This window comes from Neopsephotus bourkii, unplaced genomic scaffold, assembly GCF_033783945.1.
Source record: "Neopsephotus bourkii isolate Nb327-2 ecotype Australia unplaced genomic scaffold, CSIRO-AGI_Nbou_v1 NB_1727, whole genome shotgun sequence".
Lineage (NCBI taxonomy): Eukaryota > Metazoa > Chordata > Aves > Psittaciformes > Psittacidae > Neopsephotus > Neopsephotus bourkii.
Window position 1 is genome coordinate 11,764 of NW_026902201.1, and position 72,089 is coordinate 83,852.

The following is a 72,089-nucleotide window of genomic DNA, read 5'->3' on the forward strand; positions in this document are numbered from 1 at the left end:
CTGAGCTTTGTCCCAAATGTGATGTTAGGATGCAACTGTTTGCTCTGTTTATTAAGTCTAAGACTGGGGATGCTAAAGTAGCCAGTCTGCATCATCAGGACCACCACTGCTCATGGTCACAAAGAAAGGAAAAATTTCCCACTCATTTCAGAATAATATTTGTGATAAAGAAAATACAATACAGCATTTGGGCAAACTGATATGTCTAATAATAATTTTCAGTTATGCTCCTGCATTTACAGCTACCATTATGAGAGGTGATGAAGAAATAGTAGTGTACATATATAGCATTGTATGACACTACTGAGATACATAGCTTGTGAAACAATTTCTTTTACTGTAACTTGGATTTAATGGGAGGCAATAGATTTGGCTGTGCTGAATGAAACAAGGGGACTGTGGGTTCCTCATTTAACAGTAATTTTCAATATTTTGATATCAGTATTTATTCACCATTTCAATATTTATTTCATATCATGGCTGAGTAACAATTATGTCTTTGTATTTTAAAAATACATATTTATTGATGTATTCATCTTAGAACAGCTCACAAGGAGCAAAAAGGACTAACATAGGAAAAAATGCTTTCATGTAAGCAGAAATAAAGAAGACTAGGAGTAGGCTATGTAGGTTTTCTATTTCTAAGAACAACTAGCACTGTTGCTGTAATTTTGTGTGTGAAATATGTGTCATATGATTAAATGAAGGAGAATACATCTAATTAATTTTTATATATTAGTCTTACCCTGATCAGTTATTTGTAATTAACAAGTTCACTGTAAGAAAAGAAAAAAAAAAAAACAAAAAAAACCCAGAATTATCAGAATAGCATTCTTCATTTCTTATAGAAAGATATAAGTATCTACTATGCATTAAGGAACGTATTTCTGAAAAATTAGCCAGTGAAGTAAATTATATAAAAAAAAAGTGAAGAAATTAATACAGGAAAAAAGCAAAATAAAAAGGATAAAAATGAGAAAAAAAGTAGGCACTGCAAAGAGAAATATTTTCTGCTAGACTCTGAGTGTAGCTTCCCCAGGAATACCAGTTTCAGCACCAACTGAAACTGCTTTATTTTAATTCAGAATAACTTCAGGGCAAGAAGTATGGGTGTTTTCAAGTTAGAATCATAGAATCATAGAATAGTTTGTTGTGGAAAGCACTGTAAGATCATCTAGTTCCAACCCCACCTTCTATGGGCAGAGACATCCCACACAAGACCATGTTGCCCAAGGCTTTGTCCAACCTGGGTTTGAACACTGCCAGGGATGGAGCATTTACCCATTCCACTGCCTCACCAACCTCACAGTAAAGAACTTCCTTGTACCTAACCTCAACTTCCCTTAAGTTTGAGCCCTTTGACCTATCACTACAGTCCCTGATGAAGAGTCCCTCTCTGGGATCCTTGTAGGTCCCCATCAGATACTGGAAGGCTGCTATGAAGTCTCCATACAGCTTCTCTTCTCCAGGCTGAACAGCCCCAAGTTTCTCAGCTTATCGAGGCGCTCCAGCCCCCTGATCATCCTCCTGGTCCTCCTCTGGATTTGCTCCAACAGCTCCATGTCTTTCTTATGTTGAGGACACAACTGTACACAATACTGCAAGTAGGTTCCCAGGAAAGCAGAGTAGAGGGGCAGGATCACCTCCTTCGACCTGTTGGTCATGCTTCTTTTGATGCAGCCTGGTATAAGGTTGGCTTTCTGGGCTGTGAGCACACACTGAAGCCGGCTCATGTCCAGTTTCCCATCACCCAAACCCTCAAGTCCTTCTCTTCAGGGCTGCTCTGAATCACTTCTCCACTCAACCTGAAGCTGTGCCTGGGATTGCCCCGACGCAAGTGTAGGACCTTGCTCCCCAGAAAGAGTTGAATTTTAGAAAAAATACTCTGTGGTCTTCCTTTTTCATTGACATTCTCATCCAGAGCTGATCTATGCCATTTCCAAGATCCACAGACATCACAGCACACTTTGCCAGCAGAGCCAGTATCACTTGTTTGTTCATAAATCAATTTGTTCTGATTTTTCATAGGTGAAAACAGCTGTCCTGCCAATTCTCACCCTTTGGAGAGGCAGGGAGGGAAGGGAGACAGTTCGTGCTCCACCACCATGCAGATGCGCAACTTGGCTCCATGAGAGATTAAATGTAAAGCAGATTTCAAACGTCTTTATTCCTGTTTACAGTAAAATATTTTGCAGTCCGTCAGAGAAGATAAGTTTAAAACCTCACTTGCATTTTAAAAGGATGAAAAAATCTTATTTATTAAAAATAGGTAACTCAGTTAACTCAATCTTAATCTTTTACAATGAACAAGAAATCAGCATATTTATTTCTGATCACACAGCAAACAACATGTGGGGCATGTGATGAGCCTTAACTGAGCAACGGCAAAACAAGGACAACTTTCTCCTTAATTATTAGGCAAATTGAACAGAACAAAACTTGCGGCCAGGCAATTTGTTAAACACATGCATTATCTATGGTCACTGAAATGTTTAAGTAGATATGAAAACCGGGCTCATAACCACACAAATTAGACTGCATGGTAATTATCTATGGTCTTAAGTAGGCCTTTAAACAGAACTACTCTGCATACTCCAAATAAAAATAAAAATAGTGACCTACTTTATTGTCAAATAAATTAGACATCAACAGTAAACTTCAATTTAGAGGCTGCCTTTTCTAGGAGGCAGGAAGCTATTTCTGTACTTTCAGATGATATCTATCACATACATTTGTATTTCTGGTAAGCCAGGTAGCATTACCATTGTGCGAATTATTGAAAAGGTACAAGACTTTCATGTGAACTGCAAAACCAAAAGCTGGATGAAAGATGAAGGGAAGCCAGTACTGTAAAGGAAGTCCCATTTATTTTCTTGCACCAGGGGAGGCCCAGTAGGAAACCTGTTTCAGCAAAAAGCATACAAGTGAAGGCATGCATTTTCATGAAAGATGGTGACTATTTCCACTGAGGTGAATTTTAGTTTAGGTACAGTAACATAAATTTATCTGGGAGATGAACAGTTCTGCCACCAGGCAAAGGCTTGATTTCTGTTCAGTGTAAGAAGGGACTGTGTCAGAAATTAGCCATTAATGTTTTTAAAATCATAAATGAATGTCTACACTGCTAGACAGATGGATAGCTGCACAACAGTTCAAAAATTTCCTTTGACTTAGAGCTCTGGCTTTTTACATGACTCCCTTCCTTTAAAGCTGTTTTAAAACCTGTCCTTAACTATATTATCAGCAAATACATAATAAAGTGCAGCAGAAAATCAATTTGTGATCTGTGTGCACATCCTACACATAGTTTGTATATAAGTTTTACAAATATTTAGTTTTTTACTCTCCCTGTGGTGGACTGGCAGTGGTATAGTCCTGTCTAGTGCCTAGACTCATTAATAGTGCTGTGCCCTGAAATGGTGTTTTCGTCACTAAACACTCATAGTCATGGTCTTCTTTACCCATTCTATTTGTTTTTCTCTTCGGCATCATCACCATAATGCATCTACACTTTAGTGACATGTCCTTGTTCTTTTCCTCTTGAATTCCTTTCCAATGTTCTTTCTTCTTTGAAAAGTGGACTGACAGCTAAATTGAAACAGGCCATAAATACATTAATAGCAGTTGGTAACAGGCACTGTGTCCTCAGCAGTACATATTTACAACACACTTATCCGTTTGTTTGTATAAAAACACCATTATAGGTAAAGAATGTTCTTTCTGGATAAGTAATGCAAACCTAGAAGAAGCACATAACAGACATGCAGATAAAAAGTAAAGGCTGTGTATGCTACCTTCTGAATGTTAGGTCATGTCAGTGCTGGAATAGAATGTGCTTTCAGCTTAGCAGGCAGTAATATTTGCGACTTGGCTCAGTTGACTAGTGCAAATAAACCACGCATAGTTCCAGGTAATTATTTTTGGCAGCTGAAGAAAAACTCTCTACCTCAAGAATGTATATTTGTTCTCTATTTTGCAGTGTGCTTTTTCTTCTGCGAACTTGATATTACTGTCTTCAACTAGTATTTGTTACAGACGACAAGTGGTTGTCTACAACAACAACTGTCGACTTCCATTTGTGCTTTGGTTGACTAGAACTATGGTTTCAAAGTTAATATTTTTAAGTTTTTTACCACATCCATGATTTCTTCAATTTCATTTTTCATTGTGGGGAAAAAAAATAAGAGGTTGAGAAGTTAAAAATATTATTATGGTACAGGAGTCAGCACTTCAAAAAAATCACTGAAGAATATTTTTAAGTGGGACAGAATGGAGTTAAAAGTTTTGATTGTTTATTTGTTTGTTTTATTTGTGGTTTTTTGTTCATTTGTTTGCTTAAAGGGATAAAATTTCAAAACTCTTAAATGCTTGCATAAGTGTTCTGCTATTTAGTGAGCCAAGGGCTTTTAATTCTTACAATTCATTTTACACTCCAGAGATACCACAGAAAGTGCTTTTCTGCTTCCAGCTTTCTCCAATATTCCACACTAAAACTGGGACCTTGTTCCAGTGTTTGTATCTCTCTTACTATTCCTTTGTCCTCTGATAAATATTAAAAAAGAAAAGCAAACCAAACAAATAAAAATGCAACTCTTGTTATAATTAATAATCACCAACAAAGATATTTTTACATTTTGGGTTCATTATTTACCAGTGCAGATTTTTTATACATTAACTTGAATGGCCATTGTGTTAAAGTTAGGTAGGGAGATAATGATTTCAGGCTACATTGGGCCTATTCACGTTAAGATCCAACAGCAATATGATAAATGCATTGTTACATTTCAGGTTTTGTTGCATCACTGAAATATGTGTTTGGGTCCCTTTCAGCACAAAAGAAAAAAAATTGAAGTTATTTATTTCTGTTATTTACGCTGATGTAAATGAAAATGAGATTATAATTCATTTGAAACCTACTACTAGACAGGAAATCTCTGCATCCCAAATTATTAGAGGTATAGGCATGTTATGGTGCTGGAGTACATCTGAAGAGGGGCAACAAAGCTGGTGAAAAGTCTAGAGCACAAGTCTTTTGAGTGGTAGCAGGGGGAACTGTGCTTGTTTAGCCTGTAGAAAAGGAGGTGAGACATTCTCACTCTGCAATTACCAGAAAAAGATGTTATACTGAGGTGGGTGTTGGTCTCTTCTCCCAAATAACAAGCTACAGAACAACAGGAAAAGCCCTCAAGTTGTGCCAGGAAAGGTCTAGATTGGATGTTAGAAAAAATTTCATGAAAAGGGTGTTGAGGTATTGGAAGTGGCTGCCCAGAGAAGTAGTTGAATGACCATTCCTGGAGGTATTTAAAGGACTTGTACAGGTGATGCTTATGGACATGGTTTAGTAGTGAACTTAGCAGTGTTAGGTTAAAGATTGGACTTGATGATCTTGAAGATGTTTTCCAGCCTAAATAGTTCTATGATATTAATGTAGCTTTCTAACAGGCATGCCATCAAGGTGTGTAAAAAGGTTTGTGTCTAAATAGTAAAATGGATATAGAGTTGTAAAAATAACACATGTGAATCTGTCATACATAGAAAGGTGTGACCATATTATTCACTAGCTAGCAAAATTATGCTATTCCTTAATGTAAATGTGTTTAGGGGCTACAGGTATATAACTGCAGATCTCTGTATGCAATTCCCATTGAGATTTGCTCTTTGGAAAAAAATGCATGTACAGCCATTACAGGATATAATCCAGAGTAAATCTCATATCCCTTAGGAATAGTTAGGAAAAGGAGGACATTTTTAATACCTTCTTTTAAAACCTGTGGGATGATACATTATAATATATTACCTTGATTATAATTTTAAAGTTCTGCATGAGTTCCTGTGAATGGTGTCTCTGCCTCCTCAGAACGTGTTGCAGGGTCTTCTGAAGAATTCCAGTAATTATATAGTTACATATAATAAACATAATCCAGTAAATCTTGTAAATCAGAAATGCTAATTTTCTCCAACAGAAGTTCACAACCACCTTCCTTTCCCTGCCTACAACACCAAACGAGCTTTTGTGCTGCAGAATCAGAGAAATAGCAAGCCAAATATTTAAAAAAAAGATTTTACTGGTCCTCTCAAAAGGACTATCAAAATGTGGTGTTAGATACAATTTAATACAATGCACATGCTAAATTAATGCAATGGATATTCTAAGTTTTCTTCAAAAGAGGTTACTTCCTTATGAACTCTACCTTTGTTGTTGTCCTGGGTTCAGCAGTAGCAGTCATTTTTCTCCTTAGTAGCTGCTGCAGGGCTAAGTTTTTGACTGGGAACAATGGTGAGAACACCAATATTTTTAGTTATTGCTCAGCAATGTTTACTCTGACCAAGGACTTTCTTAAGTCTCATGCTCTGCCAGGGAGGAGGGGAAGCTGGGACGAAACAGAGACAGGACACCTGACCCAAACTAGCCAAAGAGGTATTCCATACCACAGTACGTCATGCCCAGTATATAAACTGGGGGCAGTTACCCAGAAGGGCTAGATCACTGCTCCTGTCGGGCTGGGTATCAGTCGGCGGGTGGTGAGGTGTTGTGTTCTCTTCCCTTGTTATTTCCTTTATCATTATTATTATTGGTGGCAGCAGCAGTGGTTTTGTGTTATACTTTAGTTGTTGGACTGTTCTTATCTCAGCCCATGGGAGTTACATTCTTTCGATTCTTCTCCCCACCCCTCCAGGAGTGGGGGGAGAAAGAGGGGAGTGATTGAGTACCTGCGCAGTTCTGGGTTGCTGGCTGGGCTTAAGCCATGACAGATATTTAAGCACAATATACAAAAGACACCTGATTTTCCAAAAAAAAAAAAAAAAAGGAAAGAAAAAAAGGACATCAAGGAAAGGTGAACAGTGGGTTATAAGTGTGGAAACTATGTGTTTGCAAGCCATGACCCAACATTAAAATTAATACAGTGATTCACTAAAATGAACATAACTAAAGATGTAGGGAAGCTAAAGCCCTGGTAGAATTCAATCTAGCCAGGGAGGTTAAAGGCAACAAGAAAAGTATCTATAGGCATGTTGGTGATAAAAGAAATGGTAGGGGCTTTCTCGAGGAATATGGAAGACTTGGTTTCTCAGGACATGAAGAAGAATGAGTTACTCAACAACTTTTTTGCCTTGGTCTTCACCACCAAGCATGGCTTGGAGCACAAGTGTGCCTCTGCAGGTTGTCAGAGAAGTTGTGAATGTCCCATACCTGGAAGTGTTCAAGGCCAGGCTAGACAGGGCTTTGAGCCTTTGAGCAACCTGGTCTAGTAGAAGGTGTCTGTGCCTGTGGCAGTGGGATTCAAACTAGATGATATTTAAGGTATCTTCCAACTCAAATCATTATACGATTTTTTATTCTATGTTTGTTTGATAGCCTACTTTATGGCATGGCAGCAGCGTACATACAAATGCTTTTTACTGCTGTGCTCTTTTCCTTTATTAAAAACTGAGTTGGCTGAGATTAATTAGGGTTCTCTGAATTGACAAGAGGATTTCTCACCTGTCAAGGCTACATGAAGACAATCCCTCTTAATCCAGTTGGGGATTTCCCCTGTTTGGATAGAATCAAAGACAATTTTCTCTGTTTCAACACATTCTAAATCAGACTTTGCTTTCCCAAGGTTTCTGAAAAGCTTCATTGAGAGCTGTGTCCTGTCATGCAGGAAAAAAAAAAGAAAAAAAGAAGAAAGGACTGGTTACTTGAACTAAAGGAAAGTGCAATTACACAGAATATGAGGAAGAAACAGACTTTAAAAATGTAGGGGAAAAAAGATGTTGGTGATGTAGCACAAGCTTGCCAAGTAAGCTTATTTCAGTTTATTTTATAGCACAATGGATAAAACTTGTGTAAAACAGGCTGAATTTTTTTCCTGGATTTTTTTTTTTTTTTGTGTCTGTGGGGGGTTTTTTTGTTTGTTTTTTTTTCTGGTGTTTTGGAGTTCCCTGATTTCTTTCTTCAGATAAATGTAGCCTCTACTTTAATGTACTCCCTTTCCCAAATACGTATTCTTTAAAATATATTTTCTTTCTGTGAAAACAGCTGACTATTTTTCTGTGTTATTTCCATATTTGCTTTATTAACTATCCAATATACCTTTTGTCATCCATAGGTTCATTTCCATATAATACTTCATAGGACAGAATGTCAGCCTGAGCGTTGTTAAAGGCTTCTTTCCGATCAGACTTTTCATCCTCGTTCTTCCTGATAAGCTGACTGATGTACCTTTTTGCCCCTGGGACATCACAATATATGGTGTGAACCTACCATGGATCAAAAATTAGAACATATTTCTTGTAAAGCTGAAATAGCTGTTTGTAATTCATGTAGTTCACACAGCTGAAAGGGTAGAAAAGCATGTTATTTCCGTGATGACATTCTCATGCTTCACTACTTTATCTTTTAAAACAATGCTGATTAAAGAGTATGCATGTCAGTCTAATCAGATTTCTTTAGGCTGCATTTAATGGGTATTTATGGTGCTTTAATTCTATGAATTATTTTGAAAATCTTATCTGTAGCCTTTAAAACTATGTATACATAAAAACTTTTCCCAGTTTTTCAAGACAATAACAATAATAAAAACTGCACTTTTTCCCTGATTGAACTTTTTAGAAAATTCAGTAAATAATTTTTCAATGTTACATTAACTGAATTCTTACCTTCTTGACAAGAGTTTTTAAGAATAATAGCACTGTGATTTGAGGTTTCATTGCCTTGTTATATCTTCTTCCACTTTGTAGGAGCTCAGTGATTTCTCTCTCTCGTTTCCATAAAGATTCCTGTATCTTTTCCAGCATGGTGTATACTTGCCAAAGATATCCCTTTTCCATCGACCATTCAGGCTTTTCTTCTTCATTAGCTACCTGGGGACAACAGAGATAACTCTTACATACCAAGCCAGTACCTAGATTTTCATTATTGTACAAAATTGCCAAGATTTTAATGAGCGAGGTAGAGCAAAAATGAAGAAAAGCAAAAGAAACATTCAATAAAGGTCTGCTTGGTTCCAACATTTCGAATGTATATTCTATTATTCAAAGAAGTGGATCTTTAAAAGATTTTGCAGTGAAGTTAATACTGTTATTATAATGAGAACAATAGCATACTATCAGTGGTTCCATGAAAGCAAAATCTGATTTCATTACTGTGCCAATTTATCATTCCCAAGCCCATATATATTTGCACACAGTTCTTGCTATCAGTTAGCCCATGGCTTACTTCAGTCTTTGCAAGTGTCAGCCTGATTGCCTTTGAAATACCTGCAATAATCTTAGAAACAACCAGTTACATTTTCATTTTTGTGCTCACTTGTTCTGTTTTTAACTCTAAAACTTCTGACACATCTGCTTTTTCTCCTTCTGCCTTTTCAGACTTTTGCTGAAGGTTTTTCATCTGGAAATTCATGAGGTTACACATTCTCTCCACATATAGACTGATGATGTGAAGTTCCTGCAAAGCTGAATCGAAAATAATAGGAAAACCAGGTAAGAACAATTTAGGCATTTCTAATCAGCAGTTCCTAGAATGCTGTCTAGACATGCCAAATTATGTCCATTTAGAAATGAAGAATTTCCAATGAACTAATACATTTTAGTAAGCAAGAATTACATTCACTTCTTAAAATGCAAAGAACTTTAAAGAGGTCATTCTTTATTTTAAGTTCTAAAGGGAAAGCTGCAAGTGCTGAAATAAACCCACTGAAACCAGATGCTTATTGTAATAAGCCAGTTATGCTAATGGGTTTGAGTTATGGCAGACATTCTTTGGCACTTCAGCATTCCTGTATTATTTCATCTGTGATACAGTATTGCAATGCAAAAGCTTACATTGACCTCAGATGATAAGCATCTCAGTGTAAACAAAAAAAACAAACATGAAAGAAAACAGAGAAATCAAGAAACTCCATAGCTGAAGTAAAAAACTCACTCAGTGTGTGCTGGGTATAAAGGTAATCTCTGTTTTTACACAAATTTTCTAGAATCCAGACCTGCAAGACAACAAAAGAAGTTAGCAGGAAATCAATGTTACTAGTTTTCATTATATTTCCTTGGGGAAAATAATCAATAATAGTGAATTAATGTTGTTGCAGTTATAACCATAGCCTACACATATGGGCTGTTGTGCAGTAATTCGCTGTTACTAGAAAAGAAAGAAATAAGCTATAGGCTACTCAAATCCTAGTATCACACACACAGTATCACAGTATGTTAGAGATTGGAAGGGACCTCAAAAGATTATCTAGTCCAATCCCCCTGCCGGAGCAGGAACACCTAGATAAGGTTACACAGGAACGTGTCCAGGCGGGTTTTGAATATAGTTTCACAAGAGCCTGTACCAAGATGTCCTATGCTCATATTTTCTTTAGTATTCATCCTTAGTACTGGAGTGAAAGACAAGGCAAAGATTATGGAGACTCCTGAAACAGTTGAAGAACAAAAGCTTTTGGAAGCACAGTACTCAGGCAGCCCTGAAGAAAATGTTCGCGCTGAAACTTACCAGCATTATTTGGTGTAATAGAAAGTATTCCCTATTGCTACAAGCCTTAAAACATTGTATCTTCTTACTCTTTCTTATAATATTTTTGCTACATTTCCCTGACATACAACAATTAGGTCAGATTAGGAAAAACGCATTAATTTATCAGACAGGATCAGGGTATTGCAGTAGACATTGAAAGTACTTGAAAAGAGAAAACCTTAATTTTAAATACAAGCACTATGTAAAAGTTAATCTGAAGGTGGTGTTACATCATTAAAAAAAAAAAATAGCTTTTTTCTCGAGATCTTCACTCAGAAATCCTACAGAAATCTGGAACAGAATCTGTTTATGAGACTCCCAACCACCCCACACTGTTAGCTTAATACATGTCTTGGAGAAGTGCTATGAAAACTGTCTTGTTATAAAGCTATATTGAAGATTTACAAAATTAAGGAAAGATGTGGAATAGAATACTATGCAGAAAATAATTATCAGACCATGCTCTCAGGTGCTACCTATAAAAAGAAGACTTTATTGTTTTTCTACCTCTGCAGCCATCTCAGATCTTTAGTACACTGAAGTTGCGTTATTACAAAGACATTTGGAAAATCTAAAGAATTTTAAGTACATCCCTTTTTCCTAGGGGCTACCAAATTAGGTAGTTTTGCTGCTACTTGCATTGCAGTGTTGTAATACTGTAGACAAGGCAAATTTTTTTGCTAATTTTTAATAGAATTGCTAAATAATAACCAATGTACCTACTGGAATTTTAAGATTCTTCAAAAGACATGAAATGTGAAATGAGAAAGAGAAATGGCAATCTAAAAATTTTTAGCAGAAAGAATAGTATAGTATGACAAAAAAAAAAAAGTCATCTTCATTGATGTTTAAAGGCTGAAAAACTGCTTGCATTCTCTGAAAAAAGGGAAGGCATATGTATAGCAGTTCAAATTAGATGATTTAGATTTACATATCTGAAGGCAGGCAGTGTGATTTCCATGTCCCTTAGACTCCTGGAAACAGCACACACTGGAAATGGTGATGAGAGCACTGTCTAACTCTAAAAACTAAAAAACAAACTAGCTTTGTTTACCTTTTCTTCTTCCCATTTCTCTGTTTGTTGCCTCATTTGGTGAAGAAGATCTTCATTCTTTTGGATCAGTTGTCTGTTTCTTTCCCTCAGGCTCTGAAGGCAGTAGAATAAGGCAAGAGGGATTACAGTTTCTACCTCAGTGCTCCATTTTCAAAAAAGTCCTATAGTTTGTGGTTTGTTTGGTTTTTTTTTCCCCACCCATGTTGAGAAGCCAAAGCCATAATACTAAGACTAGGCTGCTTAGACCTAGGGATATTTCATTTAAATAATAAAAGTTACCAAGTTACAATGACCACATGTGACTAGAAGCAGTCTGATTCTAAAGAGCCTCCCCAAAGGCACAAATGTGATGAACCTTTTCTTTGGGAGCAGAACAGGAGAAGGAACAGGATAAATCTTAATATCTGTTCATCATAAGAAAAGCATTACACACTCTATATATTCTGTGAATATATTTACACTTTCTTTTCATAAAAATAGAGCCGTTTGCAAGTGCATAAGCACAGACAGTACAGCAGAACCCAACAATGAGTTTTCATCAGGGGAACGAAGATAAGTTAGGCTAGGAAGACTCTAGAAACATACTGTGTAAGGTTTTATTCATCTCCAGAAGGAGACAGACATAGTTTTGTATTACTTTCACAGTCTGTGTGCCTTCATTTCACTCTCTCTCCCTAGGAAGAAAACATTACTTACCTTGCAGTTTGTTCGTTCAACCTTTGGAAGCATCTGCCATTCTTACCACCATGTAAAAATTGGTTACCTTAGCTGTATCTTGCCAGTGTGTGTTGCTCTTGCTCATCAGCTCCAGGTAAGCTTTTAAATGGGATTTCAGACTACTCATTTTCTCACTATAATGTTTTTTTATAGCTGTCATAGTCTGTTCCTGTATTACAAACATTATTGAGAAAAGAAATAGTGAGTGAAAACATGAAAGCCAACCATAATAAAGATAACAGTTTCTGCAACAGGTAGCGCTTGGTTCTCTTCCTTCAATGCTTTTCGTTGTCTGAAAATGTTTCTTATTCATCACAGGAGGTTTTTATTTTCATCCTCTGCAGATTTTGAGCAAAACTTTACTGCTAAAATAATTTATCTTTTTTGTTTTCCTGCAGAGCCATTCTGAAAGGAAACAATGAATTCCCTTTGAGCATAGCTAAGCAATTTTAAATTAAACTTTGCTCAGTAAAATTAGCTTGCTAATATAAAATAGAAGTAATATAAAAATAGCTCTCAGCAATACAAAACATCTAAATAAGGCAAGAAAATTTTAGGAGAAATACAAACAAACCAGAATCTTTTAAAAGCACAGATATTTGCAGTGCTTCTAGGAATTATTTCTTCCTTCAAATGCTTTAATTAATAATACATTGCAACAGCCAAAATGGAAGAAATTCTGTGAAGAAAGACCAGTACAATCCCTGTGTTTTCATCTGCACCCTGCAGGCAATTCTCTCTTACTCTTTAACGGTGTTCTTGTTTCTTTCTTTTTACCCATATCATATCTACATATCCCCATATGAAATTGTAAAAAGTGAAAGTGTAAAATGTGACTGTGCAAGGGTTAGATTCCTATGGAAGCACAGAAATGGATCTACACAGGTAATGCAATGCGTGTGCAGATGTGATAACCTGAGAATAAGATGAATTCCTGTTCCCTACCAAAGGACGCCAAGCATTTGTACACTATATGTAGGGAACTTCCTCAGATATGCTTGACAGTCTGAAGACTGGACAGTCTGTCCACTACCTTTTAGACATCCCAGAAGAATTACTGAATCTCTTCTCTGCACCCAGAATAAACTTCAAAATTGTGCGGAAAACATACATCTGCATAGGAAAAACATGTTCCTGTCTTACTCTGGACTGGAAAAGGAGAATGATCTGACAGATAAGCACAAAGAAGAAGCATTGGCTGCAAGTTCTCAGAACAGTGTAGCAGAAAGTCAAGTGGAAAATTTTGTATTTTGGGAGAGTTACTGACTAATGGAATGTAAGAAGGCTTCCACTAAGGAAATAGAGACATTGTGGGGTTATGGTCATGAGAAGGACTCTGCCATTCCGCAAAACACATTAACAAAATATTTCAAGACTAAAGCAAAGCTAACTGCAAAGTAGAGGAAAGTAGCCACAGAGCACAAGGCTGTAAAACTTTTCAATTCGGCTGTCAGGGAAGGCAATGCAACTTGGCATAGCCCTTCACAATAAGACCATTCCTGAAAGGCACAACCTACACAAATGTAAATGTTCTATGGTGTCAGTTGTTAGAGGAAGGTGGCACTTATGAGAAAAATTTAGTAAAAAACAAAGTTACTACAAATCTCTGCAAGTCTACAAGACAAAAAGTAAAACCACATTCCACAAAGTCATAAGATCAAATACACTTAAAGATATATTGTAATTATTTCTAGAGATTGGACTGGGTTCACAAACACAGATGGAAATGTGAATGAAAAAGATTTTATCTATCTTTCTCATTTTGACTAATGGTGTGACACAACAATATTAATGCTCCAGAATAATTACCTGGTTTTCTTTCCTTATATTGTCTAGTTCTCTGATTATCTTCATGTGTTTGTTTTTCATTTTCTGCATGTCTTTTACAATCTATAGAGCATGAAAGAAATTATCAAGTCAGAGTGCTAGCAACTGCAGTTATAATGAACCATCAAACAACTTGAGGTGCATTTCTCAAAATGACACATACAGTACAGTGAACTTTGATCTTGAAAATAGATAAATAACCAACAGGATTGCAGGCCAAAATTTTCAGGATTCAACAAAAAAAAAAAGTATGTTAAGCTATTGAATAAAACTCTGTACGTGAATTGGATTTTCTTTTCCTGTCCTAGTACTGCAACTCCACCTCTTCCTTTTTACTGTAGTGACCTGAATTGAATATGGAAGTAGACATTAAAATTATTATACAGTTCTTGAAAAAAAAGGTAGATGGGGTGAAGATTGCGTTTTTGCATTGAAGAGTTAGATAACAAAAACTAGTTACAGAATACACTCTATTTTATTTTGTATTCAATTAAAATAATTTGAAAACCTACATATTTGCTATAAGGTGTACTACATGCATATTTCATGACCAATAAAACCAGATGTATACTTAAAGAACTGGCAAAGTGACTCTAACCTGTTTGAAAATGAGTCATTTAAATGTAAAATTGTATTAGGTTCCTTAATCACTTCAGTTTATTAATTTTGTTAATCCAATTCATAGTAGTCACAAAAGGAAAAATCTATGATCTCCCATCCAATTTCTGCTGCCTGCATTTTTTTAGCATACTTCTCTGGTAGCTGCAATGTCAAATTACACAATGTTGATACTTGTTCATCTTAAATGCACAAGATACAGATGTTTTACAGGATGAAATACAGCATTAATGAACATGATTATATGTATACTATAAATACCTAGAATTTTTCCATAAATTTCCTTGGTTTGAGGGTTTTGTTTATAAGCTTAATATGATGCAGATTCTGCTGGCAGTAAGGAGCTCAGCTGGAAACAGAGTAAAAAAGGGAAAAATCTCAGATATTTTTTGTGGTGGCTGATGCATTATTTTTAAGTTGTGGCTGTTAGCATTGATCTGTGATCTTTGTGAGTATTTACAGCTAACATGGAACTAAAAAAATAAAAAAGCTCTTCTGTCGGACACTGCCACAGTCCAAATTATACAAACGTAGCAAAGCAACAACATGGTATTGAAATATACTGTCCTATTTACCTCTCTGAAGGAACAGTATTGGAGAGAAATTTTAAAGACACAGTCTAACATATGAGAGGTCTCTTCTAGGAGAAGACTGAAAAGATCCAGATGGGCTTATTCCTCTTATCACCCACAAATCCCTTGCGTGTCTTAATGAGATTGCTCCAGCTATTTGAATTTATAGCTAGCTGATGGGTCTGTAGCCTATACCACAGAAGTTACCATAGAACTTTATTGATGCTTAATGAAACAAGAGTACAAGAGCATGTCTAATGGAATAAATAAACCAATGAAACCAATAAGACAGGGTCAGCTCTTTTCATATATATGCATATCTGCATACATACGTACATAGATGCTGCATAATATAGACAAACTGGCTGAGCAGAAAATCCTAAAGTATGCTAGTTATTAGTACCAGAAATATTGCAGTAGCCACAAAACCTCACACTGCAAGTGAAAAGCCACTTCCAACCATCAAGAAACATGATGAGAAATACATGGGAAGGCAAGGATTTCCTCCATATTCAGTCACAAGTGAGTTTTTTACTTTTAGACAACCACCTGGAACAGGCAAATTTAAGCAGCTTACTATTCGATCCTAACTTAAGATGGTATTTCCATTTTAACATTTGGATTTTCATGTCAATATTCACAATTTAAATTCAGGTTTCTAAATGTGAAAAAGAAACCTACTAAACAATAAGAGTGTGTAAATTGAAAATTATGATCACAATTCATTATGAAAAGACACACTTCATTCAGTTAACATGTTTTTGTATTGTAAATTATTCATTCATGTTTTTTTCTGGGGGGGGAACAGAGTTTGTTTTTGGGGATTTTTTTTATTTGTTTGTTTGTTTGTTTTGTGTTTTTTTTTTTTTTACCTTGATGACAAATAATGTAGCTAACTGATAGGGAATATATGGCTCTTCTTCCTTGATTGTACATTCCTGAAGCTCTGTTCCTTTGTGACCAGCATCAGAACGAACTCCAGATATGTTCAGCTGAGCTATCATAAAACAAAATTACTTTATAAACTGGAAGTATAGAACAAATATGCACAGCAACCCCAGATGTACATATTACATTTTTTTTAACTAGAAAAATCAAATATATTTTTTAAACATATATTTTTTTCTGATAGCAAAGAAAATGGACCTTTGGAAGAAAAATTTTAGTAACTCTGAATTCTTACTTTTGATCTATGAACACAATCACACATAGTTATGTGGTTTGATGATTATTTGTTCACGACTACTCTGATGTTAATTACTTACATACTTTTATGTCATTAAAATTAAACAAAAAACCAGCTTGGGTTAAAAAAATGTGCAGAAATATGCTGCCTATTAAGAAAATTAACTTTCATCACAGCTAAGAATTTGGCACTTTAAAATCTCCTTAAAAACTACATTTTACAATTTATTTGATAGACCCAGTTGTCAGAGTATGATATAAAATTTTCAAGTCTATTTTTATCCTGTTTTTTATTAATGAAAAATGTATTTTTTCCCAATTGGATCTCTCTGGCTTAACGTAATAGGTGACTTCCTATTGGAAAATTAAGTATCAATCCTAAACTAAGTATCCTAATTAAGTAACAGGTATATAAGGTCAAAAGAGACTGATCTCTTTACTTAGAATGGTGCCCTGTATGAATCTAAGCTATACATGTTCATTCAATCAGAGCTCACACAAAAAGGGAAAAAAGGACAACCTTCCCCATTTACGCAATGTGCTATGTGTTCCTGAAAGCAAGAATAACATTTGCTACTTAAATATACCTTTTTCTAGAGCTGTGTTTTCACTCCATCCAACCACAGAGTTCAGAAATGACCACTTGTTTATATTCATTCCAAGCTTGTGCAGCCACGACTTTTCATCTCCATCTGTTAACAAAATTCAGGTGCTAAAATCAGGTGAAAATAATTACAATTCTCTGAATTCTGGTAATTCACTAATTCATTGGATTTAAATGTGGTATACACTAACTTTAGAAGAGTTTTAAATGAGTAAAAGGGATACAAAAAGAATACAAAAGAATGAGAGACTGGAAAGACATTGAGAGGCTATAGACAGAGTGTAAGAAGGAAGTAATACTTGTCCGAGACTTGAATGGTTTCACCAGATTCTGAAAATCCAGATATATTGAATCCAAATACTGTACTCCAGACTTGTTTCTCATTTGCAAAATCTGTCTTGAGAAGAGTATCTTCAAATCAAGTTACCCTTTTTTATGAATCCATTACTTTCATCACTGTATATTACGAACATATATATCAGCTTTTGTTCTGTGAATTAGGTCAGTGATGCACATGTGTTAAATTTTATGTAGAAGAGCTACTTCTGAAAGGACCGGACCTCTAATGTGTATATCCTTTTGGCTCATATTTGGCTTTCTTTCCACCACCTTGGAGACTATTTGAAGCCACAGTTGCTCCTGAAAAAGCCCTTCACTTCACATAAGTACTTTAAGCAAAATTAGCCTCTAGAGCATCAGTGCTTGCAGGCCAAGAGTGTAGGTTTTATCTTTCCATCTAGGATAAAGATTAATCTTAAATCCTGGAAAGCAAATACACAGATACAGTTTCTTACAGGAAAAAAAAATGCATTAATATGTAATCTGCTGAAATGACTGCAAACTTCTCCATCAGTTTATTGCAGTCCATCCGAAATATACTTGGAACTCCTACAAGTTAATTCATGAATGATAAAGATCAGTCTATATGCCTTTTCTTTAGCTTAGCATCTCATAGAGCATATGACTTCTAAAACTACTGAATACTTTTTCACACTGCTCTTGTGAGCTGACTTATGCAGAACTCTCTGGCATGGTAAGGACAAGACATCTCTAAGAGTTCTGTACTTGTCTTTTTGATGCCATCAATCAGACTGGCTCTCAAAAGGCATGAAACCCACCACAGTACCTTTGAGTTTAATCCCTCTGTAATGTGAGGTTCCTCAAAGCACACATCTCTCTCAGTTTACAGCTAGAATCAAAGCATATGGCACAGACTAGGCAGCCATATTGCCATTTCTGAATAACTGCAACTGTATGCTTTGACAGGTTTAGACAGCGTGGTAGGTTGCACACCTTGTTTTAAAAGGCACAGAAGTTACAGATCTAAAACATTGCTGCCTTTAGTTTTAATGGGTTGAAGTCAGGAGGTATATCTGGAACATGAGGAAGTTGAGGGCTTATTAGCTATATGCTGAATCATGACAGGGACTCTCCCATTTAGTCCACAATCACACTCATCCATATTCGAGTTGTGTCATCACTGATGATGCAATATAGACTATAGCAGTTCTGCTTCAGTGAGAATAAAATATAGCAATGGTGTATCAATCTGCCCTTTTATAGAAAACAGCCAAGTACACCCCCATTCAGAATACCGGAGACACTGCTTACCCTCCTCACGTGCGTCTTCAATCATAGCACTTTTAATAACACATGAAGGATGGTCTTGTATCTCCTCTGAATAATCAATAATGCTGCCTGGTAGAGGAACAGATGAGTGATTGGTGGTTTGTGGTTTAGGTTCAGGATCAATTCTTACTGAATCTTCAGGGATTTGAGAGCCTGAAGGTATAACTGATCGCACCCATGCTGCTGGAAAAAAACAAGCCAAATGATTATTTTTAATAAAATACAAGAAGGAGGTATTCAGTTGAAAGATTTGAGAACAAATATCATTAAAAAAGTCAAAATTTGAAAGATCATACCTGAAAAAGAATTTAAGATAAAAATACTGAAAATTTTCAGCCAATTGAGAAGTAAGCATGCATGAGTTTCTCAGAAATTGGGTAGAACAAGCCCATAGTTTTTGGTCTCTTCTGTCTCATTTTAAATCTAATATGATTTGGTGATTTAATCTTAGTCTGACTGCCAGATTTAGCTGAAATAAAAACACATCAAGGTCCATAAAATAATTTCCAAAAATCACCATCTATCCTGAGCAAAACCTGCCAAGTCTCATTCAGCATCCACCCAAAAGGACATCTCAGATACATTCCTCCATACATAATTCTTGGACAGCTTTGGTCTCTGGATCTCCTTAAGATGTCTCTTATCTCATTATGATCAAATTCTACTGTATACCTACAAAAAATTTTCCTTTTTGCTGAATTCCAAATAAAACTAAAAGATGTAGTAGCAAAAACCCTGTTCGGGTTTGATATTTTTTCCTTTTTTTTTCCCAGGGGGAGGGTGCTTTATTTCTCCATTTATAGTGTTTTGGGATTGTTTTTTGGTTTTGTTTGTTTATTTTGGGGGGGGTTGTTTGTTTGGTTTGTTTTGTTGATTTTTTTTGTGTTTTTTTTTTTTTTTTTGTGTGTGTGTGGTTTGCATTTTTTGTTGGTTTGCTTGTTTGGCCTTGCCAGATTCATAATTTCCATAGAGAATGATGCTGCTTTTTCAGCTATTCATGGTGTATGGAAAGATAAAAGAACCAGACATAAACTCCCACATGAGGATAAAACCAGATACTTCATTCTGAACCTGAAATACAAAATATAAGCTTTTCAGGAAGCAATCAGAGCACATGCACAGGAATTAAAATCTAGGTGGCTATAAATTTAGCAGCTGTACTCATGTCATTACAGAATTTTCAGCTATTTATGGGTTTTACCATTGGTGCTTGCTCACTGACTGTCAATATTGCATTAAAAAGCCTAAAGCCTTTAAAATCTTGACTCATATACACTGTGAAGGCCTAAAAGTTACACCTCCAGAACCTAAGGAGGTAATCAAGAATTATGATGCTGGCAAAGTAATAACTGAAATAACATGGACTATTTGAAGTTGTATATATCTAATGAAGCCAATACAATGTTTTCATAGGACAGATTGAGAAATGCACCTTGAGCAGGGATTGTATTTTGTAAGGATAAAGGATTCTCATCTGACCTTCTTCTCAGCTACAATATTAATGGCAAAGCTCAATAAACTGTTCTTTTGTAATGCTCTCTTTAAAGTATTCCTGAGTTCCTTTCCCATAGGAAAAAGTCATAACGATTTTAATTATCTTCCTTCCTGCTTAGGTGCTTTTCTGTTGGGAATTGAATGAATGTATCGCACATCACTACAGAACACTGAAATACCAGAGCAGTTGTTAAAAATATTACGCTACACCTTGCACTATAGAGCAGTAGAAGCAAAGAGCTTCTTAGATTGCCATTTTACCTTCATGTCTCAGTATATCCTGTAACAACTGCAGCTCTCTATTTCATGCAGAAGGTGTAGGTTAAACCTGGACTCACCTGTAGCCTGTATAGCAGGCTCCACTGCCAACAGACTTTTTATTTTAGCACTTTGTGAGAGTAAATAAGTAGTTATTCCTCCCTTTGTTATTTCCTTTCTTTGTTGTATATGTGTTGGAAATTAAGTCCTTTTTGAGACACGAAACCAGCTTATCACCATTGACCAGAATTCCTAGGAAAAAAACTGAAGTCTGAAAGATTTGGATGAGTTAAGGAAGCATCATAGTAATATTTATAAATGTTTTAAGCCAAGATTGAAGAGGAGAGCAGCTACTGAACTATAGCATTTATTAGTAAGGGCTTGTATCTGTAAAGGGAAAACTGTCACATTTTTGATTCTGATTGGGATGTAAACAAGGATTTTTCACACTCTTTTAGTAAATAAGATTAAACTATAAAGTATTTTAATCTATCATCAGTTTCAGCTATCTACCTCAAATAACAGTGATTTAGAAGGAAAGGACTAAACCTATTAGGCTTTCATGATATCTCATTTATGCAGTCAGGACGCTACCTATTTTGACTGAGGCTAAAATTCCTGCCTTTGTGGCCAGGCTAACAGGCCTGCAATGTAATGGAAGTAATTCCGTGAAAACTTCATCTCATGATTAAAACTCAGTCTAAATGAAAGTATTTTCACAATTTAAGAAGTTTACTAGTAAAAGTCTTTCAGACTGTAAGGTCTTTATTAGGTTGGTGAGCTCCTGTGTACTTGGAAAGAGGCTCACCATATAAAATAAACCACACAGGTTTCCTGACAGTGAACTCTACCCCAATCTTTCCTTTGTGATTAGGGTATGCCACTAAAGACTTCTGGAAAGAAATATCTATGCCTGATGTGTTACAGCAGGACTTTTAATAACAGATGCTTCTAATGAGCGGTAAGAAAATACATGCTTCATCTCTACAGCAAGAGTGCAGACAGTAGTTGATAACGGAATGTTAGAAGTAGTTTTGAGCTTCATTTAACCTGCAGTCATTTCTTTCTAGCATTTTAGATCTGGCATAACTAGATTTAGGGTTTGGAGTAGGGGACTGGATCATTCTACAGAATGGCATTTTATCATCCCTTCCTTCCCTGAGATACTGCCTATTTCTGCCTAGCATTACTGAAGATGTAAAAGGAAACACAATTTGAGAAATGGAGCCAAACAGATTCCTTGGGGTACAATCTGAATAGATTATTTTATTTTTATTAAAACAATTTAAGGGAATCCCCCATTGCAGGGGGTTGGACTAGATGATCTTCACAGGTCCCTTCCAACCTAAACTATTCTATGATTCTATTATTAATTTTCATGTCACCCTCACTTACAAAAGTGGATCTCAGCATGTTATTTCTTTCCAGCTTTAACTCCTGGATCAGACTGTTTCCATGTACCAGTCTATTTCTGACACTCAGAGGGCTATCTTTTTTACTTGAAAGGTTTAATTTCCATGCAAAGTTTTAGTTCTTCTGTCAACATAGGAACTTTCTTCATGTCCTCCATCCAGAAAAATTTAGCACAGAGCACTCTTATCCCTCATTCTTATCTCTCACATCACTCATTGATTTTGCGTGACCAGCAGGTCAAATGAAGTGATCCTGCCCATGTACTCTGCTCTTGTGAGATCTCTCTTGGAGTATTGTATACAGTTCTGGTGTCCTCAACATAAAAAGGACATGGAGCTGTTGGAACAAGTCCAGAGGAGGGCCATGAGGATGATCAGGGAACTGGAGCAACTCCCATATGAAGATAGGCTGAGAAAGTTGGGGCTGTTCAGCCTGGAGAAGGCTGAGTAGAGACCTCATAGCAGCCTTCCAGTATCTTAAGGAGACCTATAAGGATGATGCGGAGGGACTCTTCACAGGGACTGTAGTGATAGGACAAGGGGTAACGGGTTAAAACTTAAACAGGGGAAGTTTAGATTGGATATAAGGAAGAAATTCTTTACTGTGAGGGTGGTGAGGCACTGGAATGGGTTGCCCAAGGAAGCTGTGAATGTTCCATCCTTGGGGGTGTTCAGAGTTTGGATAGAGCCTTGGGTGAGATGGTTTAGTGTGAGGTGTCCCTGCCCATGGCAGGGGCGGCTGGAACTAGATGATTTTAATGTCCTTTCCAACCGTAACTATTCTATGATTTTATGATTCTGTGAGATTCTTTCAAGCATTAGCTGGTGTTAGCTGGTTGTTGCCATATGGTAAGTATAACTGGTAAACATTTGATGGGAAACACAAAATGTTCTCACATTCTTAATCCTCAGAGTGATGTCTGAGCATGAATCTTATGCAGTCTGCATGGAAAACACAGTCAGTCATCCTCGATGCAGTTCATCAATGCATAACCAGCTGTCACAGAACAAATAGCAAACAACTGTCTGCGGCTACATTTCCACTGGAATGATTAGAGGACCTAGGTGGTAGGCTGTGCTGAGAAATCTGCTTGGTTGAGATTAAATCTTAGTTTATGCTTTAAAACTGAAGCATGGGAAGCACAGAGGGTTGTGTTGTTGTTTGTTGCTGTTTTTTTTAATTAAAAAATTTAAAATAGGAGCAGTCTCTTGGTTTATAGCATGCTCAGTTTACAGCTAGGCAGCACCCTGTTGCTATTTTATACTTAAGAATTAACTGTGCACTGATGCAGTTGTAGCTGAAAAGAGCTGATCCTGCTGTGCTGCTTTATGTCAACTCCATGTTTCCATTTAGCTACCCTTTTGCTTTCTATTTCTAGGCCTTGCATCTATTTCATGCCTTGCATTAGCATATATTGCTTTATGACGTGAAGGTGTTTTCTTTTATAGAAGTGGCCAGTTACAATTCTGAAAAATGGACATAAAGAAAATATCTTCATGATACTGCTTAAACCAGGCAAACAAGATAGAAGAAGACTACTTATTTCAGGGGATGTAACTCATAGCTTTCTTTTTTTATTTCCCAGTGCCAGAGAACTTTTTTCACTAAAAAAAAAAAGACATCAGAGCATTCCAGCATGGAAAAACGTTTCTATTTTATAATAATAATAATTATTATTAATTATTATTATTATTATTATATTGCATTGTAAGGACACATTTTTGTCATGCAGCAAAAGTATTTGCATATTAAAGCCTGGATTTTAAAGTGATAAAAATACAGTAAAACATAAACCCATTATTCCACTACACCCTTGATTTCCTTTTTCCTTGTAACTAATCCCTCAAAACAGATGAGATAAAAGACGAAGCAGATGTGCCATGTTGTGTGTTGTTATATAAGAAGAATGTTTCAGAGGATCTCAAAGAAAAAGCAACTGGTCTTGCTCTTCCTTTCTTTGAAGTCAAGAAATATAATTACGTAATATGTGGTTTTCTTGAGGTAAGAGCAGCAGTAATTTAAGGCAACATACACACAGGTCATCCTCATGTAGTTAGTGTTGACATTTTTAATTCTCACAAGTAGTACAAAAAGCACAGGCAAGCCATACGCTGTGGGGTGCGGTTGCCCCGTAACACAAACATCTGAGCAGCAGTCGTGAGAACCTGCCACAAGCCTATAATACCCGCATTATTGCAACTAGTTTCAGAACATTTCATAAATGGACTTATGCTGCAGCACTGTATGGAAGCTGGCTCATGGATAAGCAGCACAGCATGGAAAGCTTCAGCATGCAAAGTAATGAAAAAAAGAGGTATAATGGGTCTGAACTTTCCTTCATGTGTGCTAATCTACTGAAGCATAATCTGAATACTCAACTTCTAATCTCCAGTGTAATGATAACATAACTGCTTGCCTTAACTTTTTTGAATAATGTACTTTTTTTTTTTGTTGTGATGATTTCTGTTCTAGGTTCACTTTGAATTCTGTTTTGTGTTTAACATTCCAGTACCTCCAAGCAAGATTCTGATTTTGATAAACTGACATTGTCATTATACATTCCCTTGTGAAAATTTTATCAGAATAGTCAGTTGTAATTTTTTCCTGATTTTATTCTGGATCAGATACCAGAAGTAATCAGAATAACAAGAATCGCTGTTCCAATAACCCAACATGGCTGTATCTAAACTACAAGAAGAAAAGTCCTGCAAATAAAAAAACAGAAAATGTCTTTCTTTTGTCCCTGATATTGGATGACTGGGAGGTTTTACTCAAATTTCCTAAAGAATTAAAAGGTTAGAACTCAATACCCTGAATAATTTCAATTCACAAGAACTTTGGTAGGAACTGAACTAATGCAGTTGTCTTTTGGCACCTTACCTCTGAGATTTTTATGCAGCTGACCATGTTGAATCTTGCAAAGTTCATGAGCAATTATTTCTTGAGTTCTTAAATTTGATAACTACCAAGCAAAGAGGATTGTATTTTGAATCAGTTACCTCTAGTAAATGCAGTACCAGTTCAAGATCTAAAAAACCCTCTTGTATCTCCCCTTTCTCCTCTTCAGAAGAGAAAAAGTGATACAAGGGTCATTTCTTTATTAGTATAAAATTTAGTCTCATGGAGTTACAAAATAGAAAACCCCCATGAAAATGTCTCTGTTCTTTTTTAAAGGACTTATTAACAGAGGTATAACATCTTCCTCTTTAAGCTAGTCTGAACCTTATAGGTCAGCCACTTTCTTACAGCTTCATTTGTAGGTCTCAAACTGACCTTAGGGGAAGGTGGAGCTATGTGTTTAACAAGTGTGTTATTTATGGTTTTAAGGCTACTGAAATGTTATTACTGATGTTCACACAGGTGGCAGGTATACTCATGTTGTGTCCCCAGACTACCTAGGGACCCACCTAGGTTGACTAATTGCAGCAAGTCAAGCATTCAGTCACTGAAACAGGTACTATTTCAGACAGTGCCATAATTTTCTGCTCAAGTGACAGAGTAATTGCCTACATACAATTACCTGACCATAATACACTCAGATTTAGCTGGCACATAAAAACAATTGAGCCAGGGACTATTGTAGTATTAAGCCCTGGATGGGAAGATGTTACCCCCTAAGTCTTACGATCTCAAAAGCACTTGGTCTATCACAATACCAGTGTGACAATCAGTGTGGTTCTATGATTGTGCCTGAAAGTACCTATTGGTATGATGTGTTGGAGTCAACTTTTCCGAACACTCTTTTCTCTTTCCTTCTCACACACACATTGAAATATAAGGAGAAAGATAGAGAATTTACTTGGACCCCTGCACCTAATGTAAAACAGAATAGATTAGCATTTTTATTTTTTGTTTGGGGTTTTTTTACATTTTTTTTATTTTTACTGTACTGACTAGTATCAGTAATGTTCTAAAAAGTCAGAAGTGCCTTTGTCTCAACCATACTACATCCAGTGTAAGGGAAGAGAAACCTGAAATTAGCTGTAGCATTTTTGTGGCCTATCGAAAGTTTCTGATTTGATCTCCATGTGTTATAATTAAAGCAAACAGGTACTACTGTTCAGTTGCTGAAAGGAGTGGTTCAGATCATGAGCCTAGTGAGACAGCTTGACACCTTTTTCTCAAAGGCTGTGCTTCAATGTGTTGTATCTTATTGCTTAAGAAGTTTGTGGATAATTAATAAAACCCTCCACCTTCATTAGAGTGCTGCCATATACCCTTTAATAATTTCCTAACCATTTGTTGTGTGCCAACATTTGCAAATATAAAAGGCTAATATTACCTCTTCTGCTTTGGCTTTTAGCAGGAGGAGAAACAGAATTCTTCCTCTTCCAGAACCAGGGTTGTAGTGACAGAGGAATACTTTTGTCAGAATAGAAATATTGTTCTAAGTAACAGTGAGAAAAAAAAACAAAACAAAAGAAACCATGCCAGGAACAGGAAAAAAACCCACCAAATCACATATTATGAAAACGTAGTTCTTATTCTAGTGGATAGTGGAGCTTTTGTTTAAAGTGTAAAACAAAACAAAAAGAAATATAGTCAGTTATTACGCACAGTACAGATAGCAATGCATCTAAGACAATTTAGGAAAGATCCTCAGGCAGTCCTATTTGTCATATGTTATAGTAAAGGAGTATCACACTGTCTAGTATTTAAAGTAGATTATTTAAAGCAAATTTTCATAGAGATAAATTAAAATCAGTCATTTTATTCTAACAGGCCATGTTCATGTTCTACATATGGCTAAAAAAATAAGTGTGGTAACCTCACATATAGCTTTTGCATCTTTGGGCCAATTCCAATAAAATGTCTTGGTATTCAGTCAACAGTGTAGGAAATTTTACACAGAGTATTGCCAACTATAGCACTAATTAGATTAGTGCCTTTCAGATGAGAAAAAAAAAAACAAACAAACAAACAAAAAAACCCACAAAAGACCCAATATAGAAAATCTTAGGATATTAGGGATTAAGAATAATCTCAAGGATGTATGGGGTCACTCCACTGGATATTCCCTGCACAGCAAATTCTAACAAATCTTAGTACTTGAATGTTAGCTGCAATACCAATGTTGCATGTTAAGTGTCATGCAAGATACAGGAAAAAGCTAAAAGAGTTCTGTACTCTTAAAATCAGAATCAGCTTTTCTTGGCTTCTAGTTACAGTGAGAACCAATCCAGACTAGCTCTGATAATGGGGCTCTGAGAGTTTCTGTAAATCGTCACATATGTAATTAATTCAAATTGCAAGTTTTGCAAATGTGTGACATGGCTGGAAACTGCTGGAATACAAGGCATAGCTTATTCTACCAGGAGGTGCTCTAGACACCAAAATAATGATGCTGCAAAGACATGGAGAAATCACGCACGTTTTTACAGTGTCTTTCCTTTATTCTGCAAATGGAGTCAATAATGCACATAGTTATATATTCATGCATCTCACTATGTGAGTATGATAAAGCCCCTTTAGATTAATTTCTTTATAGTAAAAAACAGAAATTTCAAGCCTATGACAGAAAAAGAAGGTGGAAAAGCAAGAACATCTTTGTGTGTTTCTTGTTAATAGTATTTAACAGTCATTGTATGTCTTAATGTATGACCCATGTTACGCCAAGATATAGAATACTGCAATTGTCATTAAAACGGCAAAATAGTGGAGTGTCTTTCAACATTAACAGCAATTTCTCAGACCTCACCAGGAAGGAATTTGTTGAAATCAGAGAATTCAAAAAATTAAGCAGGAGCAGTTGGTGCAAATTAAGTTAGTGCTTGTTCTGGGCCACACCCCTGTATTGTGAGAAATACCTCTGATTTTTCCCATTCATTTTTAGCGAAGTAACAGTATCTCACAAAAAAGGTTGTTTGCAATGACAGAAGAATATATATAATATATAAAACAAATATTCTTATAACAGCTTTTTAAAGAGGGGCTGCCTGAGTATAAGGTTTTTTATTTCTCCTTGTTACAGTACTGTCCTACCAATACACAGACACTCTGCTATTCGATATCATCCATAATGCAAGTGCATACACTAGGCTTCCTTATACAAGCATCAATGGGCTGAATAGAACCTGTCTGTGCTCTGATGCAAGAAAAGGAAGGGCAGTGAGGGAGAAGACTTTCAGGGTTTGGTGGGAGTGTCTTTAAAGTATGGTTCAATAGAAGATCTAAAGTGAAAGAGAAAAAGATTGTTTCTTTGACTTGGGCATTGTACAGTGTTTCCCCTTTTATTATGTGGAAAAAGAAGAACGAAACTTGATGTGGATAAAGAATCAGTGTTCTCCCAGTACCCTGAAAAAATGGGCACCGATAATCAAGACCATATTATTTTTCTTTGTTGCTTACAAAAAAGGAGAAATTTATCATTTTGATTGTTTCTACTGATCACTCGTACAAGCAGCCAAGTAACAAAATGTAGCTGCAATATTCAGCATAGCTGAATGGTTGGAAATGGGGCCCTTTGGGGTCTCTTTTTTTTTTTTTGTTTCTGGATAGAATAATAGATGTCTCTCCTATTTACCTAAAGACTGGATGGTCTTAGTAGTCTGGTCCTTCATTCTCACTGATCAGCAAATCACATTGATATCGTTCCACGATATTTATAGCATTGATTGCTGTTATGTGAATTCAGTCTTTAGACTGTTAATAGGAAGATTCATCTTCTGAGAAAGGTACCTTTTATAAATCCATCTCATCCCCTGAAAGTAACTTCACAAAGAACTCTGAGAGTATTTTACAGGTAGAGGTTTGTTTATAATGTCACAAGCTAAACTCAGACTTTTTCCAGAAGAAAAGGCATTATGCAGACCATTTCTTCTATTCATTCTGGTTAAACTGCATTTTTTTCTCTAACATTGTCAATTTATACTGCGTTAAGCAACAGCCTTGACTAATGGCATTGCCTAACAGAGTTGGTTTGTTATTCTTAACTTCCGGTGTGAGAGAAGGTTAGGCAGTCAGTTGACTTCTTTTAACATTAAAAATCCTTAATTACCCTAGTATAGTACATTGGCATGAAGAGGAAGTTACACAGAAGCTACTAACTAATAAACCGCTGATCTGGGACAAAACTTCTATATCAACAGTTAATATTACAGCTTGTTATTACAGACAGCAGAGCTTTCACTTGCTGTGTTCTGTCAATGTTATTGCAATTTCCCTTTTGAAAATTAAAGGCACATATTTCATACTGTGAGCCACAAAAATACTGGAGCAAAGACAAGAATCTAGACTTAGTGTCTCTTGGAAAGTGATGTGGTTTTGTATGTTTATTTGTAGACACAGCGATTCTGTTGTATTGATTAGACTTAATATTCCATAATATTCCCAATCTTTGCTCATTCATTAATCAGTTTCCTGGGAATATAAATAGATCACAATGCCCCAGTAATGGAGTGCCATTAATCTTTAAATCAGCCATGGCAATCTTCCTTTAATTTTAGCCTTTAGTAAAGAATTTAAACTTTAACCATAATGTTTAAGAAATATATTTGACATCTGAGAAAAATACTACTTTGTGTGGGAAGACTTCAACTATGTTCATTAATATTGGTAAATGCAGACTTCTGATTTATGGACAAGATCTTCGATTTGCATAGAAAAAGGCACAAATCTTCCTCATCTTTCAAACACACAGCTTTTCAGCAGCCTTCTCCCTAAGGTAGGCAAGGCAAACCACCCTGGTTTTATTACAGGCTGCTCATTTATTCTTTAATTACACACCCTTGAAAATCACTCACATAATTTGGCCTTCTGCTTCCATTTATCTAAACCCCTAAATACATAGTCAATAAAAGTCTCAAACTAAAAATGACTGTAGATTACATGTTAATTTTTGAGACCCAACCTTATTTACACACTAGCCCCCAGATATGACACCTTAGGGTGTGTAACAGAAAAAAAATGAAATTTGAACACTCACAAGAGTATCTTGTAAGAGGTGTACTACATAACAAAAGTCAGTGCAGTTTAATGATAAATTAAACATCTTACAGTTAGGATATATGGAAAATCTACTAGGAAAGAACCCCACAGAATTTGGCAATATACAATTTATATCCTTTTGCTGTGACAAGATGTTCCCTTCTTTGAGGCAGAATTCTCTGTTAAAATTATATGTCTTGCAAATGATTTTTTTTTCAGCAAACAGATCTTAAGATTTCATGGAAGAAATAAGCAGCAAGGACAGGAGAAGTTGAGCAAAATTCTAAGTTTAAAAAAAATGTTCTTCAATAATATGTCATAGAAAAGGAAGTAGGTCCCGCTTTACCCATTTTTTATCGTTTATCTAGTATCTTGTTAAATGTCATTTTAGTTAGCATGTTTTTTGATTGAAGTCCCTCCCCTTAAATTTAGCTTCATTGAGTCCTGGTCTACAATACAATTGAAGATTTTTGAAGAATTCTGAACTCATTCTTCTGAAAAAGAATGTACATTTTTAGACTCACTTTCAAGTCTTTTACCAGAAGCCACTTTCAGAATTTCCTGGTACAACCTTTCTTGTTCATTTCCTAACATTCTGCTTCTTGAAATGACATTCCTAAAAGACACGGTGCATAAACATGAGCACATGTGACCACTTGCTGTGGCTGAAATAATAATACTCAATGACTTTGTTGAACTGTGGAAACTCAATTCTGTTTTTCTAAAAATTCACAAAATATTTATGTCTTTAAGTAGAAGACCTTAACTTATCACACTTCTCTAAATGTTTATGAAGTTGTGTATGCAGCTTTCCAACTACTAGCATTCAAACGTGCATTTTCATAGATAAGCAAGGTGGCTTTTAAAAAATAATTATCTGTATTGAAAACTATTCTCATTCACTTGTTAATCTTTTTTACCGCATAAACAACAACTCTTTTAGTATGCCTGTCATATATGTGGGCTCTTCACACTTTTCACTCAGCTTATTAACACAACAGTGGCCTGGCTCCACCCTTCCATGCAACAATTGTGTGCCATAAAATAGCTGAATCCAGGACAAGCATGCATGAACAGTTTTTAATCTTTTTTAACTAAATAAACAGTATGTCTTAAATATTACCTTCATCCATTGTAATCAGTCTGTTTCTCAGGGCCAGCGTTTCCACAGAGGTGAGAGTTAACTTCTGGTATTTTCCGACAGTCTCCCACACTATGTACATAAATATTTGATCTGCAAAAAAATGCAAGAGCTTCACTAGGCAACAAAATACCTGCAGAAAGTAAAATGGAAGATATGGATCAGATTTCTTCTCATTGTTTCCTATGGCTAGCAGTATCTGTTTTGCCAGGAGACCAAAACTTACTGTGTAAAACTCGAATCTGTAGAGGACTTAAATATAACAAAAAAAAACCCCTACAGGTTGATGTTATATACCTGGAAGCATAAATGCTCATAAGATTAGAAGGGTTTCATTAGAATATCTTACAAATACACTTCCTTGTTTCACCTGGAAGGATGTGAAATGTGACACTATGGGCACATTTCCAGTAGTGGTGAAACTGATAAAGATATAAGGGAGGTTTTGTGCAATTTCAGCCCTCATTTCACATAAGTAAGAGATTTTAAATGGTTCCAGATTAAACTTGTTTTTTAGGGCAAAATTTGCCGTGTTTTGGAAGATGGTTTCATGAAAGTGTATTGCTGTCTCCCTTCTCTGCTAGTTAAAGGTAAAGCCCTGTAGTTATCATTGCCAAGACCATTATTCTGAGACTGATCTGTGTCAGCTAATGAGACAGGCAGGTTGCTTTGAACTGTAGGTCAAATGTGATGTTCTTTTGGTATAACTACAGGGGCACAACTTGTGATATATTCCTATATTAGTGTAAACAATACAGCAGCAGGAACTGGGAGAACTAGTTGCAAAAGCAAATGAAGAATAAACTGTTCTCAGGCTGGTGTGATCCATCTTAGGCAGGTGAGACCAGTGGCTCAGGATTTCTACTTCATTGCTATTGTTCTGTACCCCACCCTTTTGTCAAAAAAGATTAAAACCAAGAGCTTAACTTCATCTTGCAGTCTACAAGGAAGGCTTTTGGTATCACTAACTCAACAAGTAGTTTCACTCTGGGTTTACAGGAGGCAGCTTCACTGGGGATCTTATTCCAACTAAACCTTAACTAATTAAATTGCATGACTAGCTTCCTTAGTGTTCTATTTTGAATATGTTATAACTCCACTGAGATGTGAAGAATATAGATGATATGGGACCTAGATAAAAGACTTCTCTGAAAGGGTACTTACCTTATATAAAAGGAACTTTTCTGTGTCTTTATTTTTTAAGAAAACAAAAATATAAAAGTGCACTTTTGTCATCCCTCTTGCCTTTTGCCTACTGCTACAGGTGGGGGGGAAAAGTAAGAATGGAGAAGAAGGAAGAGAAAAAAAACATCTGAGCAATTGAGGGTGTTCAACTGTTAAAAAATTTCAATCTTATAAAAATAAAAACATTTTTGACAGATTACATTTCCAAATATTTTTCTACTGCAACAAAATGATATATGACATACAATTAGCATTACAACTAAGGCTAAAAAAAAACCTGGCAAAATAGAAAAAGATTTGACTCAAGTCATATTTAACTATGGTACTTTAGGCTTCTACTTGAATTCTTAAATATTCACTCCAATGTTTCTTGCTTTACTTACTCTATTAAGGTGAGTGTAGTAGCCTCAGTCCTGATTTAGAACCTCATTGTGCTAGCTTTTAAACATGCACAATAGATTGGCTGTGCCACAAGCATCTTAACATTGTTTCTTTCGTACTTGGTTGGTATTTTTGCTAATCCTATGTTAGGTAGAATTTTTACCTGACAAACTTTCTTTATATTTTTACTTAAAACACCCTTCAAAAAAAATCCCTTTAGTAATCAATAACTCTATATGACTTTTTCTTAAATCACCATAATCTGGGAACTCTCCATTCATGTCTCTAGTATTTCATTATCAATAATATTTCATGCATAATTGCAAGCAGACAAATTTCTAGGACTAAGAATCTCATATTCTTCTTGGTATGTTACAAATCACTTTGATTCTCTTGAAAACTTGTAACAGCTCCTGAGGTAAATAGTTTCTTGTAGTATAGAATTGGGCCAAATTTGAAATGTCACAACTTCACCTTTCCCCTTTGAGGAAACTCAGATGCAAATCAAGCTCTGAGTTATGTACCTTTAGTCAATTCTATAATGCGACAAATTACAATTACAAACATGACTTGAAGTTTTTTCTTGAAATAGAAACAAGCTTAATCCTGCTATTTCTCATGAATAGCTATGACTTGCACCATGTCACCCGTTGTGCTTTATGTGGCATTTCTTCCTAAGCAGCAACAGCCTTGAATCAGCCCAGTCTAGAGTAAAACTGAAACACAAGAACAGAAGTTTTGTGAGTTTTTAGACAGAAATGCAACAAGCAATTGCTGCTTAACGTCTGAATACAGAAGTCTGTAACAAATATCATGGATGCAAATTCTTTTGCTGAAAGTGAACAAAAACCTTATATTTAAATTGAGGAGAAAACACATAAAATGGGGGCCAGAAGTACAACTTCAAATGGAACACTGCAGTTCTCAATCTGTACCTTTTTTATGTGATAATTTGAGGAAAAAACACATGAAAAGCTTCATTTGGTCTGATATTAAACTATTCTATTCATAGAGTCATAGAACGATTTGGGTAGGAAGGGACCTTAAAGATCAAGTTCCAATCCCCCTGACGTGGGCAGGGACACCTTCCACTAGACTGGATTGAACAAAGCTCCATCAAGCGTGGCCTTAAACACTTCCTGTCATTGAACAATGTTTCTAGGGAACCTGTTCCAGTGCCTCACCACCCTCATAATCAAGAATTTTTTCTTAATCTCTAAATCTCCCCTCTGTCATCTTTAAGCCGTTCCCCCTTGTCCTGTCATTACATGCCCTTGTAAAAAGTTCCTCTCCAGATTGTAGACACCCTTTAGGCGTTGGAAGACTGCTATAACATCTTCCCTGCTCCACAGAAGCAAATCAGGTTTGCAGCTGATGGCTAATTATGAACTAATTCTGTTTGTTCTGCACAGAAATTTCACTCCTAACTCTTGCAAGTGAACTACTCAGTAAAGCTGTCTTGGACAACTTTTCCTAACCCCAGCAATCCCCCACTAATGATAGGAACAATTATGATCAGATATTACAAGACAAAAATGGAATGCCTAGTTTCCTCATTTTTTTTTCTGACTGTTCTCATCATGTCCTGAATGTAGACAATGAGCAAAAGATAATTTATTATTACTCATTTATTATATCATTCCTGGTTCTCTGCGGTAGTGGGAGACAACCCAGGAGTATCCCACTCTGGACAAGCCTCAGCTTGACTGAAGTGATTCTGAAGCTTCAGAATTTGATACTGATTGATAAATGCTCCTCATTGTAAATCTGGAGTAAGATATTCTTTGCTGTTTTAACCTGGATGTTTACTGGCAATAAATCCACACGCTGGTATTCATTTCAACATACAGAAAAAAAACCACCCAACAGCAGCTTTCTAAGGAGATATTTTGAAATTTTCAATACACTAATTTTATTCAAAGGATAAAGAAAACCCAGAAATGGCAGTAGATATAAAGCTACTTTGGAGAATCAAATAAGTTTCAGAATGCTAAATAAACTTTAAAATCCCAGATAGCTAAATTTAACCTACATATTGCAACACCACAGGTGGTTCATCTGCTCATTAACTTTTTGCTAGTTGGTCTTGACTCATATTTCTTTTAAGTTACAACAACATAATTTTGTAGCAGGGTTCATGATCTTTTGAGGTAGAGAGGATTACTCATCCTGCTTCTTGATCTCACTGGAAGACTCTGCCCACTTCCACTCCTCCTGTGATCAGTTGAGACATGCCAGCAGCTCTTCTGTGTGTTTGTCTTTTTCACAAGATTTTTTTCCATGAAGGACACTGAGATTTCCACAGTAATGCATTGTTAAACTTTTTAAAGTAAGGCTCTTGTCATTTGTTTTCCCTTCTCTTGAATGCCACTTAAATACATTCTAATTACCATTATAGACTGTATAGGGCACTAAAACACTTATGCCTTCCCACTTCTTTGTTTTGTTCACTTAGTACTTCCCACTGCATGTGCACTGAATTATACCTTCCCCAGTGATTTCCTATTTTTATCACAACTTCATCCTACAGATATGTGTTGCTCTAGTGTGATTTGTATGACTAGAGGATTTGTATGACTAGGATTTCCAAATCTTTTTTCCTAGAGGCTTCCTAGAAGATCCAGATTTTCTTCATATAAATGACTTTGGCACTCAATCATAGTGGAGTCAGGGCTTATGCCTGAAGGTCAGTCTGACAAGTTGAAAAAGCTTCTGGAAGTGTTTCTCAATATGTATCCCTAAGATGAATTCCTGGTTCTATGAAATGAATGACAAAAGTTGAGCTCATTTGAGCTGAATGGGACTCTTAGTTCCTCAGATGAAAACATCTTGACATGACTTCTCACACAGATATTCTGTTTATCTCTAGTACATAATGGGATATTTTTATTTCCTCGTGTAGAAGGCAGTTCACTAAGATTTGATGTCTTCTGGATAGCCAAGCTTTAGCTTACCATCAGACTCAGAAAATCCCTTTACATTTCTAAAACTCTCTGATGATAGAAAGTTATTTATTGCAACTAAGTAAATATGTTAAAGCTAACTATAGAAGCAGCTGCATGTTTGTTTAAAGCATGGAGTTTCTGTTGCCAAATGATCAATGCCAGTTCAGTATTTTATAAGGCACTGACAAAATATTGATTAACTCGTGAAAAAGAGAGGTGAATAATTTGTGCAGCACAAAACCAAATACACTTAATCTCAGTTAAAAAAAATTGTCAAAAATATTTATAAACTATTTAGAATCAGTATTAAGACACAAATGCATGTTGTTCAGTCTTTTCAGTATCTGGAAACATGCAGAGGTCTGCAGCTGAAACATGCTCTGAATGGGAACTAACATTAATGAAAAGAAATCCTTTTAACAGAGAAACCATAAAAGATATCACACATTTCTGATTACATGTCTTATGAATATCTTGTGGTGTTTGGTTTTTTTTTTACTTTTTATTTTTATTTTCCTTAAGCATGACACTAAAAAAAGAAGTTATTCATCTAGATTGAAGAAACTCTGTGCCACCTAGTTCATGGTATAAAGTCATAGAGATATCCATGATCACAACCTGACTCTAGATGGACTTATCTAGAATCATGCAGATGATGTGCAAATGAATAGATAATGTAGCTGCTTCCACTGAAATTCAAATCTGATCTGTTTTAACGTCAAAGGAAGAGATGAAGATCTGAGGAGACACTATACTTGAGCACGCAGAAAAGATATTTTTCTGAATAGTGTAACTGAGACATGCTTCCTAAACCAGGTATTTGTACAGGAATTGGTAAAGATGTGTTAATGGAAGAAGTACTGGGTTTGCTCTGAAATGTCTTGGAAGTATAAACACCTTCAGTAGGACTGCTGTAACTCAGAGTGGTAACATTACATGCTCTTAAATCTATATCATATCTATTACTATCGTTATTACTTGAAAGCTGAGTACAGCTGGTTATCTTGTAGTTCCTGGCTGTCTAAGGAAATGCAGTAATGTGTTTCTGCTCAGTTTTGTAGGATGTGGGTAAAAGCTACAGAAGATAAATAAGGTTACAAAGCACAAAAGGTGGGAGAGGCAGATTCCAGGCTTGCTATCAGGTGGCTTAAAGTGGATGACTGTCCTGTTGGATATAGGAAGAGTTCTGTTTTAGGACATATTGTCTAACTTAGCACACTCAGGAGCTCCTTCAGGATAATGCTATTTCATAGCAAAGCAATTTGTTAACATCAATTTCCACTTAATGTTTATCTCATAAGTAATCTGAAGGTGACTTGCAAAATAAGGTTCTCTGGCTAAGTGTGTGTAGAACAGTCCTCTCCCAAATACCCAGAAGCTTGAATCTTCTTTAAGGCATCCTGGGTAGGACAAAAAGCAACTGCAAGGGAGGCATCAAACTCTGAAATAGGTGTAAGGGCTGCTGATCTTTCTCCTAGCCTCCAAGAAAATTCCAGACTCATTTTGTTATCATCTTGTATAAGATGAATCACTTGCAGGAACCCCATCTGTCTACTCAAGCTGTTATCACCAGTGTCAAGAAAAATATTTGGCCAGGTCAAAATGTGGCAGTTTTTAAAAATTATTAATTTTCTTTTCTATTTTTCTGAACATTTCCTTTTCTCTCAGCAGCAACTCTATTCCATACTATATGTTGACTATTGTATCAAAATAGCAACACTAGCACTATCTAAGAGATGTCACACTGAGCATAAAAGTAAAGAAAAATTTTTTTTTTTGCCTTCTTTATATTAGGACAGTAATAGCTGCATATTTTGCTACTTCTCAATAAACAATACCAGGTCAACAATAAACAGTGTACAAACTGTTACTGTACAAAATAATGATGCAGATTCAGTTAAAAACTTACCAATAAACACTAAAGCTCACTCCAATTAAACTGCATTTATAATGTGTAAGAATCTAGTACAATGAAGCTCTCTAAACTCAGATGGTGACTCACTCCAGCTTCAGAAAGGCGATGAATCAACATTTCCCTGCCCATTAAAAAGGAGGAACTTCAAAAGCAAACAGCTCCCTCAATGAGTTGTAGCACAATACTTTCTTGTCAGATCACTCTAAAAGAGGAAACATAGGCCTGAAAGACAATACAAAGAAAAAAAATAATTAAAAACTACTATGATGAAAATGGGATAATAGTCAAATTATTGAGAAAGCATGCTAGAAAAAAAAGAGTTGAGGTAGAAGAGTATCTTAATAATTGTAACACACTTTTTTCCCACCCCCATAGGCCTGCAGTAAATGATGCTGTGCTATTTTCTTTACTGAGAAAATGCTAAAAACTCATAAAGGTCTTTTGAGTGAGCCTGTATAACCCAGTTTGCTAGGTTATTTAAGCACTTTGAAAGACACAGCTAGGTGCACCTGGGATATCCACAGATTTCCAGCTTGTCAGTATAAAAAGATTTGTATTAGTCATACTCATTAGTAGACAAGGGAAACAGTCCCAGAAAAAGAGTGTAATTAGAGATTTTGGATAACATCCTTCAGGAGTGAAATAAGACTGGTAGTGTCGTACTGGCATGGAGGTCAGGAGGGTGGGAGTTATCTAAAATTCATACATGATAATTAAATAAAAAAAAAAACCACAAAAGCGACTTGACAGCTTGCTTACCTTGTCACTATCAGCCGGTAGGCCCCTTCAATTATTCAGCTTATCGAAAGTATATTAAATACCTTGGTCTAATAACGTGAAATGTGCAGACAATAAAAAAGGAAAGAACAACATGCAAGGGAAAATTGTTGCCAGAAAGTCAGGGGAACTGGTGGCTGGGGTCTAGAACTGTGGAGGGGAGGTTCCCATGGCAGCTGGCAAGGCAGGGCCTGGCAGCCCCTCCTGTTACACTGTTCCAGCCAAGAGCAAGACAGCTTGGGGTAAAATGGCAGCAGACCCAGCCCTAGGCATCAGACACCTCTCTGAGGATGGAGATGGGGATGGGATAGAATAGGGCATGAGACCACAGGCTGAAATAAGCCCAGGTCCCACAGCCAGTCCCAGTCCACCTGCAAGGAAGTGGGTTGAGGGCTCCAACAGGAGCCAAGTTCTGGGGTTGCAGCTGAAGGCAAGTACCTGCCTCCCACTGAGGGCTTTCTCCTTGACTCACTGGGATGGGGACAACCTTGGTGGTGCTGATCCTGGGCTTATCCCCCAGACTCACAACCAAACCCTGCTGGGGGGGATGCTTTTATGGCCCCAATAGTTTCTACAGAGCTATTTTAAACAGAGGAAGGCATAACCAATGCTGGATTTTGTATGAGGAATTTTGAATATCCCCTGTAAAATCACTCAGCACTCTGTCCCCCTTCCTCTTAATTTTACTAAGTGCTACATTTGTGTTTCAAGGGCATGCTGCATTTCATGTGTGTTCACAAAAGACATATTAGCCATACTTCCTCCTTCTGGAGTGTGTTGCAGCAGGTCCAGGTCAGCAGAAAGCAGGGTGAAAGCCACCTGGGAGGCCAATCTGCTAGTTGCAAATCCTTTTGTTTCAGGAAATGGTATTTCTTCACCAGGCATTGTGCTCTGGGCTAATCTGAGATGTTAGTGATACACTGCGTGGTGCTGTGCTGGACGTGCTCTGAAAAATGTGTTTGGCTGGGTTGGTGAGGAACTGCTTGTAGAAAACTGCTTCTAGCAGGCTGGTGAGCTCCCTGGTCTTGTGCAAACCACTCTCACTTTGAACTGCAGAGTGTAATCTGAATGTTTCAACCTCTTTCTAATTATGTAGGTGCTACTTATTGCTCTTCTATCAAGACTGCCACCTTCGAAGTGTTTCTTAAAACAAACAAACAAACAAACAAACAAACTCAAATCCAAAACAAAAGGTACCAATATTAAGTTTTAGACTTGTTCCTGGGCCATTATTACCATAAGCTTCTGTGCAGAAGAACTGGAACTCAGTGAAACGTGGAAACTACATTAATTCCTCTGCACTCTTATTTCTCTCAAAGTTTCACTGGGCAAAGATATATCTTAACATATTCACTCTGAGGTAGTACCGGACATGTAAAAGTGTGAGGTTTCTTTTTTCGCCATTTTGATCTATGACCCTGAAAGTCTTACGGCAATTTCCTGCAGTGAGGGATGTAGCCATGGCAGGGGAGGGGAGCTACCACGTCATGCTCACTTCTTGTCTGAAATCTGCTCCCGATTTCTCCAGCACATAGTTTTGCAATGACTTTTTTTGTGTGGTTCTGTGTTTAGGGCAGCACCCAGATTCAGCTGCTGCAAAGGCAGATGGTTGCTGGGCTGTGGAAACACGCTGGTTGCTAGGTGGGGCCTCCCGTGCCAAGCTATAAAAGTGCAGAGAGCCCTCTGCACTCCTATTACTGACTGTGCTGCCCTGAAAAGAATATTTGGAAGAAATAAGGTAGGTTTGCTGTTTTTTGCTGCTCTCTGTAGACCTGACAAACTTCAAGAATTGTGTGCTAAATTTCTGAAGTGTCTTGGTGGAATTTTCTGTGGGTTGGATTTACTGGCAAGGGAAAGATGGAAGTGGGCAGGAGGAATCCTTTCAGTTTTCAAGCATTTCATGTATATAGAAGGGCTTGGACAGCTGCTGCTTTTATTAATAAACTTAAGTAATTGGGGAAAAAAGAAAAAACAAAAAGAAACACCTTAAAAGGCTAAAAGCAAACTTATTTGGAGTTGACAGTTTCGTATGATTTCTCTTTGCCTTTCTGGTAGGCTGCTGTAGAAACTGTAGTAAAACTGGTGTATCCTGGAAAAATAGTGTGCTTTGTATGAAGATTTAAAGAACAAACAGCTGTTGTTGCATCAACAATAGTTTGGTGCTTTGGGACTGTAGAGGGGCTTTTGCTTATGAAAGTGATGAAAATGAGGCAAAACAAACTTTTAGAAACAAAAACAACCCCCTGCTTTTGTGACTGAGAACTTAGGAAAAGCCGCCTAATTAAGGGCTATATCATGGAAAAGCCACATGAGTAAGGGCTGTATCATCTGGGGTTTGTTCTGCTAAAACTTTCCACTGAATTTTCCAAGGATGAGATTGTTCTTTGATGTTTTCATTCATATTCAGTAGACTTTCCACTGTAAATTAAATTCCTGTGTTAGATCTGCTGCCTGATATTCTGACCGGGTGTAATGACTCTAATTTACACGTCAAGGTCCTGATAACTAGGATTGGACAGTAAGCAGGATGATATATCTGATATGGTTAATGATATGGTTAAATGAGCATGGAGAAATTGTGTCATTTAACAGACTGTAGAGTAAAAGCCTAATCTGTGTCTTTAATTTTTTTGAGCATTTTCTCAAAACCTAAGAAGTTACATATGTCTAGATTAGGGTGCCTCCTCTGAGGACTGGGAACCAGACAGAAAGCAGTTGCAGTAATTATTGTGAAGCAAGAGTTAGGGGTTTCAGTCTGGATGTCTGAAATTTTGTTTCAGTTTCAATGTTGTTCATTCCAATTTGGAATGTTCTTGATCCCCTTTCCTTTTTGATTTGACATCCACACATTCCAGTCTGGGAAAAGCCATGGACAATATTTTATTAAACAGAGTTTTATTAAACTGAAGTAGGTATTTTTATGGAGTAACTAGGAAAAAGTGTCATAATTTTCTACAATACTTTCTGTTTCCATCACTTCACAGGCATATATATTTTTTCCTGTATACAAATGAATTTATGCGCCAAAGTTTCTTACTTAAAAAAAGGAGGAAAAAAGGAGAATTTTTAAGGCACAGAATTATTTTATTGCATCTCTAATTTAAATTAGGGTAGACATAAAGGTTTAGAGGCTTAATAAACCTAATTCAGTGTAGGTTAGCAGCTGCCTGTTCTAGTCATCTGCAAGGGCAGCAAAATCTCTAGAGCTGGGGCACAGCCATGGCTGTGGTGACAGGCACAAGAAATTGAGATGTTAGCAGTTCTTCCTGGAGCCAGCTTTACCTGAGAAATGTTACTCGATAATCAAAACAGTTCTGGTTCCACCTCTTGTCAAATTTGGTACTGCGAGACAAAATCTTGTCAGTTTTAAATGATTATGTACTCTGTGAATCTATCAGTCGACTGACATTTCTGTATATCTTTGCTGGTGGCTCAGTACCCCTAGTATGAAGTCTTTCAAATGTTTTCATTCTGATGCATATGGCCTTTATGTGTGCTGATATAAAATGCAGCAAAACTTTAGATACTGTACACTTCATCTGGCTTCATATACTTACTCTGTCAATGCAAGAAAGGTGCAGGAATCACTATAACTTTGATAAAATACTGGTTTTAACAGCAATGTAAGCATGCTTTTCTGATCCTCAATAAGCAAAACGTACATAAAAGTTTGGCCTTAAAACTTATACAATATTCTGACCATTATTTACCAACAGGATTTGCTTTAAGTGACCTACAAATACAGATTTGAAGCAGATTTTTTTTTTTTTTTCTAGCAGCACATGCAGGGCTGAATTTTATGCCTTAGGGCTGAGGGAAAGGCACAAAATCAAGAGGTTTCTGGGGGAGTGTAGGTGGCTCCTGCGTGAGAGAGGGAATGGAAGGGTGGAGCTGGGCTGGATGAGGACTGTGGGCGGAAGCTATTATGTTGTTGGCAGCTGAACATGGAAGTAAGTTTTACAGTTTTGCTATGAGGGAAAAAAGCAGCTGGCCTGCCGCTGCACTGCTGGTTCCTAAGTGTGTGTTGTTTTAAATGACTGCTCTTTGCCCTCAGTATGGAACACAGGGCAGAAGTAAGGTGTGCTTGCAGTATAAGCAACATAATTTCTTATAGTTACATATATGATCTGCATTATATGATTTGTTTCATAAGACTGCAAATAGCATCTTGTCTGTTCACACTAGATTCAAAGACACTGTAGTGTACCCAGCAGCATTTTCTTTAGTTTATTATTTATATGTATTCTTTAAACACAAGCTTTCTGTAGTGTTTGCTCTGGAAGTGTGCTAGGGAAAAAACTGTATTTTGAGCAGACCAAAAGTACTGTATTTGATAAAACATGAATTTATTTTTTCTGTTCCCTCTCTATGTCTACTAGCAAACAAAATATTCCTAACACCAAAGTTGCTATGAAGCAATTTATTAATTCATATTTGAATGTTCAATATCAAATCACATCACCTTTAGTCTTTTTTCCCCATTCTGCATGGTATCTCATGGGAAAGCTGGACTGATTTTCATTTTGAATGTTTAAAATCAAAAATTACCCTTTTCCCTTCTAAAATGGGTAATACTCTATTCTTTTGTAGAAATCAGAGGAAATATGTGAGAAATAAGGAATAGTGCAGGTGAAATTATCTAATTTTACTTGTATTCCTTAGGAAGTGGCTGGTCAAAGAAATTACATGAGAGGGAATACCTTTTGTCTTAACACACAAAAGCTCCAACCACAGTAAATGATCAGACAAGAATACTTGTTCACCACTGAACAGAATCAAACATTCAGTAAGCTAAATGAGCATAGCTGGTGCTATAACTAATAGGGAAAGTCAGACTTCAATTTGTTTCTGGGAACTTTATTTTGTAAGTCAATGCTAATCCTTAGATATTGCCTAATCAAAACTTCTGCAAGTAATTAAGGCTGTAGGGGTGAGCAAACAGTTGTGGAGTATTGCATCACCTGGCAAACATAAAATTACCTCCTTCAAGTAGCACAGGCCAATTGCTACTTGGGAAACTAACCTCTGCATATCATAGTCGAAGAGAAAGGATTTTGAGAGTAGGAGACCTTGAGTGACACTGGTACTGAAAATGGTGAAAGATGGTTTGTAACTTGATGGAAAATTGGGTTTTTACTTGGTGCATCTTTTCACAGAAACTCTGTCAACATGGCTATGGTATCAGAATTTCTGAAACAAGCATGGTTCATGGAAAACCAGGAGCAGGAATGTATTGTAAGTATTATCACCTTCTGAGAGCATCATGCTTATTTTTAAGTATTTTCAGAACTGATTTAAAGCCTTAGGCCACCAAATGTCTTTAATATAGTTAAAGGAAGGAAGAACAATGGCAAAAGTCCAGCAGATTAAAGAAGAATCCAGTTTTATTCCATCATATAGTCTAATGGAACCTAATAACATAGTAAGTCTGCTATCAGAAGAAAAATTACTCTTATAGGCACCCATCAGTCCAGTTATCAATTCCTAGGCAGAACTAGTTACTGTAGTGAAATTGTAATTTCCAGTGATCAATCACTGATTCACTCAAGTCTCCTCTTTAAAGTAGTAATCTGATGCATGGGTGTGTGAATGTGTATGAACATGTTCAGGAGATGTACATGAGAAAATCAGGAACTCAGGCTGAGATACGGGAAGCCATGAGTTGGAGCCCAGGAATGTAAAGAAGGAACTGAAGTCACTAGTGTAAGTCCTAGCTTTTGAGTGTATATGTCATGCTTATGGTGCAAAGAGTCACCGTATGTAATAAAACATCTCAGATGGTCAGTAGTAATATTGATTAGAAGGGAGGTTTGTGGTGAGAAATCAAGAGTTAGAGTACTAGGGTGATGAGGAGTGTCTTATAATAATGAAGTTAAGATACTGAAATGACCGTCAAGAAAGGTAAAGCAGTACACTGTGAAGTCCCACAAGGTCCAGAAAGAAGGAAATTGAACATAGAGGGAAATATCACTAATTTTGTAATTTTGACTCCACAGCATTTTGTGCACAAACCTTTGGCTCCATTTTCCTATCCTCCTTGCACACCCAAGGTTCTGAATCATTCTGGTTATGGTGGTTAGATTTTTTTTTTTTTTTATTGCCACTAATTTGTCATGGAAACCAGTATACAAAGACTAACCTGGTGTGCCTGGGAAACAGACAGCTAAGTAGTCTTATTTCTCTGTTGGCTGAAAGTACGCAAGACATTGCTTTAGTTTACAGTTTCTCTGCTCTCTTACTCCCTGTGTGGGGTGTTGAATATTTAGTTATCAGACATCAGAAATGTACAAAATTCAGTACAGAATGCTGTAGGCAAAACATGCATCATAAGCCACTTCTCTTGTGCTATTTAACTTTAGACACAAAAGATTTAGGAAAAAAAACCCAACAACATTGTGAGTTGTTGAAGCAGGAAAAAAGTGATTCTGAAAATGCTTAGAATCTACTGTGGCTTTTTGGCTTTTTTTGTTTGTTTGTTTGTTTTTGTTGTTGGTTTTTGTTTTTTAATGAAAAATCTCAGTATGTATCATTCCAATGGCAATTTTCTATAAATAATATTTGATACAAGAAACTTGGAGTATCTTATAGCCTCTGTAAAAGAAGTAGGCATGGGTTAGATCATGCTGTTGGGTCATAGGCCAGTAGAGTAACATGATTTGTCTTGTTGCTGACTTATGGCAACCCATGCAACATGGTGCGTAGTTGAATTCATCATCCTTAGGCATTCCCAAAGCCCTCTAGACATTCATTAAGGAGTCAACTCCCTAGACTCCATCTAGGAGTGGATTTACCAAAGGCAGACAGTAGATAATGCCTGTGAAGAAAGTTTGGCTTACATCTCAAGTTTCAAGGAAGTTAGGTAACAGTCCCTACTTCCTTATAGGATTAAGTTTGAACTTTGCTCCAAGTTCTTGAATGCAAAAAGTGCTTGTAGCCTTAGATATGAGTTAGCTGAGAAATGACTTAATGTGATGAACAGTTTGTTTAAAATGAGCACAAAAATTAGTAGCACTTTACTGGCCATGCATGTAGTATTTAATTGTGGGTTTAAAGCATTTAAAACTGGATATAATTGCTGAAAGTGACAGTTAAGAAGTATTTTACTGTGGAATCTGACTTTGAGAAATAGGTCTGCAGGTACCTTTCTGTTTAATAAAATAAGTGTGAAAGGAATAGACCTAATGCATATATATTACTGAGACTGTTTACTTCTTTGTATGTTCTTTGACAGCCATAATGGGCAATCCCAAATATGTGGTTTATGTAGGCATGCAAAACTGCTTCTTTGGAATGAGCAGTTACAATTTTTCCATTTTCTTTTTTTTTTTTTTTTTTCTTTTTTTCCCTCCTCTCTGCAGAAAAGTTCAAAAGGTGGCCCTGGAGTACAGACATACCCTAACTTTGATCCATCAGCTGATGTTCTTGCTTTGGACAGAGCTATTACTGTAAAGGGTAAGAGGACCAAATATTTAAGCTGCTACGTTAGGGCTCTTCTTAGGAAATCTTGAAAATAGCATAACACTGTAAAAAAAAAAAAAAAAAAAATGAAAAAAGTGTGAGGTAGTGGCAAGAAGGAGGGGTACCTCTGCTTTTAAAAGCCTGGACATACATTAAATTATGCTGCTTAGTGAAGAATCCCAACCATTTGATACCCTAATGTTGTATTATATTCAGACCTTAATGTTGTATTATATTCAGACCTTAACACAGCTACTTGAATATGCTGAAGGAAGGACTGTAAACATTAAATTCTAGGCAATAAAAAATACTGTAATGTACCATACCAATAGTTTTAAATTTGATTTCCATAAAATCCCTGCAAATGACAGGGGTAATGTAGTATATGCTTATATTGTGCTTCTCTCTTTTTATGAAATTCCTATTTGGCAATTTGCCTGTACTTTGAAATATTTTTCAGTTTGACTTACTGAGATTAAATTCTCATGCTGCCTAATTATACTTATTTATTTATTTATTTATTTGTTTGTTTATTGTTACTCTGTAGTGTGAGTTCTGCACTCAGAACACTTAAAGACTCTCTATATGAATTGTAGAAACAGTTTTTCTGTGTTCTCTGGGAATCTATTTATTTCTTCACTACTTCACTAAGTCAGTAGATGATTACAGTTTTTCCTTTGGTTAAACTTCCTTGTGTCAAGAAATCAAACTATGACATAACATAAATAATAATAAAAAAAATAAGAGTATTGTTTGGCTAAACGATGCACTACAGACTGCTATAGTATTTCAAATATATTAAACATTTTGCTGTTGGTTGACTCACAGGTGTGGATGAAGCCACCATCATTGACATTTTGACAAAAAGAACAAATGCTCAGCGTCAGCAGATCAAAGCTGCCTACCAGCAGGCTAAGGGAAAGGTAAAGTATATTCAAGTCAAACTTAAATTTATATAATCAAAGAGAATGATAATACCCTGTAACTATACTGCCAATGCTGAGCTTTTGAATACAGTGACCACTATTTTTAAATAAAAGGAAAAAATTTGAATTCTGACTTTCCAGTTTTTTGAATGCTCTAGAGGTCTTTTAAATCGCTAAATCACTGGGAATGCAAACTTCAGTAACACCTGGGATGCAGTCTGCTGAGAGAAAGGGAGGGATGAAGAAAGGGACTTGAAGACATCTCTCTGAATATTTCAGTGCAGATATAATACTAAACAAGATACGAAAGTTGTAGGACTGTAAAACCGTTCCACAAGTATAGTAATACTGGTATGGGAGTAGGTGTAGAGGGGCAGTACCTCTGAGTGGTAACACTGCTAGTCACGGGAATTGAGATGCTTGGAAATTACCACATGATTCTGAAAAAAGTTTTAATTCTCTTAATTTTCTCTATAACAATTTTTATCCAGTTGAACCTGAAACTTTAGATTGAAGTTACAGTTGCACAGTTGGTATATCAGAGATACTGAGCATTTCCTCCTTGGAAAGTAATTCTTTTGAGTGTAACTTTTAAAATTATAATTCCTAATTAATATTTGAAAAGTAAAATTAGAATTTTCTAATAAAATTAAAAAATACTCTAATATCTCATTTAGCCTAGATTCCCTGTTTCAGTTCAGGAAACCTGACTTGGGTTTTTCACAGCCCTCTTCTCTGCTCAAAGGAAACTCCAGCCTTGCAATTATATCTTTTAAAGAACTAAATTAAAATATAACTTCAAAGATACGGTGAGACTAATGCTGTTAGATTATTAGATATGCTAGTTCCTGGGACACCGTCAAAAACAGAACAGGACTAGGGACATAGTGCTTGCTCCTGAAATGATCTCATTGATTTAGGTACCCAGACAAAGCAGGTTGACCTTCTCACACTTACAACCACAATCTGGAAACATACTGGTAGAGAACAGGGCTGTAAATTTTAATGTAACAAAACACACTATTTAGCATTTCTAGAGATGAGGCAGAACAAATATTTTTTATTATAACTTTAATTTAGGTCAAATTACATTATACCTGAAATCATAACTTTAGGACTTGCAGTTTTGTGTAGAGAAAGATTACACTATGTCCACAGAGTTTCCAGTGCAGATTCTGTATCCTTCATGCAATAAATGGATGAATTAAAATGGTGTCCATATAAGCAACCCAGTCATACTCATAAGAGCAATATACATTCACTTAAAAAAGCAAGCAGTGTATTTCGAATGCTGCTTCTGATATTGTAAGAGTAAATATGGCTGAATTGCAATGTGTGAAAGCACTCCTTAATGCATACTGAAAAAACCTGACACTTCAATTAACATAAATGTTACAAATTTAAAATTTCAATAAGGGCGTCTTAATTCTTTCTAGTAGCTAAACGACTTATGTGGACTGAGATTCATCAGAAATTAGACTGATTTCTGCAGTGTAGGTAAACAGTAGCTTTTTACCATTCACTGGCTTAGTGTATTTCTTGTTCTTCCTGTCACAGAGTCTGGAAGATGCCTTGAAAAAAGCTCTGAAAAGCCACTTGGAAGATGTTGTTGTGGCTCTGCTCAAAACTCCAGCTCAGTTTGATGCTGAAGAACTAAGAGCCTCTATGAAGGTGAAGTAAAAATGAGAAAAAACTTTTCTAAAGAGCATAAACAAATATCAGGGCCTGTAAATAACACTGAACTTGAGTTTCAAAGCTCTTATATTGTCTTCATTTTAACCCTGTTTTGTAAAATATATCTATGCCTGTAATCCCGGTTCTGAGAAGAACACTGATCAATTTCTACTGAATGTCAGAGTTAGAGGAAGTATTTTTGTAAGAAATAATTCTTTCTGCCTTCTGAAAACTGATTGCTGATGTAGTAGTAAAATTGTAATGTTTACTCGTATATTTACATAAGAGAAAACAAAATGGAACAGGGATAGTTTTCTTCATAAATTTTACGTCCTATCTTTTATGTGCACTGCTCAGCTTCTTTAGCACTTCTTTTGGGTACCAGTGATACTAAATGCGATAAAAAAATAATTCCAAAAGTGCTGAAATAACAATATTGTATGGAAGAACAATGGTCCCAATTTTCCTTTCTTGTTTCATATGGGGCCTTCAAAGGCAAGTCTGTGATTTTTTCATCTGTTCTTCTAAATTTTGAGTTCACTGTGTCAAATAACATTTTTAAAAATTTAATTACTTTTATCAGGGGCTTGGAACTGATGAAGATACCCTAATTGAAATTCTGGCCTCAAGAAATAACAGGGAGATCAGAGAAGCCAGCAGATACTACAAAGAAGGTAATTCAGAGCAAGAAAAAGTATTAAGGGCATAACTACAGACACATTACAGTCACAGCCCTACATCTCAGTATGGGAAGCTGAGATGACATTGTAGGAGGCAAGTAAAGCTTCACATGAAATAGAAACAGTTGCAGGGAAGAGAGGTCATACTGACTTTTTCTGATCTATGTGGATCCCAATACAGAAGGAGAAGTCTCATCATTAGTGCCAGAACTGCAAAAGTCTCATAGAATGGGCCATGTATTTAGATGCTTTCTAGGATGCTAGCAAAACGCAGCTGCATTTCTTCTCTTGTAACTAAGCTTTAGCTGACTTAAGGTCTCACTGGGCTTGTAAAAAATGCCTTACTGAGTTTACAACACAGATAGTGTTAGTATAGGAGCAACCAGTGAACTGAATGACAAGCATCCTTGAATAGGTAGCAAGAGTATAACATGGCATCTCTCATATATGTAGAGTTTATTGCAGTCAGTCAATGTTGTCAAATTAAATCATGTTTTTTGAGATTATCGGCTAACTTTTCCAAGAGGTTTTCACTCAAATTGTCTCATATAGAAGCCCAGATTAATAGTTTGCATTCTGAGGAAGAGTTCTGTGTTTGAGTTCAATGCTTTTAAGAGCAGTGAGTAATAAGATTGAAACACAGATGGTTCAGAAAAAGTTTAAGGTTTTTTTTTTTTTTTTTTTTTGTTTGTTTGTTTGTTTGTTTTTTTTTTTGGAATTCAGAAGCAGGAGCCTGAGACAGTGTCACCCACAAGACCTTTGAGAAGTACTTTTTCACTTTTTCAGCAGATTTTGTGTTTAGCATATCTCAGGGGTTAGAGGACATGTCACAGATAGAACCCTCCCCTTGAAGATGAAAGGGAAAGTAACAAAACTGCATTTTTAGTGGGCATATTTAAGTGGGAAATTAAGAAAAGACTGGAAAACTCATAGAATAGTTTGGGTTGGAAGGGATCTTTAAAGATAATCTAGTAAACCTAGTTGATAACTTTAAAGCAAACTATGAATACTTTTTCTATTGATTTCAGTGCTGAAGAGAGATCTGATACAAGACATTATCTCTGATACGTCTGGAGACTTTCAGAAGGCTTTGGTTGCGCTTGCCAAGGTACACTGTTCTTAAGCCTTTAGAGTGACATTATCTGTAATAAAAAAAATAATGCTGTCAGGTCTATTTCAGAGAAATACATATAATAAATGAGAATTTATATAACGTTTATCTACTTGCATTTTTTTACTTTCATATCTTAGATCATATAAAATTGTTCTTAAGCTATGATGAAGTTTTGTCTCAAATTCATTTTAAAAACCAGTGATGTTTATTATTATTTATCATTTATGCTTTTAAGACCTTTTTTTTTTTTGTGGTAACTGTCTGTAAGCACTTGAAAAAGCAACAGGCATAATGTCATACCAATTGACTAGAAATAGAAAAAGAAGAAATGCTTACAGTTAAAGAAATAAATCTTTTGTGTTGCTGTTAAGATATGTTTCTAGTAGTTAGCTAATGGGGCAGGCAGGGTGCTAACATGCAGATAAAGTATTCTATGTATTTGTGTTCAAAAGCAGATGAGTTGCCCAATAAAAAGACCCCATTAAAATGCATAAATGACTCTGCAATTGTTAAGTACATGTATATGAAGCTTGTACAAGTGTGTAGGATTGTTTTCTCATACATCTGTATGAATAGTTTTGATTTTCAGTTTTGGTTTCAAATCAACTTGAAAGGAATCTACAGAATTTTAATCGGGGAGAAAATCACAGCTTCTAAACCTGTAACTTCACATTAAGAAACAATACTTCCTGTGGATTTTAATGTAGGACTTCAGAAATAAGTTGCTGGTGGCCTTAGAAGTGTGACCTCTGAATGATTTTTCCTTTCAACTCTAAGCATTTTATGATTCTATGATTACAAATAAAACTGCTTTCTTGACAGAATGATTAATGTAACTCCACCTATTTCCAATTATTTATTAAATTATGTATGAGAACAGTAAGGCAGAACTATAAAATTATGAGCTCTGGTAAACTGAATGATTGTGAGTACCAGTTAATTTTTCTTTACTTACGTATCTAGGCTGACCGATGTGAAGATTCTTACGTGAATGATGAGCTTGCTGACAATGATGCCAGGGTAAGATCGTGCTTGGCACACTGCAGAACTTCATCTGGCTAAACTTGAGATTACAAACTCTGGCGCTCAATGCTAGCTGAATCTTGTGGTTGCAGACCTGACAGAGATTTGTATTTTATGTAGCAATCTTTGCTGAGCGGATACTATTTTACAAAGTTCACTTAAGCTTTGCTATCTGAAAGAAGTTAAATCTTACCCATAATACCTAGTTTCAGAAGCATTTCTGCAAACCCTCTTCTAGGTCATGTAAAGCATTCAGAACGACAACTGGAGAAATTAGACACAATATTCTTTCTGTTTATGACGCAGGTTTACAGGTGAGGGTGTATTCATGAATGTGCAGAACCAGTGTGGACTTGCAGTACATTAGCTATAGTTATTATTTTACAATGATTAACCTTTGAAAATTACTGGGTCAATCTCACAGCCATTTTCAGAATTATGAAATAAACCACTCATCTTTTTCTTATTTCTTCCACAATTAGACTGTCTATTTTTAAAATCTTGGTAAACTTTTGCAGGCTTTACTGAGTTTTCACATACAAAAGTTTTGATCATTGTTCCAGTTTAAATGTGGACTGGCTTTAAATTGGTTTATATATAAAAAAAATATCTAACCAAGAAAAAGCCATTGAGAAACACTGGTTTTATCCCTGCTACATTAGTTTAGTTTTGTCAGATAGAGAAGGTCAGTTAATTAATACTTTGTCTAAGTTCAAAAGCTCAATACCATTTCTCTTGGTTAAAGAGTGTTGTTAAATCTTCTTTGCTACTGTTTGGATACTTTTGGAGAGGTTTGAGAAGGTGAGGGAAATGAAGGAGACTCACTTGGTTCTTACTTTCCATTAAAAAGACAAGAAACACTTGGTGCATAAGCTGCTTCTTCACGGTTGTCCAATTTATCTCTAATATTTAGAGATAATACTGTTTGTCTGAAGAAAGCCTACCAGTCCTAGACTTCTGTGCAGACTATAAACATATAATGGTATATGAAAAATATCTTCATTGAAGAATGTAATATAACCAAGGCAGCTACATGGTGATCGTAGAATGTCTGGAAATATGTTTTTCAGCTGCACAGTGTCTTGTAGGTTTGTATGACATAAGTGAATGATGAAGTGTTACTTAACAGATCTAGAGTTTGAGGATTTTAGAGTTTTGTTGGTTATTGTCTTAAGGGCTATAGTTCATTATTGACAAGCAGTGGCCTACATTTGTCTTGTAGCTTCAAAAGTACAGTATTCCTTCTTGAATTTTGCTATACTGATGCAAACTTCACTACTTTGTTTATGACAGGCCTTGTATGAAGCAGGAGAGAAAAGGAAAGGAACAGATACTAATGTGTTTATTACTGTTCTTACTACAAGAAGCTACCCACATCTCCGAAGAGGTATGTTAGATGAAACTTTGTGCTTCACTCGAAGGGTACTTTGATTATGGCCTGCTCATGAACTCAGAGAAAATATGGTTATCAAGATGTGAATCTGTCTACTACAAAGTTCTCTGTAATTGAGCACATGATTGCTCTTGGAGTGCAATTGGCAATTTGGCTGATCTTTCCATACTAGTGATGAGCAGTATCATTTAGGTGGTTAACAAAACTGTTACCGTGAAGTCTCACATGGCTAGTGATCACAGTGCCACAGGATCAGTGTGGCAGGAGTTGAATGCTCTCCCAACAAGTCTTGCTTCTCAGCCAGTTTGCCCTGAGTAGAGAGATATCAGCTAATGTCACAGGCTTGAGTGGAGTCACTGGACCACCACCATCTCTGCCAATGGGACATAAGCCCTGTCCTATTCCTTATGTTGACTTCACCAGTCTGTGCAGTAACACTTTTCTTTACATTGTGCTGTCTGAAAAAGGGAAAAAAATGCAAAAGGTGGCTTACAGTCATCTGTGTGCACTGCTGAAAAAGTGAGGTCAGAATAAGGCAGGAAAAAATGGAGGGAGAATACCATATTTTCATTACTGTTCACTGAGTTTTCCTTTCTTATTTAGTCTTTCAAAAGTACACCAAATACAGCAAGCATGACATGAACAAAGTACTGGATTTGGAGCTGAAAGGTGATATTGAGAACTGCCTGACTGCCCTAGGTAAGTGGTTCCACAGATTGTAACCTACCATGTATACTGACCATATGAAAACCTACCTTTTACTTCTGTCCTACTTGCTCAGATAGGAAGACCATCTGGGCTTAACCTGCTTCATTAAGAAACATGCTAAATAATCCTTTAGATAAATCTAGTACAAACATAGGTATTTGAGGTTTTTAAATTTGGCTAAACCTGATGAAACACATATCCTGATATGTAGAAAAGTCTTCCAAGGAGAACAGATGTGTCATCAACATAGGAAGACCTTTACAGAAAGTTGGTATGCTAAAACCAGCTGTCAGAACAGGCACACAAATCAAGTAGTTTTAAACCTATCTTCAAAAAATAAAAAAAAAAAAAGAGAGAGAAAACCACAAAAAACCCAAACCCACTTATCTCCAAGTTTTGTTTTTCAAATAAATTTACAATACATGGTTATTAAAAATAGAACAAATTTCCTTCTGCATTTTTTTTAAAGAAAGTATTCTGATACGGTTCGTAGTGAAGGTGTATATTAACATTAACATTATGTTCCTCATGGACAGTAAGGGGAGGCAGTGATTCTCTTATATCACTCTTATCAGTGGATCAGGGATGAAATCTGGAAGCAGACACTCATCTTGTTTTCAGCTTTTGTATCACAGTCAAATGTACTTTGGATAAAATAATGAGTCCCATCAGATCCTTTTTCATGTCAGAAGTCAAGGGCAAGTGTGTAGTATCATTTGGTTCACAAAATATCAAATCATAACCTCTAGCCCTCCTGCAGAAGGTACAAATGCTTTCCCATTTTTCTTTGTGGAAACTACAACGGTTTTCTTAATTTTGTGGCAGGAAACTAGGCAGTGCAGTCTTGTCTTTACAGTACTCTTTCCTGACTGAATTGCTTTCTGAATAAACAGATGTAAGAAACTGCTACTGCTCCCATATCTTGAAGAGGGGTACAAAAACGTACATAAGAAGGTTATACTGCTAGGAACACTGAGATTGCTTTTAAATGTTTTCTTTCCAGACTTTAGCCTTTTTTTTGTTGTTACATGAGCACCAATGTGACCTTATCACATTTTTTCATTACAGTGAAGTGTGCCACAAGCAAGCCAGCTTTCTTTGCTGAAAAGCTCCACTTGGCGATGAAGGTAACCTAAAGAAAAAAAGTCACATTTGTAAACATGGGGTACTTTGTAAGCTGAAAAATAACAAGCTACCTAGAGCTCTGGAAGCCCTTTGTGTGATAAAAAAATCACTGCAGAAGGATGTTTGGTGTATGTCTTTCTCTTTGTCTGTTTTTCCTTTTAAACTTCTGAGTGTCTTTCCATAGGAGGAGCTACCTGTTTCCTGTAGTGTGTTCAGGAAGGCATTTGTCCATCCAAACATGTGTCTTTTACTCTAGACAGTGACAGAAATCTAACTGGAACTTTTCTTGTTTATGAAACCACAAAAATATTAGTGAAAATAGGAACACAATCACCGATCTGGACAAGAACCTTGTAGAATCCTAATCTTTGACAAGGCATCCATGGTCCTTTTGTCAATTTTTGAAGCTGAGCTGAGCTAGGCAGTTGGTGATGCTGAAACAGTCCAGTATGCAGGTCCAGATCTGTAATGTCTTTTTCCTTTTTTTTTTTTTCTTTTGTTTTTCCTGTTTGCTGTTTTGTTTTGGTTTGGTTTGGTTTTTTTTTTTTTTCTTTTTGCTAACAGGGTGCTGGGACACGGCACAAAGACCTCATCAGAATCATGGTTTCACGCCAAGAAGTGGATATGAATGAGATCAAAGGCTATTACAAGAGGCTGTATGGCATCTCTCTCCGCCAAGCCATTATGGTAGGTGATTTTGGAAGGCCAGTAAGGGTCTTTTAACAATTCTGCTCCTCAGTCAGCGTTTTGTCTTGAGTAGCTCATGGTAGCTGAGTAACTCATGTTCGCAATGATGCACATGCTGGTAGAATGATTTCATTTTCCGGAGTAATGTTTTTGTTATGAAAGCTATGGCAATCTGTTAGTAGTGGTACGAGTCTCAGAATATTGTCTTACAAGTAAAAGCCAAGAGCTGAATGGGGACTCCAGCATCCCCAAGTTCTTGTACTTGAGCAGACATAAGGTACACTGCCAGCAGAGTAGAGAGGGTTGCCCTATGAACTCTATAGGAGATACTTGATGCAACTCACTGTGCATTTTTGACATTTGGAGTACTCCTGAAAATACCTTGTTAAGTCAAAATTTATTTGGCCTGCTTTTAGGTCAATTAAGTAAATGAGTTAAACTAACAATAATCTGCTTATGGGGGGTAGACCACCTAATATATTTTCCAGAAAATTTAAATCAGTGAAGTACTAGAGGAAAACTAAACTTCCAAAGCAGCTTTGTAGAAGCTAGTAGAAAACACTGAAAAACAAGAGTCTTGTTTGTAGCAGAAGCATACTCCCTTCATGTATCAAAATACTTTCTTGATTTTTAGTGGTGTCTGCTACTTTTTCAGTTAGGTACCAAAGACTACTTTTATTCTTGCCTAATAAGTGTATGTGATTGGTATGTAATTACATCACTTCATAATGTTCCAAAGTGATGATTGCATCCAAAGATCTTGAAGCATAGTTTCACTGTAATAAACAATTCATGTATCTTGGCAAAGTAGATTCAAATCTGGGAAAACATGGTATGTAATAATTACACTGCATACTTAACACATATTATTTATTTTTTTCCAAGCTGAATAAGCCATCCTATGGTGAATTGTACTGTTAGCCTGTGTTGTATATAATCATAGATCCAATGTGTATAATGTTTTAATATTAATGAACATTGGACATCACTGGTCAACAAAGGCATTTTTTCTTTAGCTGGAGAAGAAAAGCTTAAGCTCCTGGGCAAACAGAAATTGTCTGTGCTTCTCTTCTTTATTTATGCCATGAGATCCTCCCAGGATATTTATTAGGCTTGTCTAACTTTGCTCCACTCTGGAAATAAATGTGTTTATTTCTTGGTCATATGAATAACTTCCATGAGGGTATTCAGCTCAAGCTCAGTCTGTGTTTAAAGTATGTGCTATCAAGTGATTAATATGTTTAGGTGAAGGACTGAAAGTACATATATATTGAATGCTTACTGAAATTCACTTAACTTGAAACCATTATCCTAACAATTGTGGGGTTTTTTTGTACTTAAATTGACAGGATGAGCTCAAAGGGGATTATGAAAACGTCATGGTGGCTTTATGTGGAAATGATAACTAAGTTTCATGTTTCTGCAACGCACTCACGTCAAGTTGCTGAAGGTCTTTTTGTTTGCCTCAGTTGCCTATATAAAATACAGGCTTTACACAGTGAGGTTTCTCTGGAATGGTACTTAATCCATATGTGTAATGTTGAAAATAGGTAAGCCGGAATGTATTTTTTCATTATCTTTATTCTGAATAGCATTAATAACTCATTGCCATTATTTGTCCAAAATAAAAAAATGCTCCCCACATTGTATTTGCTTGATTAGTAATAAAAGTATGAAGTTTTCATATATGCTAAGCAAATAAACTTTTCCAAAGAAAATTAACATGTGTGGAACTTTGTATGCTTTCCTTTGTCGCTTTTGTGCATTTAATTTCAAGTTATCTGCATTCAGTGTATGAGAGAAAATCAGTAAGTATCTTAAGAAAATAATGTAGCAGTATCAGGCAGTGTAGCTTATTCTATACTTTTCCATTTCACTACACATAGGGTTTATGTAAGCCAGATATAGGAAAAATAACTAAAGATGACTTCTTAAAAAATTCAATGATATAAAAAAATTTATGATAGCTCTTGCTCTTTTTCATTTAAATTGCAGAGTAAATAAACCTGTTAAGTTGTGTTCACAGGAAAAAAAGTTAAAAAAACCCTCCTTGTAGCCCATGTAGGACTTTTTATCTGGGTAAGTTGTGTAACATTTTATATTATCTTTAAGGTGAAAAAAATGACTATCACTGCTTCTACAATCAATAAAGGGAGTTTAATAAAGCAAAAGCTAGGGTCATACACAGAAGCAAAAAAAAAGCAAAGATTTTCTTCTCTATGTTCTATCAGCAGGTGATGCCTGGCCGCTTCCCAGAAAGGGGGCCTTCAGTATAAGTAGTGGTATTGGTTGCTCTGGAAGGCAGTGTCATAAATAAAAAATACCTACCCTCCCACATTTCTCTTGGCTTTTACTGCTGAGCAGACTTCACATGATATGGAATATCCCTTTGGTCCTGTTCAACATCTTTGTCAGCAACATGGACAGTGGGATTGAATGCTCTCTCAGCAAGTTTGCTGATGGCACCAAGCTGTGTGATTTGCTTGATACACTGAACCAAAGGGATGGTACCCAGAGGGACCTTGAAGTACTTGAGAGGTGGGCCAATGGCCAACCTCATGAAGTTTAACCAAGCCAAGTGGCAAGGTCCTACACCTGGGTAGGGCAATCCCAGGCACAGCTATATATAGGGCAGAGCAGCCCTGAGGAGGACTTAGGGGTGTTGGTTGATGAGAAATGAACATGTGCCGGCTTCAGCGTGTGCTCACAGCCCAGAAAGCCAACTGTATCCTGGGCTGCATCAACTAGAATGTAATGACCAAGTTGAAGGAGGTGATCCTGCCCCTCTACTGTGCTCTTGTGAAATCTCACCAACCTTGTGTGCAGTTCTGGTGTCCTCAACATAAAAAGGACATGGATCTGTTGGAAAAAGTCCAGAGGCCACGAGGATGATCAGGGGGCTGGAGCGCCTCCTCTATGAAGACAGGCTGGAAAAGTTAGGGCTGTTCAGCCTGGAGAAGGCTGTGTGGAGACCTCATAGCAGACTTCCAGTATCTGAAGGGGGCCTATAAGGATCCTGGAGAGTGACTCTTCATCAGGGATTGTAGTGACAGGAAAAGGGGTGATGGGTTTAAACTTAAACGAGGATTTGAGGTTAGGTATAAGGAAGAAACTCTTTACTGTGAGGATGGTGAGGCACTGGACTGGGTTGCCCAAAGAAGTTATATATGCTGCATCCCTGGCAATGCTTAAGGCCAGGTTGGACACAGCCTTGGGTAAGGTGACAGGGTTTAGTGTGAGGTGTCCCTGCCCATGGCAGGGGTGTTGGAATTAGATGATCTTAAGATCCTTTCCTAACCTAACCATTCTATGATTCTATAAATATAAAATTAAGACGGTATCTTGATTCTGTACCAGACCTCCCTATCTTCTTTTCTTGTTTAAGAAAATGCATAGAAGGGAATGATTAGTTGCAAATGTGGCTTCCTTTGGAACTTGTGATAATAATCATATATGTTTTGATTATATGCACATAAATATATATGTAAAATATGTATGCATATAAAGCATATATGCTTTGCTAACCTTTTTGACATGGGCAACAATCTACTAAGTGATGAAACTTAAATTAATGGATTTTGAAGTACTTACCGGTGTTGCTGGCCAGATCCATGGAGAAAAAAACCCAGAGCAAACCTATACTTAGTGGATGGATCATAACTAATTAACTTGATAGCAACAGATTATTATGTCTAATGATGAAACTTGTTTCAGTCATTGTGAAATTGAAAGGTGCTGTAACTATGCAAAGGGAAAGAATCTGATTTCATTAGCATAGGAAAGAGTTTGTTTTTCAAGAGCTATGTTCATCAGAGAGCAATGTCCACCAAAATGTTGAAAAGTGTTCACCCTGTGTGCACCAAAAATTCATCAAAAAAGTCAGCAGTTTTTAAAAAGTTGCTTCCAGTTAAAGCTGAAAGACTAAAGATTTATTTGATTTGGTCACTCTTTTTGACGGAGTTCAAGAGAATCTCAGCAGCCGCATGTTCTTTGAGAGAGCACAGCCTAACTATTCAATTTCAAAATGTGAGCAAATAAGCACCTTAGGTTTCATTTTAAAAAATGAGATGTTATGAATTTAAGTGTGTTATTAATATAAAAATGGTTGTTACCTGATCATGAGTTTTGCAGGACTGTGCAACAGAAGGAAATGATTACTTTATATTGCTGCATTCGAAACAGCTCTCCTAATTTTAAGATACTTCACTATAATTTTATTTGTAAACTTGCTCGAGGCAAGAGTAGTTGCATTTTGATTCAATTCTGTTTATGTCTATTTCTAAATATGTGAATGCCACTTGTTTTGAAGAGGAAGGATAAGTGGAGATCTGTGTGGTGGTGTATCAGTGAGGTTTACTACACTTGCAAGCCATCTGAGTCCCCTTAGGCATTCACTTCTTTCTGAGAGGCCCACATTTCAGTATAGTGAGGGTACTATTTGCATACACACATTTAAGAAAAAAACAGAATTCTTTTTTTTTAAAAAAAGTTCTGCTTATATGTCCATTTCATAAGTGTCTTCAATGTTAGGATATATTTATACGACTCCTTATTTCCTTGGCAAATTTGTAGCCAACAGTTATAGTGCAGAAACTTCTTCAAGTGCTGCAACAAATAGGGCTTAGGTTAATACTTGTGAAACAGTGATTGTGCCACCTACTTCACTGCCAGAAGGCTCCCTGATGGTCTGAGTGTAAGGAAAGGGTATTTCGAAACTTAAAAAAAAATACTGTTTTCAGTTATACCAACACCTAAGAGACAAGGTGTTTTCCTGTCATGAAGAAAAACTGTCCTTGTCCTAAAGAGTTACCCTGCACAATCAAGGGGAGAGAGAGAAGTAAATGGACCAGCAGAAATAAGGCAGTGGGGTTTTATACAAACTAATACAAGAGTCAACAGAGCAACACAAGTGAAGCTGGAAGTCACTCTAGTCAGAATATTCTTAAGGGAAAATGGGTTATCACAGAAGACAAGTAAACAAAGGTATTTTGTATTAGTTTGCTCTTGCCTTTCTGCCTATCAAATAGCAAAATGTCAGATAAAATCACTGCAAATGAGTTTGAAATGTACGATCATAAGGACTCCATTGAACAGCACGCTTCTTCCTGGGCTGAGCTTCAAGAATGAAATGTCCACAGACTCCTACAAGGGAGGGATGTTTGCAAAATTCATGCAGCTGTTTTCCTAACCAGTGTTAGAAATTAAGCACCAGTACAAGTAAAAATAAACAGGGGTGGTGGTGGGGAGGGAGGGGGGGATGGTAGGGGTAATAAGAAGTTATTTTCAAGTCTTTCTAAACATATCTCAAAACCAGATAAAAAGTCAACCACACCAAATCTCAACTGTAAAGCACGGCTCAATACTCAATCAGGATATCTGGAGGAAGGTTTGCTGGGGCATAGTCAGTGTGCTGGAATTTTCACCACTATTTTAGTGAAACCCAGTGTATGAATTTTAAAATCCTTCTTGTGATGTGGAGAAAGCAATTTATAACACCTTATAAAAGAAAGATGACTTTTATCAAGCATGAACACAGGATAGAAGGAAAGTAGCCCATCATATTTTGAACACAGATGTGCTTTTTTATAAAAGAATATATTAGATTAACAGTAGCCTGGGGCTTTTTGCATTCAGCTAAGACTTCTGAAGAGTGGTAGCCCACCCACTTAATGGTGAATGGCCATCCAGCCTTCTAAAACTTGTAAGAGTGAGGTGAGGGATGAAATCAAGAGGAAAGGAAATGTCAGTAAGTATGTTACAGAAAGGGCTATAGTGAAATTCATGAGAAGGCTTCCTTGTTTTGATGTAAGTTGATGGGAAAGGAGAGAATGAAGGGGACATTAAAAATGTGACAGGAGGATTGAAATGTGTTATTTTTTCATCACTGTACATTTGTAGCCTATGAGCAGGAATGTATTGTAAAGACACATCTTCAAACAGCCCTGTATGTGAAAGAACCAACCTTCGTCTTCAGTGACGCAAGACAGGAAAAGCTTTCTTAATGAATGGCAAAATTTTAGTCAGTTAGCTAGTAATGGAAAAACATTCCTTCAAATATCACTAATTCTTTTGCTACTGTTTGATAAAATGCACTGGAAATGCTAAATTTGTTACATTTAGGTTATTATTATTTTATAATCAGACATATCCTGCACTAGGGATATGTGCAGAAACTGGACAGGCTTACCCATTTCTTTTCACTGAGAATACTCTTCTGACACTTTTGGCTTTGCCCTCACAAAACGGTAAATTTGCAGGAGGCTGCAAAAAGACATTCGTAGGCATCGAATGGTATTTCCAAAAATTTGAGTTCTGGCGCCACCTTGTGAGTAAGTTCAGAACAAGGAGGAGGGAAATGCGTTGCGGCAATACTCGGTTGCTGGGGCACTGTTTTCCATGCTGTTAGAGTACTAAGAACTAAAATAGCTCAACTTATTGTGGAAAACGGGACTTTTTCTTTTTTTTTTTCTCTACTGCTTCAAAATCTCTTTTGACGAACTAGGACTAGCTGGTGTCCTCTTAAGGGGACATACAAAGAAAGGTTTCTCAGAGCACCTGGCAGACAGTCGTAGAAAACAACAGAAAGAACAACAGAAAAAAAAAAAAAAAAAGCCAAACAGCAAAACCACAAAAAACAATCAAAACCTTCTCCCTGAGGAGAGAACTTGGGGGTGTTGACTGATGAGAAGCTCAACATGAGCTGGCAGTGTCTGCTCACAACCCAGAAAGCCAACTGTATCATGTGCTGCATCTAAAGAAGCACGACCAGCAGCTAGAGAGAAGTGATCCTCCCCCTCTGCTCTGCTCTCATGAGATCCCACCTGCAGTACTGTATCCAGCTCTGGGGCCCCCAACACAAGAGGGACATGGACCTGATCAAGCAAGTTCAGAGGTGACCACAAAGTTGATCAGGGAGCTGGAGCACCTCTCCTATGGAGACAGGCTGAGAGAGTTCTGCTTGTTCAGCCTGGAGAAGCCTCCAGGGAAACCTTCTAGCAGCCTTCCAGAACCTGAAGAGGCCTACAAGAAATCTGAAGAAGGGCTTTTTACAAGGGCATGTAGTGACAGAAAAGGGGGAATGGCTTTTACTATGCCTGCTCAAACTTGGTCCTTTCTTCCTTTCCACATTAAATGATATGGGTCATTGTTAAAAATTGTCATTTATTTTTTTTCAAATATCTGATGAATGTAAACTGATGAATGAACAGAAAGTTTGGACATCCTAGTGCTCATTTTAATGTATTTTCATTTTCTTCCACCACCTTTTACCATATTCTAACCTATACCAGAACTTGGCTGCTAAGCTACTGACAAATTAGTTTATTGTAAGGCTATGTCACACTTCAAGTCCAATTGAATTGTAAAAGTTCTTGCATTATTTTATTGATTTTACAGCCAAGACTTTACTCTTTGCGGTCATACATGTTTGATTATGAAGATTATTATGAGATTTTTAATATATTTTCTCGGTGGTTTGCCTTTCACTTAGCATGAAGTTATTGACATATAAATACGATTGAATTGATGATTTTATTTCCAAGCTTCTTTATTCCAAATAATAAGTGGATATGAGTAAACACCATACATAATTTATTATTGTTGCCAATACTATTCTTCAGAAAAGACTGGAGGGATTATGCATGGAATTTTTTTGCATTTTCTGAAAATATAAGTATGTGGCATTGAAAGGTATCAAGTTTGCCTCTATTTGATTGAGGTGAATTCTTCTGAAATATTTAAAAAATGTGATGCTTGGCCTTGTGGAAAACCGAAGATTTGGTTAATCCATGGTACATCACCACGTCTGGAAACAATACAGTAGCTGGTGTTTTAATTTTTATCAAATATAGATATGAACATGCAGAAAATTACTTGAATTTACTTAATCCCATTCCACAATATGTAACTCTTAGAAGCTGGAATTTATAATTTTAAATCATTTCGTCTAAATAAGTATTTAACCTATTAATAAGGAAAAGCTACAAAGGCAGTATAGGGAACTGACACACAAAACTAACAATGAAAACGAAACCCCAGTCCCCATACATTAATTTGTACAAGATAAACTGAAAAAAAAAAGGTAGGAATAGAAATAAAGAAACATCAGTGCTGTTAATTACATAGCTCTACATTGGAGAAGATTTTTACCTTTCTTTTTAATGCACAATGCAGAATGCTTTCGTAAAGCATGGCTTAGCTGTGGCAAAAATTGCCCATACTGCCTAAAACCACTAGATGTAGCTGTTGTCACTTGCAGGAGAAAGGCACTCCCCCCCTCAGCCCCCCTTCAAGTGGTCCGCCATCCCCCGCCCCCCTTCAGAAAGTAGGTTTTGCGTTAGTTTTTTTGTTTGGACTTTTTTGGGGGTTGGATTTTGGTTTGGTTTGGTTGGCGGGGGGAAGGAGTCTTCTTTTGGTGTTTTGGGGCTTATTTTTTTTTTTTTTAATCTTCATATTGTGGCTTTCCGTAAAATATTAGAGAACTTCTTTCACAGTCACTGAATTTGTCAGTCCCTCCTCCATTACACGTGATACAAAAAGATAAAGTATAAAAATTAAACATGACCTGACTATTCATAAATTATAAAATAATGATGTTTGAAAATAAATTAGGATATACACTTCTAGCAATTGGTCTGACGTTGCAACTAGACTGGCAGAGTGCAGGTTTCTCTTACAGCAGCAGTGCATCTTACACAGCTAGGATACAGCAGTAATCTGATCAGCTGCAATTGTCGCAGTACCAGATGGATGCCTAAATATAGAAGACCTCCAGTAATCTGTCTAGATTAGAATCATAGAATGGTTATGCTTGGAAAGGACCTTAAGATCATCTAGTTCCAACTCGCCTGCCATGAACAGGGACATCACACACTAGACCATGTCACACAAGGCTCTGTTCAACCCACCCTTGAGCACTGCTAGGGATGGAGCATTTACCATTTCTGTGCACAGCAGGATCCAGTGCTTCACCACCTCACAATAAAGAACTTTTTCCTTATAACTAACCTCAACTTCCCCTGTTCAAGTTTGAACCCATTAGCCCTTGTCCTATCACTACAGTCCCTAAAGAAGAGTCTCTCTCAAGGATCCTTGTAGGTCCCCTTCAGATACTGGAAGGCTGCTATGAGGTCTCCACACAGCCTTCTCCAAAGTGAACAGCCCCAACTTTCTCAGCCTGTCTTCATATGGGAGGTGTTCCAGCCCCCTGATCATCCTCGTGGCCCTCCTCTGGACTTGTTCCAACACCATGTCCTTTTTATGTTGAGGACACCAGAACCGCACACAATACTCCAAGTGAGGTCTCATGAGAGCAGAGTAGTGGGGCAGGATCACCTCCCTCAACCTGCTGGTTATGCTTCTGTTGATGTAGCCCAGGATACGGTTGGTCTCTGGGCTACGAGTGAACACTGAACCTGCCTCATGTTCATTTTCTCATCAACCAGCACCCCCAAGTCCTTCTCCACAGGGCTGCTCTGAATCTCTTCTCTGCCCAACCTGTAGCTGTGCCTGGGATTACCCTCACACAAGAGTCAGGGCAACCTCTCCTCTCTCCTCTCTCCTCTCTCCTCTCTCCTCTCTCCTCTCTCCTCTCTCCTCTCTCCTCTCTCCTCTCTCCTCTCTCCTCTCTCCTTTCTCCTCTCCTCCCCTCTCCTCTCCCTTCTCTTTTTGTCTGTCACCCTCTCCCCAGGCAGGTGCAGGATGAATAAGCTGTCGGTTAACAAATTTTAAGAGATGTTATAAGGTGCATTTTATTATGAATAGTAATTCTACACCTCTGTTTCAAAACCTTTCTCTTAAGGGTAAATAAATTGTGGGTTGTACGTTGAAACTGACTCTCAGCTGATGTTTAGTCATATGAAACCCACAAAGGTGCCTTTTAAGGTAGAATTTTGTGTATCCTCAAAGCCTTAAATTCTGCATGCAAGTTTCTATCAGATCTCTCTGGATCCATTCTGGGATGAATGTTATGGGTTTTTTTGTTATGAAGCCAAGAATTCTCTTTACACACACTCTGTAAGAAAACAGTTAAGCTAACAAAGTTCCTATCCTGGAGGTAAAAATCTGGTTTATTATATCCAACTGATAATCATATAAGGTGGAGATTAAATACTGGTACTGTAACAGAAACAAGAATATCCGCCCATTGACTTACTGAGGATTAAAGCATTCTCCAAATTAGGCAAATTTTCACTGAATGTATTCGTATTTATGTATAACATTTGGTATTCTTTTGCCATATTTGTTGTCCTATACATGGAAAATATGAAATTGCATTAGAATGTATGGAAAAGTAAATTCTTAATTCCTAATTGTTGATGATTTTTTGTTTCTTTCTTAGTTAAGAAAAGAAAAAAGAAAAGAAAAAATGAAATATAACTTGGAGCTATATGTAGGAATTTCTTTGTTAATTCTCAGTAGTTCTACATGTTTTGGGGTAATTTTCCCCCATACCTACCCTATTTTGCTGCTTGTCTTAACAGGGCTTGAGGGCTCCTAACCTCCTCTACAGTGGAGCTAGATATACGATTTTCACAACTAAAACCATGCTCAGGAGAGCTATTGTCGTTGGAAAGTCTAGGTCTTAAAAGGATGCATTAAAAATTTCATACACACGCTAAAGAAAGAGTTGTACAAAAGAAATCTCAGAAATGTATGCCAAGCAAAAGTTGTGAAGTAGGAAAGAAAAAGTAATTTTTTGTTTGTTTCCCATGTTATGTCTAATCTGTGCTTCATAAGAGGAGTCTGCTTTCCTTGAGCCATGAACTCTGGGCTGCCCCTCCCAGAAGTACAACAAAACAGTTTAATTTGCATGTTTATGGTACAGAGGGTCATGAAAATAAGCAATCTGTTTAGATACCATTTGTGTATAGTCAACAGGAAGAATTAAAGACTAGAATGGATGACTTGCACATTTTCATCAAGATACTTGTAAATGCAAGTATACCACTCTCGTTCAAAAATTCCAGCAACGACTCAGTCATTTGACACAAAAAAGAAAAAAATAACCAACCCAAACCCACATTCTACACTAAATGAACTTTTATCTTAACAAACCCCAACCAAATTTCTTTTTTTTTCTTTATTCTTTTATTTTGTTTCTTGTGAGTTTTTTTTGTGTGTGTTTTTCTTTTTTCTTTTTTTTTCCTTGTTCTTTTTGTGTTTGTTTTTTTTTTGTTTGGGTTTAGTTTTTGTTTTTGTTTGTTGTTTTTTCCCCCTTTTAAGTATCTGTATTATGAAATCTGAAATGCTTTGTTAGATACTGTAGAAATTATTCTGAATGTGAGTTGCCTGCTGCCATGTGAAGGTGCTCACTTGGAAAAGAAATGCAAATGGTATAATGCATTACCAGCATCATTGATTTTTTTCTAACTCTCTTATCTCACTGACTAGATGTCTGTAATCTTTTTAGACTGCTGTTTATGATTGCAATGGCTTGGTTGATCCAGTTCAAAACAAGCATTGAACTGTATTTCACACACATGGAAACAGGGGAAGTCTGTTCTGTGTATGTAAACAAGTTACTAAACAACAGGGAATATGGCTAAAGGTCTGCTCTGTCCCTTGTTATTTTTCTGGTCCTTGAGCTGGATTAGGTAACCCTTTAATTCATGACACCTGCAAAGTATACTAGAATTCCTGGATGCATGTATTGCACTTGTGGTCAATGCTTTGAACTGCTGGTGGGAACAAGCAGGATAAAGGTAGTGTGATCTCTTTACAGCTGCCACAGCTTAATAGAAGGGCAGCTGCACCCAGCATCAGAGCTTTCAAAAGCCTTTTGAGGATATTGCAGAGAGTACCAAAGTGATTTGGTCTAAAAGTTACATGTGTCTGACCCACTGTGGAATGCCTGACCCTTGAGAAGCTTGTCAGATACAGGTCAATATAAATGCTTTCAATCAGGAGAACCAAATGGAAATACATGAACAGTCCAGGTACAAAAAGCAGTCCTAAATTAGAAACTTAGACTAACCCTTTCAACAAAAAGGATGGGAACTATCCTTGTTACAGTCTCAAATACCCTGCTGCCACATACTTCCCTTTTGGTTAGACCTAATAATCTCCAGGTAGGTGAAGTGCCTTTTACACCCTCGAAAATTTTAAATGCCTCACAAGACAAAAAAAAATAATTAATAAAAGCATAAGGCTGTTGGTGTTCAGCATGGAACCTGCTGCCCATACACCTGCACTCAATGTAGATTCCCATGAAAAGAAGGCTGAGATGTTTCAAGTAAAATAAAAATTATTATTTTTCTTCACAGGTGATGGTTTACAAAAAATAGTATTTGTCAAATCTGAAAGTACCACGTTCTGTTAACCGAGTATTATCAAGCATAAATTTTCACAGTACAGTTTATAGTGTTCCTACACTGAAATAGGCAAATCCAAAAGCTGAAATATGAGCACAGCAACATTGTATCGAGTTCTCTTAATAATACAACTAAGCATATGCTCACATGCAGTAGTTATTCCAATGGCTGTACCTTACAGATTGTATCCCCAAAATCTTCATAGCATGTACTTTATTTCAGTTTTCATGACGAAATGTGATGCAAAAAGTACAATTACTTTAATTTCACTGAAAATGTTCCTGAAAGCATGATAATACACTCAAATAAAAAAAAAAAATAAAAAAGACTACATGCCGTTTAGCTCTGCTAAGGGCTGACACTGAGGCCAGTGCCACAGGTGAGTGCAGTTGCCAAGAAGAGGCCAGAATGGCCATTGTTATGTTTTACCTTCTGCTACACTTACCTTTTCAAAAAGATTACTATTTCCACCAACAGTTTTAGAGCACATGCTGAAGCCATTGAAGTGATATCCAAGGTAGACGCTGTGTTTTCCCTCTTTTTCCTGGAATCATGCAAAATCCTCCTTGAATCCTCCTTGAACTCTTATAGCGCCCAGCCTTTACTTTAGAATACACACTCTTTCTAGGCAATCATCTTCTAGAAATCACATAAGAGTTAAAGCGCTAATTTCTGTTGCACACATACACTCCAGAGACAACAGCTGTCTCATAATTTTTTTAAACGGAGCGGTATGTTTTGCTGCTGAAGAAATATGACTACTCCCGTAACTCATTCGGCAGGTGCTAACGAATAGGAAAGATGCTTCAAATAAATTTTCATTTAATTCTGTCCCTTTAGCTAGGATCCTTAACTATGGTCTTTTAGCTATAGAAATAACAAATGAACAAAAACATGATGCTGAATATCGTTACTTATGAAATGGATCCGATGAAATTAATTTTCTCTTCTCAGAAAAAAAACCCTAAAAAAGGACCTAATGGAAACAAGAACTGCCAGAAGGGATCTCTGCCATTCTACAACTTTCTCACATTCTTGAAAGGCAGGTTTAAGACAAATGATGCCAACAGAGCACATAAGTAGCTAACATTACTACTGCCTTTATGAGAAAGGTGCATTGCTTTGTCCACTTTATCTGGCTGCTCTGCTATAAATGTAATATCCCCTCCCCCCCAGCACCTTTCCCAAAAAAAGATGGGTAATTAGATGTTTCAAAACACTTGTAAGGAAGTCTTTTTTTGAAGTAATCCAGGTCTTATTTTGGGTTTTACATTAGTGTGATAAAGCCAACATAATTGTAATAATACATCTTCATATATTATGTGCAACTTACTGATGAACAAACCCATGCTTCTGAAAAGTTAAAGTCTATTTAATGTTTGATCATCCACTGGAAGGAAAATTAAAAAAAGAAAAATTATTTACTGAACTCAGACTTTTCCCACCATCTGCTCTTTCAAGCCAGCTGCTTTTTCTAATCCAGTGGTGAGCCATAATAGCAATTAATTTGCAACAGATAAGTACCAAAGAAAGCTCTGCTGTAATGTTTGCAAAGGTAAAACAGCCAACTCCATTTTTAGAGCTGAAATTCCCAGTTCTGTTCCCACTTACTCTAAGCTCACTGAGAACAACAGAATTGCATTTGCATAACTCTGCTGTTAGCAAAAAAGTGCTAGACTACACAATCTAGCATGTAGCTCCGTTTAGTTCATTTGATTTTTACCCTTCTGTAGTGTGCTTGGGGGAACACTGTACTGTGCTGTACTGAGTTATGTCTTGCCTGCTACCTTCACAGAGATAAATGTGAGACTACTGATAAGCAAATAAAATACCAGTTTGCAGAAACTGTTATTAGCATAATACAACAGCCAGTCACAGGCACACCTGTTGCTACTACATTGTTTTCACACACAACAACAGCAATGTTTGCAAACCAGGGGAGTAGCAGGTTGCAGTGTGACAACTCAGGGCGGCAGAGAAGGGGGGAAGTTGTGGGCTTTTTCAGGTAGAATGTCCTTGTTAGCATCTTTTTGGAGGCAAGGCTGTCCTTTCTTTTTTTTTCAGCTTGTAATTATAATGACATAAAATAAGCAAAGACAGTGCTAGTCAATCAGCATCCAAAAATCTATTAAAACACCCTGAACAGCTTTGATCTGTATTCTTGTCACTGGCAAAATGTTAGAAGTCTGCATAAAGTGACAAGACAACAAAAAAATCCCAGCAACAAAGAATTACTATGTTATTCTTTTGTACCAAATTGGAGTTCTGGCTGCAGTAAGGGATGGTCTAATCAGCAAGGAAAAAAATGGTCTGAGGTCAGTTTCAGTGAATGACAACCAGCAGAAAAGACTTCAGCATCTTCCTGTCATTTCCTGCAGTTGATTGTAATGACTGTTGATTGTAATGGTACTTTGAGCCATTTTATATTATGGGAATTGTCAAAATCTGTATTGTACAAGAACTCATAGGTTTACAAAAATACTCGTTAGGAATTGCAGCTAATGCAATCTATAACCTTCCTAAATACTAGATGGAAGCAATTTCCCATCACACTTTTCACCTCATTTCTGCATTTCTCTGTCTTTCACTATGCTGTTATAGTAATTGTTTGCTTTGCACAATTTCAGTCTGAGGACCATTGTGCGGGCTCCTGGTTGTCCCTGGTAGGAGTAAAGCCTGTTATAACCTAAGAGCAGAGTCTCATGTTGTTATGTAAATCACATTCAACAAAGCTTATGCAGGAATCACATTTCTGACCTTTAAATGACACATCATTACAAAAGCAGCATTTGAAAATTGCTGTTGTTTGTATGGCTGCTACCAGGGTGATGTTTTTTAGTTGAAATTTTACATTATTTTATAGCTGAGACAAAATACTACAAAGCAATCTAAAAAGATTTTTCATCACCTTCCTCAGGTCCTGTTTATATCGCTGTTTTCTTCTGTTTCTCTCTCTGCTAGAACAACAGGGAAAGTTACCCTTTATGTTCACTCATCTCTAGCACACCATATACAGTTCCAAGTCTACCAGAATTTTGTAAGTTTCTGTCCCTGAATGTTATGGTGCAACTAGCCTGAAAGCTTATGGTGCCACTGAATCACAATTTAATACAGCTGACTTTTCACATACATCTTTTTGCATATAAAGTTTTAAAATAGCCGACCTTTAAGACCATAGGAACTCCCAGTCTGCTCCTGAACACACCTTTTTAACCTGTTGAATATCTACAGATTGGTTTCCAAGTGTATTTTAACTTCAGACCATCACTTTACTCAAATGATCTATTTTATAAAAGATTAAAATGCATATCATGGTGAAAGAGAAATAAAGTGAAATTTAAGATCCTTCATCCATAAGTGCTGTATCTGTTCAATGTAAGTCAGGAAAAAGAGTAGCTAATGGCTGTGAATCCTAGAAAAGTTGTATAACTCCAACCAATCTTCCAGAGTGAGTGGTAAAATATAAGATATCATGTAAGAATGCTCTCAGGTATACATCAGTTATATATTTTAATGGGGCTTGTTAGAGTAAGGAAGAAAATTTGCTGACCACTTCTGTTCTAATTGCTTCTTTCATTTAAGCATTCTGCAGATGTGAAGAGTTGGTATGGCCACAGCATGACTCTAATCAATAAAAAATGTGCAACTGTTATAAAAAAAAGCTGTCTGCAAAATTGAAAAATGTGATTTCATTATAACTCTTTGAGACTGAGTCTAGCTTTATTAGGGGGGCACTTAAGAGGCACTTCAAATTGAATTAGTTTTCATAGTTCCAAAATTCCCCCCAAAGTTCCCCCAAAAGCTCTTCCATGTCCTCTGCCTGGCCTCCATGCCTTTAATCACAGAATTCGTCCACCTGTGGAGAAAAACAAAAATGTAACCAAATCCAAGTAGTTTCAGAGTTGTTGGTTTTTTTTAATACTCTTAACTGAATTTATTTTTTTAAGTTACAATTGGTTAATTATAGAGACTCTTCCTACAGCATTTTTAGTGAGAAAAAGAGGGAAAGAGGTGAGAAATTCTCAAAAATGCAGAACTGAAATTTGTTTTTCCAAATAAACATTTTAATGTTTTAGCTGAAAATGAGGTAGTCCTCATAAAAAGTGTTTTGTGAAGCACTAGTATGGATTTTTTTAACAGAAGCTTTTCCAACTGCTGCTAGTAATGAAGTTTCAACATTGAACAGATTCCTTACACGCAGTAGCAGCCAAGGTAATGTCCATATATCCATTCATTAGTGTTTGCCTAATATATTCTTTTCATAGCAATTATTACAAAGGAATGATTATTTTAAAACAAAACAACAACAATAATAATGATAATAGTGCATTGGCAGTAAACCTAATCAACAGAAATAGTGACAAAACACATAACTTGAAGAGCAAGAACATCTCAGCATTATAGAATCATAGAACAGTTAGGGTTAGAAAGGACCTTAAGATCATCAAGTTCCAACCCCCCTGCCATGGGCAGGGATATCTCGCTCTAAACCATGCCACCCAAGGCCTCGTCCAACCTGGTCTTGAACACTGCCGTATGAAATTTTCCTAGTTATTATTTTAATATTGCAAGGTGGAGTGTATTGTACTAGTAACCACTAAAAAAAGGAACGGTTGTAAAGCCAGAAAAGAGTTGTATATTAAGGAAGAATCAATTGTTCTGAAAGCAGAGGTTGTAATAATAAACTACAACTTGGTATTTTTAATTTTACAATTTGAAGTAATGAATTGGATAATGCTTATCTACTCCCTCCCTCCCATTAGTCTGCATAAGATTTTCTGGTTCCAACCTCCTAACACCAGCCAGGCTCCTCCACCCTGATCCTGAGTGGTCTGTCTTTGCTTTTCT

At 36.6% G+C, this 72,089-nt stretch overlaps 2 protein-coding genes across 2 annotated transcripts; one reads left to right on the plus strand and one right to left on the minus strand.

Moving 5' to 3' along the window:
- Positions 1-3,452: 3,452 nt before the first annotated feature.
- On the minus strand, positions 3,453-31,068 carry LOC133224841 (uncharacterized). The gene is made up of 15 exons (XM_061376665.1): positions 30,922-31,068; positions 26,155-26,259; positions 18,690-18,890; positions 17,062-17,166; positions 16,162-16,286; positions 14,082-14,162; positions 12,319-12,441; positions 11,556-11,648; positions 9,911-9,971; positions 9,293-9,441; positions 8,644-8,847; positions 8,078-8,244; positions 7,484-7,635; positions 5,798-5,875; positions 3,453-3,588 (listed from the first exon to the last, which is right to left on the minus strand). Exons 1-14 carry the CDS (start codon positions 31,019-31,021, stop codon positions 5,811-5,813), a joined length of 1,731 nt encoding a protein of 576 aa, XP_061232649.1. The 5' UTR covers positions 31,022-31,068; the 3' UTR covers positions 3,453-3,588; positions 5,798-5,810.
- Positions 31,069-43,220: 12,152 nt separating this feature from the next.
- Positions 43,221-56,590, plus strand: ANXA1 (annexin A1). Its single transcript, XM_061376664.1, has 12 exons — positions 43,221-43,377; positions 45,501-45,594; positions 46,429-46,523; positions 48,084-48,197; positions 48,784-48,874; positions 49,909-49,988; positions 50,958-51,014; positions 52,311-52,404; positions 53,014-53,109; positions 54,187-54,245; positions 54,808-54,930; positions 56,280-56,590. The coding sequence occupies exons 1-12, from the start codon at positions 43,312-43,314 to the stop codon at positions 56,337-56,339; spliced, it is 1,029 nt and encodes a 342-aa protein (XP_061232648.1). The 5' UTR covers positions 43,221-43,311; the 3' UTR covers positions 56,340-56,590.
- Positions 56,591-72,089: the final 15,499 nt, after the last annotated feature.

Bases quoted from the DNA above. Each gene is read 5' to 3' on its own strand.
- ANXA1 (XM_061376664.1), top strand. From the start codon at position 43,312: ATGGCTATGGTATCAGAATTTCTGAAACAAGCATGGTTCATGGAAAAC. The intron at 43,378-45,500 runs GTAAGTATTATC...TCCTCTCTGCAG, and splicing joins ACCAGGAGCAGGAATGTATT to AAAAGTTCAAAAGGTGGCCC. The intron at 54,931-56,279 runs GTAGGTGATTTT...TTAAATTGACAG, and splicing joins CTCTCCGCCAAGCCATTATG to GATGAGCTCAAAGGGGATTA.
- LOC133224841 (XM_061376665.1), bottom strand. From the start codon at position 31,021: ATGTACATAGTGTGGGAGACTGTCGGAAAATACCAGAAGTTAACTCTC. The intron at 12,442-14,081 runs GTAATTATTCTG...TTTGTAATACAG, and splicing joins ATATAAGGAAAGAAAACCAG to GAACAGACTATGACAGCTAT. The intron at 7,636-8,077 runs GTATATTGGATA...CCTGCATGACAG, and splicing joins GAACCTATGGATGACAAAAG to GACACAGCTCTCAATGAAGC.